Below are 72,089 nucleotides of genomic sequence, written 5' to 3'. Positions count from 1 at the left end.
ATATGATAATATCTATGATAATGTATGATAACATAGTGTTTGATTATCATGTCGTTATCATAACACTGGATTATGATAACTAGATGATAATTAATTATGATAAGGTTATGATAACGTACGTGAAAATATAATTACAAAAAGACCAGTTGTCACGACCCATTTTCATGAATCGCGACCGGCGCTAGGGTATGGGTAATGTAGTACCAAAACCCGTAGCTAGCCTTTCATTTAACATATAAACACATAAACCTGCAGAAAACCAATGCTCGGGGGCAACCGAGACTTCAGCCTAAATCTAGCAGTTATAATATTCGACAGTTAATATAACATGCTATCCAATTCCGAGTCTAAAATAGATTTATCATAAATCAGTGTAAATAATATAACATGCCAAAGCAATATAGCCCGTCGAACCAATCCGACAAAATATATAATAGTAATAAAGACGTCTAGTTACTACTGCGGTCTAATAATAAAATGGTTTGACAGTTCTACTAAAATAAATGGAACCTCCGAGGAAAAGTAAATACGGAGATCACCAGACTCTCTCAGATCATAACCCTGGGAAAAATTGGGAAAACAACGGGGTCAGATATACTGAGATGAGTTTATACCACTATCTACATTTATTAAGTGGAAAACCTTTAAAACCGTTTAAAACATTTAATAACGATATTACAAATAATAGTTGGAACCCTAATCCACAATTCTAAATAAACAATATAATCCAATAGGTCTGGTCCCGAGAGCTGAGCTACACCAAGTTACCACTGACCACACTTATACCAGAGTCCCGAGAGCTGAACTACACCGGGTTACTCTACTTGGTCCCGAGAGCTATGCTCACACCGAGTTACCACATTACCATAATTACCTTTCCCAGATCATTACCGGTGCGCACGCAGTCCTAATGATGCCCATTAGGTAGCATGTTCCAACTAGAAGCCATAATATAAAAACGGTTCGAAATATACGTACAGTATATATATTTAATATTAAAATAACAATTTACTTAATAAAGCGGTAAATAGTAAGTACAAATTCACTGCTTGCTAATCCACGTGAAAACCGGCAAGCAACTAATCCTGGTTCGCCTCTGAAGCACGAACAGTAGACGGGTCTAGACAAATAAAATAATTATTAAAAACAGATCCTAACCCTAGAGAGTACTAGACACCACATAGGACTAGCACAAATAACACGTCGGAATAACACAAGCTAGAACACACAAAAATACCCATTAGGTAATAAAGCCCAATTAATACAAGTCTATTGAGTTCTCGCTTAAAATCCAATTTATAAATATTATTTAATAATCTTTAAATAATAAATAATTTTCCAAATTGTGGGTAGCCGAGTTATCATTAACTACCAAGCTAACCTCACTTGTCGGGTGACTCAAGTCTAACCCGACTCGAAACGTTTATCAAATATAACCCGAGTTTATATTTATAAAATAATTCCATAAAATAATAAACCATTTTAAAAGCGGAACTCAATAACTTCAATTTCAAGTAACCCAAGTTACACCCCAAAAATCTAACCATTTTAAGTTTATAAAGGTTTAGGGACTAAATTGTACTTTAGCCAATTAGGGACTAAACTGTACTTTTTGCCAATTAGGGACTAAATTGTACTTTAGCCAATTTGATATCGAAAATCAATTTAATTGCTTTTGTTTATAATTAAAACCAAATACAAAGTTATTAATCAAAAATCCACTTAATTAAGTTATAAACTAAGTTCAGGGGCTAAATTGTAATTTAACCAATTTTATGCAAATTTGATATTATTAATTAAATCAAATTACCCGAGTAATTATATTAGCTAAATTTATAATAGCTATAGTTTTCAACTTAATAATTATAAATCAAATCTAAATTCAAGTTATTAGTTAAAGTTTAACATTAAGAATTTATTTGATTTGAGTAAAACATTTTGGTGATCAAAGTGTATAATTTACCATCATCAACAATTCAAACAAAAGAAATGCAACAGACCCGCAAACTTGAATTCCCCTATTCACCATTTCTTAGTTCCTGATTATAACTCATTTCCAAATTGATAAAATTCAAAACCAAGAATTATACTAACTGATAACATGAATCAAGATTAACCTTAATCCTAATAATCTAATAAAAGTCATAAACCGAAGCAACCACATGAACATGGCAGTGAACACCATCAACTGAGAGGAACCGAACTAAGGAACAACATGGCTCAAACAATCCGGTTAATTGATTCAAACAATCAAGGATGATAATAAACATACAAGCAAACCATATCAATGGCCAAGACAACGAATATATCAACGGCAGCAACAATGAAATCAAGAACAGTTAAGGCCAAAACAGAAAACGGAAACCGTATGGCGAATGGAAACAAGGTCGATCACGTACCGTTCAATGAAAACGAGGTGGGGAATCGAAGGTATATGAGTCTAGAACGTCTAAGATCAAACAGTTTTGATTTCGATCTAGAAACGAGCAAGAACGAATCAAAAACCGAAAGACGTTTCAAAATGAAAACTGAAATTAAAGGAATCATGAAGCTTACCGGAACAGCAGAGTTTGAGAGAAGATTACGGCTTCGTTTCTCAGCGAAACAACAAAGAAATGGAGGCTAGGGTTTGTTTGCAGCGTGATCTAGGTTTTTCGTTTAAAAGTCGACTTTAAATATCGAGAGGAAATAGGTCGAAAATGAGTGCGAAGTGGGCTGGACGAAAGGGTCGAGGGGGCTGTTGTGTTCTCGAACGAGAACAGCCCATTTGGGCTTGGTTCTCGTTCGAGAACCCCTGGTCTCGAACGAGACCAGGCCTGCAAAGGTGATTCTCGAACGAGAATTCACTAATATCCCTTTTTTAATTTTTTTTATTAAAATAAATAAATGGTTGAACCAATAAAATCAACCCCATTCCGAACCAACTCGAATCAACCGCTATCATCCAAGTTACTTCAAAACAACCGGAAAATTGTCGGAAATTACAAAAAAAATAAATTAAATTTTACGGGACATTACATTCTCCCCAAGTAATTAAAAATTCGTCCTCGAATTTAACACGATAAGCAATTACCACCAGAACAACACGTAACACAAGTAGAAATCATAAAAGTCGCCGAAAATCAAGATATCGTACCTCACGGAAAAAGAAAAGGATAGCGATTCCGCATATCTGACTCGGTCTCCCAAGTACACTCCTCTACAGAATGATTGCGCCAGAGAACTTTGACCATCGGAATCTCCTTGTTCCGCAATTTACGCACTTGCGTATCAACAATCTCAACTGGCTGTTCCTCATAGGACAGCTCCTGGTCAATCTCAACACTCTGAGGCACAATCACGTGCCAAGGATCAAAAATGCACTTCCTCAACATAGAAACATGAAACACAGGATGTACTAACGACATGTCTGGCGGCAGAACCAGACGATAAGCCACGGCTCTAATCCTCTCTGAAATCTCATAAGGGCCAATATACCTCGGTGCCAACTTTCCCTTGACACCAAAACGAACCACGCCTTTCATAGGCGAAATCCGAAGAAACACGAAATCACCAACATGAAACTCAATGTCTTTCCTCTTCGGATCAGCATAACTCTTATGCCGACTAAAAGCAGTTTCTAACCTCCGTGTGATCAATGGTACCTTCTCTGAGGTAATCTGAATAATCTCAGCACCTGAGAGTTTACGCTCTCCAACCTCCTCCCAACAGATAGGAGATCTACACTTGCGCCCGTTCAAAGCCTCATACGGCGCCATTTCGATACTCGCGTGGTAACTGTTGTTATAAGAAAACTCAATCAACGGCAAATGAGTATCCCAGCTACCCTGAAAATCGAGAACACACATCCTGAGCATATCCTCCAACGTCTGAATAGTCCTCTCGGACTGACCGTCAGTCTGAGGATGAAAAGCTGTACTGAAATCCAACCGAGAACCCAAGGATTCCTGTAACGCTTTCCAGAACCTCGAAATAAACACAGATGCTCTGTCTGAAATAATGGAAACCGGTACAGCATGCAAACTGACAATCCTGTCGATGTACAACTGAGCCAACCTCGAAGCAGTATAAGAAACCTTAATCGGAAGGAAATGAGCTGACTTAGTCATACGGTCTACTATCACCCAGATGGAATCATACCCCTGTCGAGTACGTGGTAAACCAACCACAAAATCCATAGCAATCCGCTCCCACTTCCACTCTGGAATAGGTAGTGGCTGCAGATAGCCAAAAGGTCTCTGATGCTCCAGCTTCACCTGCTGGCACGTCAGACACTTAGAAACATACTCAGCGACATCCTTCTTCATCCCGCTCCGCCAGTAGGTACCCTTAAGATCATGATACCTCTTAGTAGAACCTGGATGAACACCAGAAGCATATTTGTGCGCTTCTTCCAGAATCTGGTCCCTCAAACCATCTGAATTCGGAACACACAATCTCGAACCATGTCTCAGAACACCATCCACAAAAGTGAACTCAGAATTTCCATCCTGCTGAACATCCTCAATAATCCGTTTTAACTGTGGATCCTCAGCTTGTAAAGCTTTGATCCGATCAATCAAAACAGGTTGCACTTGTAAATGTGCTAACAAACAACCAGCCTGAGAAATCTGAAAACCATGGGTCTACGCCCAATCTCAAAAATATGAGCCAAACTGCCCGAAGACTTGCGACTCAACGCATCGGCTACCACATTAGCATTACCAGAATGGTACTGAATAGTACAGTCGTAGTCTTTCAGCAATTCTAACCACCTCCTCTGTCTCAAGTTCAATTCTCTCTGATCAAAGATATACTTCAGACTCTTATGATCAGTGAAAATCTCACAAGTAACACCATACAAATAATGTCTCCAGATTTTCAGCGCAAAAACCACAGCTGCTAACTCTAAATCATGAGTAGGGTAATTCACCTCATGCTTCTTCAACTGTCTGGAAGCATAGGCAATTACCTGTTAATGTTGCATCAGAACGCAACCCAAACCAATCCGACACGCATCACAATACACTGTGAAGTCATCAATGCCAGAAGGCAATGCCAAAACCGGAGCTGTAGTCAAAATCTCCTTAAGCTTCTCAAAGCTCGCCTCACACTTGTCAGTCCACTCAAACTTAACACCTTTCTGTGTTAGTTTAGTCAACGGTGCAGATATTCTGGAGAAATCTTGCACGAACCGACGATAGTAGCCAGCTAAACCCAAAAAAACTTCTGATCTCGGTAACTGACCTCGGCCTCTGCCAATCCATAACGGTCTCAATCTTCTTCGGATCAACCTTGATCCCATCTTTCGACACCACGTGTCCTAGAAAGGTAACCTGATCCAACCAGAACTCACATTTTGACAACTTAGCATACAACTGATGCTCACGCCACGTCTGTAGTATAGTCGTCAAATGGTAAGCATGCTCCTCCTCACTCCGAGAATAGATCAAAATGTCATCAATGAAAACGATAACGAATTGATCTAAAAACGGCTTGAACACTCTGTTCATCATATCCATAAACGCTGCTGGTGCATTCGTCAGACCAAAGGACATAACTAGAAACTCAAAATGTCCATAACGAGTCCGAAAAGCAGTCTTAGGCACGTCTGCATCACGGATCTGAAGCTGATGATACCCAGACCTCAAATTAATCTTGGAAAAACACTTCGCACCCTGCAACTGGTCAAACAAATCATCAATGCGAGGAAGAGGATATATGTTTTTGACAGTAGCCTTGTTCAACTGTCTGTAGTCGATACACAGTCGAAAGGAACCGTCCTTCTTTTTCACAAACAGAACTGGAGCACCCCATGGAGAAGTACTCGGTCTGATGAACCCGCTATCCAACAATTCTTGTAACTGGTCCTTCAACTCCTTCAGCTCTGCAGGAGCCATCCGATACGGCGGTATCGAAATCGGAGCTGTACCAAAAACCACATCAATGCAAAGCTCAATATCACGATCAGGTGGTAATCCAGGCAATTCCTCTGGAAACAGATCAGTGAACACTATCGGAACACTATGCATATCACCACACACGCGTTCCACTCGGCAATAGACAGACTATAACATCAAGCAAATTCAATCATACACATATAATCAATAAGGCTCGACTCTATACGCTGCAGTAGTTCCTAGATACTTAGGGTCAAAGAGGCATTTCTAAAAGACTGGCAGTGGTAACTGGACCAACTGCTCTAATACAACCTTTGTCACGACCCAAAATCGAGGGCCGCGACCGGCGCTAGGGAATAGGAATTATAGTTCCGAAACCCGTAGCAAGCCTGAAATTCACTAAGACTTTTTCGCAATAAACAATCATACAATGACTTTACAAACGCAGCATTTAAATAAAGATACATTTATATACAGTGGTAAAACCATACAACGTGCTCGGACTTATCGTTTCCGTATCATGAACGTATTAACCCATCATAAACCACTATGTCAAAATTACATCACGGGAATTTACCTCCGTGATAACTATTGTAGCCAGACCTCATGTACACAACAGATATCATACTATAAACCATATAAAATTTCACTGATGTAATAGGCCACGACACTGGTCAGACATCATACTATTGCAGCATCTACGGAAGTTGGGGCTGTACATAGCCAAAGGAACTTCCGGTTAAAGACGAACTTCTAGCCACGTCTAGAATCTAGGTACCTGAAAAACACACTATTTGAGGGTCAGCTATTAAGCTGAGTGAGTTATACTTTACTTACCATATTATCAAAATAAGCATCGCATTTAAAACATTTTTTGAAATATATATATATACAATCACATTTTCAAACAATTCCAACATATACAATTACAGCGATTGCAAACAATTCACTTAAGACAAGTATTTGATCCGATCGAAACCTTAATCTTAAACTCCTTAACCTCTCCTAATCTATATCACATTCGAATCATATCGTCCGAGTGGCCGGGTCCCGAGATAGTTCAACCGAGTTACCCGCTACCACGTGGCATAGTCCCGAGATAGTTCAACCGAGTTACATCATGCCACTACTTAATCCCAAGTTGTGGGTCCCGAGATAGTTCGACCGAGTTACCCACCAGATACGGGTCCCGAGATAGTTCGACCGAGTTACCTCGTATCTGCCACAATTATAATCCTCCTTTCCGATACCCAAACATATTCCATTTCATAATTATAAATATGATCAACATTTAATGAGCTCATATCAAACGTATCTATGTACGAATATCTAGACTTTCATAAACACCGGTGATCACACGGCCTATTGACGCCCAATAGGTAGCTCGTTTCTTCGGATCATATACAAATTCACATTGGCAAATAATCGACAAGTCATAAGCAAAGTAATACAATTCATATATCAAACAAGTCAATCCAATATAATGTAGTTCAATCCATAAACAAACAAGTTGAATATAATTCAATCCAATAAGAACAACCCAATAAAATCAAGCTATATAATTTATGCGATGCATTTAATAATAATAATAATAATATATAGTATATATAAAATAGTTTTTAATACAATAATAAGAGTGAGTAAAATATACTCACCGCTTGCTATCCATATCCTTCGATAACAGCTAAGCGATGTCGCGTTTTGTAAGTTCCGGGTTCCATTGGTAGTCGCCTCGTCAAGTCTACACAAATTCGATAATAATTCGAATTAATTACGATCTAACTATAATTAATTAATCCAAAACTAGGTTTCTAGCCAATTTCAGCCATTGAAACCGTTTATTTAAAACAGTCCGACCTCTAAAAATAATTGACATTCTTAAAGTTTAGAACGTCGCCTACAACTTTCATTTAGGTCTCGGACTGAGATTAGCACTCGAAGGTGTCGGAATTTGGCTCTAAAGTTAATAACTTGGGGCTGTCCAAATTTCAGAGCTGCTATACGCAACATAATGTTCTAAATTATTTGAGCCATTTCGAGGCCAAAATAGCAGAAACTTAAACTTAGACATTTATAGACGACATCCTTAAGTTTCCGTACCAACAAACGGAACTTAATTCGGAGCTATATAGCTCGAGATATTGCCCTCGCAACATGGCTGTTTCGCAGCGCAATTCTTGCAAAACGTCCAATTATCGTTTATACATTCGGATTGAAACTATTACGTGACGGAACTAAACCTATCGATTGCATATTTATAAATCCATTAAATTCAGCCCTTAAACATGCTATATAAATTCATTTTATTCAATGAAAATCCTTAGCTCATTATTTACTTTCAAACTATCTTTACGTGCAAGTCGAACTAGCTCATAACGTTTAGTGTTTTCGTCAAGTATGAGCGTAATTGGAGCTCGAGGAAGGGGTGGCTTCAGCCCCTTGCTTCCTTGCTGATCTCCCCTGTTCTTAAACAGGGGAGGGGCTGCTTCGGTGCAGCTCGGGTGCGTCGCACCAGAGCCGCCGAAGCTCAGCTCCACCGTGCTTCGGCATGGTGGTGCCGCAAGTCCGGCATCAAAACGCCTCCGGCCAGCCCTCATCTACATTAAACACACCAAACCCTAAGACAACACACCACACTTCAGCCAACTCTTAATCCTCACTATATCAAACATTAATCTCAACTTTAATCAATTAATCATAAGCCATAAACACCTATTTCATCATCAAAATCATCATCACTCTCAATTCATAAAAATCCCGAAATACAGCAGCTCATATCCTAACAATTTAATTCAAATTTTACCTTAATTGATAGAGCTATATCAGTAGAGCTCCTCCTCCTCGTTCCGTGGCCGCAAAAATCGCCTTAATCGGAGATAAAACGAGAAAGTTATGGCAAAATTAAGAAATTTTGCATTTGGAGAAGATGAACTCTTTTCTCTCCATTTTTCTTGGTTATGGGAATAAATGAATGAGCTGTGAAAATTTCTTATGTTTAAAGTATTACTTAATTGCAAAATTCACCACTTGATCCTTGAGTTTGCCACCTCCTTACTTGCAAATTCTTAACTTTTCTTACGTCCAATTTAGTCCATCAATCGCTTAATTATCCGAACTCGATAATTTCCGTGTTATTTATTGTCAAATAAATAATATTATTCTCATATCTCTTAAAGCCATTTCCCGTCGATTTATTTTGGCAATTTCGGTCAGAAACGCTCAATTTTCAATTTGAGCTAAATTGCACTTTTTCCAACTTTTTCGTCCAAATTAAATTTAAATAAGTATCGATAACCATTTTATCGATATTATTTTTATACATACTAATTCCTCTCAATTATTTATTTAATTTCTATTTTCCGGGAACTAAACGCTTATTTTCCAATTTTGAGCTAAAGTGGACTTTTAGCCACTTTTCTCACATTTATCCCTTTAACCCAGTTCCATTTTCCTTGTGGAATATTATTATTAAAATTTTCTTATTAAAATTCCAATGTCGACCTACTCGGGTCTTTTTTTAATTAATTATTTCTCAATAATTCCCTTTTTGGACGCTTTAACTGTTTAAATTTGGACACGTTGCCTGCCTTAGCAACGTCAAACATACGGGGTATTACATTCTTCCCCCCTTATAAAAATTCGTCCTCGAATTTTCCTATAACTTAATTATCTTATTCTGGTAAAGATCTTATCATTTTCTTATACTGTTGTACTTCATCATCACGATGGCGTATAAACGTGTCACTTCGATCATCCCACATCCTTCGCGTCCTTTTATTGTTGTTTTCTATACATTTTCACTATAATCGGATCCTATTTAATGTATTTTGAATATATGTTCTGTCGTTGGCCAATTCCTCGCATCTTCTCATTTCTTAGCGTTGATATTCTTCAACGTTTATTTGTCGTTTCTCCGCAATTCCTTGCGAGTCGTATTTGTAGCGTATCATATTTGATACTATCTTAAAGCGTCCTTTAAATACCTTTAGCTATTAATCAAAATCTTAATTTGATTAATGTAGAACAATTTATTTGAATAACTTAATATTTTAAGTTATTTTGAACTTTATCTAAAATTGCTCTTTTGGTCAACTTTGACCCTTAAAATCACTTATATCGGTAGCTCGTTTGTCAAACAAAATTAATAAACTTATAGTACGCAACTCTATCTCCAACTTTCGTTTGAACATCGAGTCAAAAATAATGCTCGATGATGTCGAAAAGTTGCGCTGAAATCGCCTCCTTGAGGTAGTTTTAAGACTGCACTTGCAGGTTTTATAACCGCTGTTCAAGTTGATAAACCAAGCGTCTAAAAATGTCTTAGCCTGAATTAAATTCAGTAATCTTATGTTTTGATACCTCCTCTACAACTTTCATTCAGATCAAATTTCATTTCGACATTTCCTTAATGTCCGAAATTGTCCTCAAAGTTGGTTACTGGCCATACTTTTACCCTTCGATTAACTTATGCTTTTTGCTCACTTTTGTGCTTGAAAAACAATCAATCCAATGAAATGATTCCATGATTAAACTATCCAAATTTAATATATGCAATATCCTTTACTTATATCCATTGATTCCGATTAAATATCATTGGATTTCGGGGTCCGAACTTCGCCTGAAACATAGCCTCGTGGGCTAATTTGGAACTCTGTTCTATCGTCGCCAATTCCAATTTACCTTGCCTTGGAAATTCCTTTTAACATCTATAGTTAACGTGCATTTATACTTTTCATATTAAGTATATGGTTGATCCTTTATTTTATCTCGTATCTTAGTCCTTGATTTTCGGGTTAGCATGTTTTTCTGAACCAAACAATGCATAACTTATTATCTTATACTCAATTAACGTCGTTCTTTTGGTTCTCCTCCTTATTCTCAATCTATCTCTCGATATGTCATTATTAACATGTATTTCTTATTCCCAAACTATGTCTTTCCTTGTCCTTTAGTCGTTTACGTTCTTCGCTATTTGCGATGAATTATTATTCCATAATAATTCTATCGGTCTCCTTTCGATTATTTCTCAAATCTTAATCTTAACCCTAACATTTTCTTGTTAGGCTATACTATCCTTGATAGTTTCTATCCTTGTTCCGCATCGTATAAACTTTTAAAGTTTATCGGAATCTGACGTCATTTTTCTTGACGTTTCTCATCTTTCTCGTATCGGATCATGTCTATACTTATCTTTTCCTTTCTTACCAATTGCATACCTCTTGGCTTCCTGTGTTAAATTTCATAGAGTTGAATGCTCTATATACATTCCTTAACATGTGTTGCGTCCATCTTCCATGGCGCAACTCTCATCTCTCGACCCTTTAACTTCGATCATCCATATCGGATTGGTAATACATTTACCATTGTTCGATGTAATCCTTTCCTTTCCTTATTATGTTTCTTGATTATTTCATCGTTCCTATTCCAATGCTTCTCGATCACTTTATCCATGTCATTCTAATGTACATGTTGTACATGATACTTCTTGGTTCTTACGAACATGCAACTATTAATTCCTTTACCATCGTCCGTTGAAGTTATTATCTTCATTTTATCGTATTTTCCTATCATCTTGTACTTCTTGTTTCGATATCTCCAATATCGTTTATCGATAGGAGGTAACCCTACTCCCTTCTCGCATCTGTTGCCGTATTGCATCCTTGATCGTGCGTATATCTTTATATCGGACTCTTACTGACATCTAATCTATCAGTAAGGTCGACCTTAGGCTTATGTTGAACTCTTACATTTGACTCTTTTTGTATGCAGTTATTCCGAATTCATATCCTCTTATCTTACTTCTTTACTCTTCATATTAGGTGTCTTTCTGTCAGACTACCTTACTACGATCTGCTCCTTCCTCATTTGTGTTCTTATCGAGTACTAGGCGTTATACACGTACTATTCGATTGTTCTCATCCTTACATGGTCTTTTCCATGGCCCGTATTCGCTTCGGGTCTTTTATGTTTTCTTTTCTTTTCGCTGTACACTTTTTATGTCTACCCCATCACATTCCTGGGTAAGTACCAATCATAGATACCTTATCGATATATTTCATACTTTGCATTGATTATCTCAATATCGTCTTATATTAGGGCTCAATGCTTATATTGGGGTGTATTTTATCACATATGTTCATTCTTGTTTATCAAGAATCTTTTATTATTGTTGTCACAGGGCTTTACATCTGAGTTTCTTACAAAACAATTACATTTCAAACATTGCTGGTGCACCAGTCTTTCAAACTCTTCTTTCGACTCAAATTCTTTTACTTTAAATCGTTTGAAAACATTGGTACAATTGTAACTCAGAGTGATGACACCTCTCATCACCAAGGAGTTGCTGGATAAAATCACGTTTTAATTTTTGTTTTTGACACGAGTATGATGCATGATCTACATTATAAAAAAAATGTATTTTATATAGAAAATATATATATGTGTACTTGTATGCATTACTAACGTGATTATGACATGCCATATATGATGACTGAGTACAATTGTACCATTAAATCACAAAATTTTCTTTCCTTGAAAACAGTCGTAAGTCCCTTCAGATTACACACCTTGCGACATTAATGGCTTTTCATTATAATTTTATTGGGGTTTATTATGGTTTCAATATTGGAATTTTTGTTATCGTTTAACACTTATCTAAGTGTCTTATAGCCAATGCTATCATCTACTAGCATTGCTAAGAGAATATCCCGTTACTCGTCTTTTACTACTCATCCATCTCTATAGTTCACCATCTCGATCATATTCTTATTTCACGTAGCCCTTAGGGTTACGTGTCAATCTTTCATAGCATACCTTCTTTGATATCGTTTACCATCCTTGTGGTAATGGAAACGTAATATAGGAGATTACGTTCCACGGCATATATATTATGTATGTTATGTATTTTATGCATTCTTAATTTCAAGTATCGTATAAGTAACTATGTTTAGGATAAAGCCTATATGCGCGGGTTTCTCAATCTATCTCTATAGGCATTATCCTAACAATACACAATTATATCAATGTATGTCATATCAATATATCACAAAATAAATAAAACAATACAATACAAACATTTCAATCACATAAACATGTTTGGCACATAAGCACAGAAAGCATTTCGTACTTGAGGGCGTCTCACTGGACTCACCCTTCTCGGGTCGCAATGCCACATCCGCGTCCTCTAGCGTGTCTAGCACTGCCTCTACCTCTATGCATAATTGCAGGGTAATGCCAAATACTTGGAGCAGTACTCCTACGAAAAGGGAATGTCAGTCTCTCACGTCGAAAGAAGAGAGGTGGAATGGAATCGTCATTCCACTCATGATCGCTGGCTATTTAACGAGCTTTAGCGAATAACAGTCCAAAATGCTTAGGTGCATTATTGTATTACTCAACAAAGTCGGGTCCTAAACCCCTAATGTACTGATGGTTCACCTCTTCTGATGCTTCCTCTTCGGATAGGTCTTCCTGACTTTCCGCACTAATTTCCATCTCCGGGACAATGGTCCCACCTCTAGTTTGAATATCTGATATGCACTCATTCTGACGTATGTCCGATAGTCTGTCAGTATCCACATGAAATCCATTTGATAAATACGAGGCGCTTCCTCCTCTTCTGAAACAATATGTAGCTGAGCTCCATTTTTGCTCAGATATGGTGAACAAGAACAATACTTAATCATGTGATACTGTCCAAACCACTTTTCCACAATATCCAATAATTTAATATATGATATGCACTATATAACTTAAAGCTTGACTAACTATCTAAGCATATCACATTCACTTAAACACTTAAGCAATCTCACACACACGCGTTCCACTCGGCAATAGACAGACTATAACATCAAGCAAATTCAATCAGACACATATAATCAATAAGGCTCGACTCTATACGCTGCAGTAGTTCCTAGGTACTTAGGGTCAAAGAGGCATTTCTAAAAGACTGGCAGTGGTAACTGGACCAACTGCTCTGATACCACCTTTGTCACGACCCAAAATCGAGGGCCGCGACCGGCGCTAGGGAATAGGAATTATAGTTCCGAAACCCGTAGCAAGCCTGAAATTCACTAAGACTTTTTCGCAATAAACAATCATACAATGACTTTACAAACGCAGCATTTAAACAAAGATACATTTATATACAGTGGTAAAACCATACAACGTGCTCGGACTTATCGTTTCTGTATCATGAACGTATTAACCCATCATAAACCACTATGTCAAAATTACATCACGGGAATTTACCTCCGTGATAACTATTGTAGCCAGACCTCATGTACACAACATATATCATACTATAAACCATATAAAATTTCACTGATGTAATAGGCCACGACACTGGTCAGACATCATACTACTGCAGCATCTACGGAAGTTGGGGCTGTACATAGCCAAAGGAACTTCCGGTTAAAGACGAACTTCTAGCCACGTCTAGAATCTAGGTACCTGAAAAACACACTATTTGGGGGTCAGCTATTAAGTTGAGTGAGTTATACTTTACTTACCATATTATCAAAATAAGCATCGCATTTAAAACATTTTTTGAAATATATATATATACAATCACATTTTCAAACAATTCCAACATATACAATTACAGCGATTGCAAACAATTCACTTAAGACAAGTATTTGATCCGATCGAAACCTTAATCTTAAACTCCTTAACCTCTCCTAATCTATATCACATTCGAATCATATCGTCCGAGTGGCCGGGTCCCGAGATAGTTCAACCGAGTTACCCGCTACCACGTGGCATAGTCCCGAGATAGTTCAACCGAGTTACATCATGCCACTACTTAATCCCAAGTTGTGGGTCCCGAGATAGTTCGACCGAGTTACCCACCAGATACGGGTCCCGAGATAGTTCGACAGAGTTACCTCGTATCTGCCACAATTATAATCCTCCTTTCCGATACCCAAACATATACCATTTCATAATTATAAATATGATCAACATTTAATGAGCTCATATCGTATCTATGTACGAATATCTAGACTTTCATAAACACCGGTGATCACACGGTCTATTGACGCCCAATAGGTAGCTCGTTTCCGGGAACTAAACGCTTATTTTCCAATTTTGAGCTAAAGTGGAATTTTAGCCACTTTTCTCACATTTATCCCTTTAACCCAGTTCCATTTTCCTTGTGGAATATTATTATTAAAATTTCCTTATTAAAATTCCAATGTCGACCTACTCGGGTCTTCTTTTATTTAATTATTTCTCAATAATTCCCTTTTTGGCCACTTTAACTGTTTAAATTTGGACACGTTGCCTGCCTTAGCAACGTCAAACATACGGGGTATTACATAAACACTCTGGCCTGACCCTGCGGACTCTGCCCAGTACCATAACTGTTGGAACCTCTACCGCCGTTACCACGGCCACCAAAACCTCTACCACCAGAACTACGGCCCCGCTGGCCACCAAAAGATGTTGCAGGTTGAGAGTACACTACAGACTGTGTAAACGCAGGTCTCTGCTGCTGATAAGATGACTGCGCCACACTGGAGTTAGAAATATGTTGCCCAGATGTCGGACACTCTCTGGAAAAATGACCCGGCTGGCCACAAGAGAAACAACCTCCAGGAGCTAACTGACACTGACCATAGTGCATGCGTCTGCAATTCTGGCAGAACGGAATGTTCGATCCACCACTGTACCCGCGTCCTGAACCACAGTTACTCCTACTGCTACTAGAGCTGTACGGAGCACTCCTAGCACTATGCCTCCCTTTGTTGTGAGTACGGCGACTCCCCTTATTGGCCTGAGAAGAGCCACTGTAGTAGTTCCCACTACCATTCTGCACTGGGGCCTGTTGCCCCCCACTAGGAACATCACTCTTTCCCTTCTGATTCTGGAAAGGGTCAGAGATCGTCCCAAACTGAATCAACGAATTTTCCATCCGTCGAGCACTGTCCACTACCCGAGCAAACTCCATGTCTTCCCCTGTCAACAAAGGAAGAAATTCCGAGCCTAAACCCCTGATATAGCGGTCGTTCACTCGCCCTCTATCACCCTGTAGATCTGTAGCAAACCTTCCCAAACGGACAAACTCTGTAGTGTAGTCTGTCACTGATCTATCCCCTTTCTTCAAACTTAACAGCTTTTCTCTGAAATTCTCAGTAACAGAGAAGGGTAGATAGTAACCTCTGAACCTCGTCACAAAATCAGTCCAAGACAACGTAGCCATATCTGGCCTGATGTTATCGCGAAACCAGTCCTTAGCTGGACCCTTCAGCGACATCTCCACAAGCATCACTGACTGACGATCAGTAGCTTGTATTCTCTGACTATTGTACTCAAACTCTTCCAAGAAGTCAAGAGCATCTCCAGTACCATCAAAAGAAGTCGGATCAACTTCGTGTAGGTTATCACCAATTCTCTTTCTGTCAGAATGTGACCGACACCAGCAAGTCCACCCATACCAGCTACAGCACCAGCCTGAGGTTGCTGTTGCGGCGCTAACTGACCCAATACAGTACACTGATTCTGCAAAAGAGCCTGGTTGTTCTGCATCTCGACGATCCCAGCCAAGAAAGTAGTGAAGTCGAACGCCTGCATATTCGGTGCCTGCTGCACATTCGGTGCCTGCTGCACATTCGGTGCCTGCTGCACATTCGGTGCCTGCTGTACATACGGTGCCTGAACATCTGCTGCACCACGTCCTTTAGCTCCACCTCTACCAGCACCAGCTCCTCTGCCTCTACCTCTACCTCTGCCAGCACCTCTACCTCTACCACGTCCAGCATTGGCCGGAACTGGTGGTACGTTCTGATCGACTTCCATGGAAATCGCATCATCAGCCACAGCTTCTTGCTCGGCCGCAGCACGAGCACGAGTACAAACAACGTTGTCCATACCCAAGTATGAACAAAACAAGCAACATATAGGATTTCCCAAGAAATCAACAGCAATAAAATATTCACCCAAGTGAAATAAAATTAACATTTAACAGCATCAAATCAACATATAATGACTGACTCGACGCAATATTATTGGTGTAGGCAGAATGTTTTAAAATCAAAAGATGACGTTTTTAAAGACATGACAGAATCCTATATCCGCAGTAGTTCCTAAGACACAACCATACTTAACAGAGTAAACACATAGCAAGCAAATGGCCTTGGTTTGAAACCAAAGCTCTGATACCAAGTTTGTCACGTCCCATTTTCATGAATCGCGACCGGCGCTAGGGTAATGGGTAATGTAGTACCAAAACCCGTAGTTAGCCTTTCATAATTAACATATAAAGGCTAATCACCTCAAAAACTACCGACCTTTCATTTTTTTTCAATAACACCCTGACCTTTTAATTTCTTCAATTGCACCCTATTTCGTATTTTTACGTTTCAATAGCACCCTAAAGTATTAAATTGAACTATTTTCATTTGGATAAAGTTCAAAATGAATCCTTCATATTTTTTAAAAACTCTAAATATCATATGATGTTTAACATTATATGTACAAACCCTCTTCTCTATAATAAAAAATAATTAAACTAATAACAAAAAATAAATAAATCCGTTCGAACGCCGCCGCTCTCCGTCACCACCTCCGTTCAAACGCCGCTCTCCGTCACCGGTCTTCCATGGAAGACGAGCTGCGCGTCTTCCATGGAAGACCTTCCTTTGGGGAAGACGAGCTGGTCTTCCCCAAAGGAAGACCAGCAGCTGGTCTTCCCGGCCATGGAAGACCAGCAACCAGCAGCTGGTCTTCCCGGCCATGGAAGACCAGCAGCAGCTGGTCTTCCATGGCCTGTTGAAGACCAGCAGCTATGCTGGTCTTCAACGGCGAGAAGACCAGCAGATCTGCTGCTCTTCCATGGCCGGAAGGAGGCCAACTGCTGGTCCCTGAAGCGGCGTTGGGTGGTCGCGGATTCAGAAGCGGCAGCGGGTCGAGCAGAAAAGATGTCGGGGAAGATAATTTCTTTTTTAATTTTGAATTGATGGAGAAGATGGTTTATTTGAACATATTTTAAGTTAAGGGACTTCACTACTTTCCGACAAAATGATCCTTAGATTTGGTTATTTTATAAAATTTAATCCTTATAATCATGAAATCATCTATTTTTTTTAATTTAGGGCGCTATTGAAATGTAAAAATACGAAATAGGATGCAATTGACGAAATTGCAAGGTCAGGGTGTTATTGAAAAAAAATGGAAGGTCGGTAGTTTTTGAGGTGATTAGCCACATATAAACACATAAACCTGAAGAAAACCAATGCTCGGGGGCAACCGAGACTTCAGCCTAAATCTAGCAGTTATAATATTCGACAGTTAATATAACATGCTATCTAATTCCGAGTCTAAAATAGATTTATCATAAATCAGTGTAAATAATATAACATGCCAAAGCAATATAACCAGTCGAACCAATCCGACAAAATATATAATAATAATAATAAAGACGTCTAGTTACTACTGCGGTCTAAGAATAAAATGGTTTGACAGTTCTACTAAAATAAATGGAACCTCCGAGGAAAAGTAAATGCGGAGATCACCAGACTCTCTCAGATCATAACCCTGGGAAAAATTGGGAAAACAACGGGGTCAGATATACTGAGATGAGTTTATACCACTATCTACATTTATTAAGTGGAAAACCTTTAAAACCGTTTAAAATATTTAATAACGATATTACGAATAATAGTTGGAACCCTAATCAACAATGCTAAATAAACAATATAATCCAATAGGTCTGGTCCCGAGAGCTAAGCTGCACCGAGTTACCACTGACCACACTTATACCACAGTCCCGAGAGCTGAGCTACACCGGGTTACTCTACTTGGTCCCGAGAGCTATGCTCACACCGAGTTACCACATTACTATAATTACCTTTCCCAGATCATTACCGGTGCGCACGCAGTCGTAATGATGCCCATTAGGTAGCATGTTCCAACTAGAAGTCATAATATAAAAACGGTTCGAAATATATGTACAGTATATATATTTAATATTAAAATAACAATTTACTTAATAAAGCGGTAAATAGTAAGTACAAACTCACTGCTTGCTAATCCACGTGAAAACCGGCAAGCAACTAATCCTGGTTCGCCTCTGAAGCACGAACAGTAGACGGGTCTAGACAAATAAAATAATTATTAAAAACAGACCCTAACTCTAGAGAGTACCAGACACCACATAGGACTAGCACAAATAACACGTCGGAATAACACAAGCCAGAACACACAAAAATACCCATTAGGTAATAAAGCCCAATTAATACAAGTCTATTGAGTTCTCGCTTAAAATCCAATTTATAAATATTATTTAATAATCTTTAAATAATAAATAATTTTCCAAATAATGGGTTAGCCGAGTTATCATTAACTACCAAGCTAACCTCACTTGTCGGGTGACCCAAGTCTAACCCGACTCAAAACGTTTATCAAATATTACCCGAGTTTATATTTATAAAATAATTCCATAAAATAATAAACCATTTTAAAAGCGGAACTCAATAACTTCAATTTCAAGTAACCCAAGTTACACCCCAAAAGTTTAACCATTTTAAGTTTATAAAAGTTTAGGGACTAAATTGTACTTTAGCCAATTAGGGACTAAACTGTACTTTTTGCCAATTAGGGACTAAATTGTACTTTAGCCAATTTGATATCCAAAATCAATTTAATTACTTTTCTTTATAATTAAAACCAAATACAAAGTTATTAATCAAAAATCCACTTAATTAAGTTATAAACTAAGTTCAAGGGCTAAATTGTAATTTAACCAATTTTATGCAAATTTGATATTATAATTAAATCAAATTACCCGAGTAATTATATTAGCTAAATTTATAATAGCTATAGTTTTCAACTTAATAATTATAAATCAAATCTAGATTCAAGTTATTAGTTAAAGTTTAACATTAAGGATTTATTTGATTTGAGTAAAACATTTTGGTGATCAAAGTGTATAATTTACCATCATCAACATTTCAAACAAAAGAAATGCAACAGACCCGCCAACTTGAATTCCCCAATTCACCATTTCTTAGTTCCTGATTATAACTCATTTCCAAATTGATAAAATTCAAAACCAATAATTATACTAACTGATAACATGAATCAAGATTAACCTTAATCCTAATAATCTAATAAAAGTCATAAATCGAAGCAACCACATGAACATGGCAGTGAACACCATCAACGGAGAGGAACCGAACTTCGGAACAACATGGCTCAAACAATCCGGTTAATTGATTCAAACAATCAAGGATGATAATAAACATACAAGCAAACCAAATCAATGGCCAAGACAACGAAAATATCAACGGCGGCAACATTGAAATCAAGAACAGTTAAGGCCAAAACAGAAAACGGAAACCGTATGGCGAATGGAAACAAGGTCGATCACGTACCGTTCAATGAAAACGAGGTGGGGAATCGAAGGTATATGAGTCTAGAACGTCTGAGATCAAACGGTTTTGATTTCGATCTAGAAACGAGCAAGAACGAATCAAAAAACCAAAAGACGTTTCAAAATGAAAACTGAAATTAAAGGAATCATGAAGCTTACCGGAACAGCAGAGTTTGAGAGAAGATTACGGCTTCGTTTCTCAGCGAAACAACAAAGAAATGGAGGCTAGGGTTTGTTTGCAGCGTGATCTAGGTTTTTCGTTTAGAAGTCGACTTTAAATATCGAGAGGAAATAGGTCGAAAATGAGTTCGAAGTGGGCTGGACGAAAGGGTCGAGGGGGCTGTTGTGTTCTCGAACGAGAACAGCCCATTTGGGCTTGGTTCTCGTTCGAGAACCCCTGGTCTCGAACGAGACCAGGCCTGCAAAGGTGATTCTCGTTCGAGAATCTTAATTCTCGAACGAGAATTCACTAATATCCCTTTTTTTATTTTTTTTATTAAAAAAATAAATGGTTGAACCAATAAAATCAACCCCATTCCGAACCAACTCGAATCAAACCGCTATCATCGAAGTTACTTCAAAACAACCGAAAAATTGTCCGAAATTACAAAAAAAAATTAAAATTTTACGGGATATTACACCAGTATGATAACCAGATGATAATAAAATAATAAAGTTATGATAATAATATGATAATATGATACATATATGTAAAAAAATTACAGAAAATTTATGATAATGAGATGATAATGTAAAGATAATAGTATGATAATATGATACTTGTATGAAAAAATAGTCACAAAAAAATTACGATAACGAGATGATATTGTGAAGATAATAGTATGATAATATGATACATGTATGAAAATACAATTAATAAAAAAATTATGATAACAAGATGATAAGGTGAAGATAATAGTATGATAATATGACCTTATTATACTTCATTATCATACTATTTTTTTCACATTATCATCTCGTTATCATAATTTTTATGTATTTTTTTTCATATAGGTATCATATTATCATATTGTTATCATAACTTTATCATCATGTCGTTGTCATAACATTATCATTTAGGTACAATAATATATTATCATCTTGGTATCATATGATTATATTATGATAACGAGATGATAATACAGTGATAACGACATGATAATCAATTTTTTTTGTAGAAAATCTCTCTTTATGCAGTGTTATGATAACAACGTGATAATACATTGATACTCATATGATAATCAGAGACTGTTTTTTTTATAAATATCATTTTTTTCTGCAGTGTTATGATAATCAGATGCTGTTTGTTTTGCAGAAAATCGTTTTTTATGCAGAAAATCGTTTTTTCATCATAATATCGTTTTTTCATGCAGATTTTTAGATCTAAAATTGAAAAACAAATGCAAGAGTAATTTATTTATATTCGGATGTTAAAAAATCACAATAATTACCATGAATTAACAAAAATGAAAGAACAATCTAGCGACGGTGGAATAATGAAGAAACGGCGGCGAAGCGATGAAAGAACGACGAAAAAAGAAAAATAGAGTAGAAAAAAGAAATAAAGAAGAAGAAAATTGACGCAGGGAGAAGAAGAAGAAGAAGAAGAAGAAGAAGAGGAAGAAGAAGAAGAAGGAAAAAAAAGAGGAAAATATAAAAATATGACAGTTGTCATATGATAAGAGTAAAAGTATATACTTAAAGCAAAAAATTAATAAGAATAGATATAATTATAATATAAGCATACTTTAAAATAAAAAATAAAAGCATTAGAATGATGAGGTATTTTCTCTATCTTTTTTTTATTGAGGTTAGAAAATTAAATTATTTTAAAAAATGGAATATTATCCTAATCTTCCCATTATCTATTGTGTACTAATATGGCCCATCTTATTGTTCTCTTTCAATAAGTAAAGAAAATTATCCTTTACTATAAACAAAAGAAAGAAAAGGAAGACAAAATAAATTTTAACCAAATTTTATTTTATGCCGTTTTATGCATAGCATACATGGAAAAAAGGAGGAATTTATTATTTCCTTAAATGAAGACGTGACCGTTCAAATTCTTAATATATGAAATTATTTAAAAACTAATGGTTTTGATAATTTAATAAAATTTCGAGACATGATCGCTAAAAAAAAGCGCGAACAAATTTCAAAGAGGCATTTGTTGACCTATAAATTTTGAGCCCATAAAATAAATTGGGCTTGATATTATTGGACTTTTAAAGATATTTAATAATTTAAAATTAATTATTAAATAAAGTCTAAATAATATTAAATTATTTTGGTAAAATCAAAGAATATACAATTTTTATATATTAGTTAAATGAATATTTTCATTTACCTAATTAAAATAAAATTAATTATTCTTTCCAAATATAGAGATATGTATATAAATACATATTCTCTACACTCCTATAAATAGGAGTGTCTTCACAACAAAAAAGACAGACAGACACATAATTCTCTAGTCGTCGGAATTCTGCAAACAAAACAACATAGAAGCTCTGCATAATTTCTTCAAGCGACTATACCAAATCAAGCCTCCATATTCGAATCTCCATACGTTGTGTTTATTACACGTCGAGGATGCAACCGAGTGACTACATATCAAATCAAGTTTTCATATTCAAATCTTCATACGGTGTGTCCATCACTCATTAACGATTCAACAATTTCCTTCATCAAATCGAAGGAGATTCTACAACAGATTGAAGAACAAGTTTCAAAAGCTCTTAATCCACAAATTTTGAAGGAAAGCATCAAAGAATTCAATTTCTACACGTATAGAAATTACTCAATAGAAATTGTACTTGCTTTTTGATTAAATTCAATAAAATTGACATTTATACATATTTTCTTGTTTTCTAATTTCAGGACAAGAAATTCGTGTTAACATTGTTATCTACGGAAATGTCTACTTGGTAAATGAGTCAAGCCTAAAAATAATGAAAGACATCTAAATAAGAGTGGTAAAATAATTTCTCAAAAAAACAAAAGTGGTAAAACAATAATACTTTTACATTACTGTTTTATACTTTAACATATAATTGCTAATTATCAAATAATACTATCTATAAATAATTCATAAAGAATTTTATTTCAGATAGATACTACAAATTTATACTATATATAAAAGTACAGATAGGAGAGACAGACACATTTATATTAATGTCCTTTTACTTTATAAAATTTAGTTATTAATTATAAAATTATTGAGATAATGATTAGAGTTACAGTACAAATTAAAATAAATATATACTATGTCAAGATAATTGTTTAGTATATTTTCTATTTATATTATATAAATAAGATAAAATATTTCTATTTATGTTAATGTCCTTTTTATTTTATAAAATTTAATTATTAATTAAAAAACTATTGAGATAATTATTAGAGTTAGAATACTAATTAAAGATAATTGTGTAGAATACTAATTAAAATAGGCTACTTTAATTATTGTTCAATTATTTAGAATTTTAATTAAGATAAATTACTTCTAATAAGTTACTAATTTAATTATTATTTCATATATTCTATTTATATTCTATAAATAAGATAAAATATTTCCAAATAACTATTCTTTCAATAATTATTTAATATTTTATACTTATATACAATTAATAATTATAGAAATAATTATTAATTAAACATAAATATAATTTTTTAAATCTAAATAAATATAGTTAATATTATTTAACGAGTTACACTACAAGTCACGTGTGAAACACGTAAGGTGAAACTAGTATATTAAAACAAATAAAAACTATTTGCAAAAAAAAAGGACTATCTAGTTAATATATTAAAATCAAAGGTGTCGAAAAATCAAAAGATACGTCTTGATGGATAACGAATCCTATCTTAAATATTATGGAGCCGAGTCGCAGCAGATCCACTCTCAGACGATATCGGACTCCCGTCCAAAGAGCCAAGCCAGACGAAGCCAGCGGCCGAATCCATTGGATCCGCCTCGACTGGAATATGATACCATCCACAAGAATAAGACAGAATCCTCGAGTATATTCTGAGTATCTTTCCTATTTGGATACAATCTTCAACTTAGGAAGATAACCTCTAACTTAGGAAGACGTTCCTAAAAAGGACTCATGTCTGAATAAGGAATAATATCCTAATTAGGATCAAACCCTACAAAATAGGATTCACCTTCCTATTCCAACTCTACAAGTTATACAATCATCTATTATAAAAGGAGCTTGCAGTATGCCTAAATACACAATTATATTCATATACTAAAAACTCTGCTCAAAACTCTAAACTGACTTTCGCATCGGAGAGTTAATCAGACCACCACCGTCCGGTTAGCTTCTACCTTGTTTTGCAGGTTTAATCCACCGGATCAGAAGGCAGACTCCATCAATTGGCGCCGTCTGTGAAAAAAGCTTAATCAACTTCAAATCGAAGGAGCTTTTCTGAACTCAAACAAATTCATTGAAGAAGATGACTTCTGCTGGATCAACCCTCAAAATCAAGATGAGTAACAGAACATGTTACCCGCTGGAGAAGAAGCAAAAAACACCACTCAAAATACCGCCACCGGTAACATTTAACGATGAAGATTTTGGGAGAATCTCAGAAGCCCATAACGAGGCTCTAGTTGTGGCCATGATTGTTAAACACTAGAATGCTGAGAGGATATTAATCGACAAAGGGAGTGTAATTATAATCTAATGACAAGGAGAACCTACGAAAGCTTGGGAAGAGTCCATGTAGAGTTGAAAAGGAACACAAATCCAATCACTGGATTTGGAGGATCCCCCATCAATCCAATAGGAACAATCATCTTGTATGTCAAATTAGGAAGAGAAAGGAGAGACAAAGAGCTACCAACACAATTTAGCATCATTGGCATTGATCTACCATCCAACGCCATCCTGGGGAGACCTTTCCTTCATGATTCAGCAGCAATAACAAGCATAAAAGCTCTAACGACGAAGATACCTACGAGAAAAGGAATTATTACGGTGCATGAAAACCGCATCACTGCAAGAGAATGCTATGATAAAGTGATAAAGGAATCCTTCGAAACTATACCGATCGAGGAAATCCTGAACCACGACATTGAAGAAAAAGAAATCGCCCTTGAGGGCGAAACGAAGAAACTGGAACTCGATGAAGAGAAGAGAGTAAACCTGGGAGCTAGCATAAAACCCAAAATTGAAGAAGAAATCACGGCCATGCTGAAAAGGAATATTGGGACATTCGCCTCCAAAGCTTCAGAAATCATTGGAATAGACCCACAATTCATAACCCATGAGTTGAATGTGGCCGAAGGGGCGAATCCCGTAAGACAGAAGAAGAAAAAATTCTCCGAAGAAAAACAAAAGATAATAGCTGACGAAGTAGAAAACATAGAGAAAGCAAGATTCATCAAGGAGTTACATTACCTCGAATGGGTAGCCAACGTGGTGATCGTGAAGAAAACTAATGGAAAAACAGGATGTGCGTAGACTACACCGACTTGAACAAGGCATGCCCCTAAGATAGCTACCCGCTACCCGACATTGACCAACTAGTGGACTCGACCGCCAAACATGCAATGTACAGCCTAGTGGATGCCGCCCAAGGCTATTATCAAATACAGATGAAAGAGCAAGATCAAGAAAAAACATCATTTATCACAGAAGGAGGAACCTACTGCTACATGGAGATGCCTTTTGGACTGAAAAACACCGGAGCAACGTAGCAAAGGCTTATGAACTTCATGTTCAAAGACGAAATCGGAAAAGCGATTCCAAGTATATGTAGACGACCTAATCATCCAAAGCAAAAATGAGGAAAACCACCCAAGAGACCTGGAGGAAACATTCAAAATCCTAAATAAATTTGGGATGAAGCTGAATCCGGACAAATGAATATTCGGCGTACAAGGAGGAAAATTCTTGGGACTCATGATATCCCAAAGAGGTATAGAGGCAAACCCAGAAAAGATCAAAGAGATTGTGGAAATGAAACCACCCAAGAACGTAAATGAAGTCCAAAAACTCTACGGGCAAATCACGACAATTGGAAGATTTGTGTCCTGCTCAACGAAGAGATGTTTACCGTTCTTCAAAGCCCTAAAGGGCACACAAAAATTCAAATGGAACGAAGATTGCAAAGAAGCATTTGAGGAACTGAAGAAATTCCTAACCTGACCAACATTGTTAAGTCGACCATTGAAGGGGGAAACCCTTTATCTATACATCTACGCGAGAAAGGAGACTATTGGAAAGTAAGAGAAGAAGATGGGGAATTAAAACCAATTTATTACATCACCAGAGTGCTGAAAGGAGTAGAAACCAAATATCCAGAAATAGAGAAAATGGCGCTCGTCGTGGTGGCTACAACAAAAAAGTTGAAATACTACTTCCAAAGCCAGAATGTGGTGGTAAGAACGAACCAGCCCTTGCGAAAGGCGATTCAAAGACCCGAGACTTCTGTGCGACTCGTCCATTGGTCTATCCAACTAAGAGAGCACGACATCAGTTACGAGCCTCGCCCAACACTCAAAGCACAAGATTTGGCAGATTTCATTGCCGAGATCACACCTGGCGAACAAGAAGAAGTCATACCCGATTTCCTATGGGAATTGCATGTAGATGAAGCATCGAACAAAAAAGGAGCAGGAGTCGGAGTCATCCTCAAAGGACCCGGTAAAGTAAGAATCGATTATGGAGTAAAGATTGGATTCGACATAAGCAACAATGATGCCGAATACAAAGATCTAATCGCCGGACTCGGTGTAGCATTATAAGTACAGATGGAAAAAAGCGTGGTGGGACTTCATCATGAAATGGAGTAGCGATCTCGCACAAATGTCTGGGCGAAATAAGGATCGAACCAACACACTCTTGATCGTCGTTGGTTTTAATTATTACCTAAAAGTCTGTAGTTGGAGCAGCAGCGCGGATCTCGTTGATCTTGTCGGTGACTTGAGTGGTGATGGTACCGTTTGGGGCAACCATGGTAACTGCAAACAAGAGTGCACCTCGTTTAGGCGAATATCTAAAAGGGCGATTTAGAAATAAGAAAGGCGAGTGCGGGTGCTTACCAGTAGATTTGCAGAAAGTTTGAAATTGCTAAGAGGAGAGAGAAAATCTTGAAATTTGCAGAGAGAGTAGGTAATGAGAAAGTAACTGGGTATTTTTCTTAAAAGTGCAAAGTTAGTGGAAGTCGAAGGGGTCATGTCATTACTACGTGTCATCGTGGAAACAGCTGGAGATGACGTGGCATTGAGGGGGTACCGAACAATCAATAGATGCGCACCCTTTTGATCTGGATATGAAGCGATTGGGCCGTATTGTTGGGCCAAGAAGCATCAGAGATGGGCCTAAAAGGGGAACACTCCCAAAATAAGTGTTTCAGGCTTGTTGGGGGCATTGTTTACACCGTCCAAAATTATCATGAGTCAGAGCATAATATGGGCTTATTAAGGGAGCTGAGCCCAACAAAAGCCTTTTCAGATTAGTTTAAGAGTTTGAAACTCATTAGGATTGTTTTTCTTAAAGAGTTTTAGTTCTAATTAGATTAGGAACCTTGATTATGTAGAGCTATAAATAGCTTAGAGCTTTATTATTTTATTATCAACAAATCAATCAAAAAACCAAGCCCAGTGCTTTTTATCCCGCAATCTCCGGATTGTTTTAATTTAGAAATAGTTTTCAGTATTAATCTTGCCTGAGTTAGTAGCTCTCAGATTATTACTATTTAGATCAACTGGTTAAGTGTTTTTAACCAAAGAAGCCCTGTGAATATCTACATAGGTTCGTTAAAGTCAAACCTCAAACCGATCCCTATTATAAATTTAAAGTTCGAGTCCGGATTATTTCCAGACGAACATATACTAATATCTAATAATACGTATTTAATGTTAGTGGAATTGTTCCTAGCAAACAATCCAAACCCAAATACAATTTCATCAAACAAACAATTGTAATTCAATTCTTACTATTAACATATTTTTTATTAACTTTTAATTCTAACTTCGTAATATTTTTTATTATTAGAGGATAATATTGAGTCCGCGTAATGGCGCAGGTATACGACTAGTATTCATAATTGAAAGAACCAACACTGTGCTTTTATTGTCTCTCACTAAATAAATTTTTTTTATTAATTCTCACTGAATAAAAAAAATAGTTCTGACTTTTTTAAACTACCGATTTAAGTGGTCTCTTCATAAGTAACAACATCCTATCTCTCATCCATATAACTAAAATATTTGTCAATTTCCTTTTCGTCAAAAGACATCTTATATTATTATTATTCCATCAACGAACAAAAATTCCACCTAATTCTTGTCTTTTTAATGAGAATGGTGGCTGTTGCATACTATTGCCAATTATATGGCAAGAAGTGTGCCCATTATTTTTAAAAAGTACATCAAAATAGTTTTTCCAACATAAATGTGGCTTGGTTATTTTTTTTTAATATTTATATATTCAGTATTCTCTTATTGAATTTATATTTTTAATAAAGTTAATTATATGAAAATATAATTTAAAATGAATTTTTTGAACACTAATAATTATAATACAAAATAAATTCCTCCGACAAGCATTTCCCCTTTCCTAATTATAAAACAAATACAAAATAAATGGTTCAATAATTAAAATTTCATTAAAGTTAAATAAATTATTTATGAAAAATAAAAAAAGATATGAATTTATTTTTTATTCTAAAATAATTGCTTTAGAATTCTACTAAGTTATTAATTGTTCTATATACTTTATTCAACCAATGACGTTATTTCCAATAGTCTCTTTATATTAAAGAGCATATTTCTTAAAATAAAAAGCATCTTTTATATAAAGAGTAAAATATTTAGTTTTACTCCAATAGACTCTCTAATATTACCTTTTTATTTTACTTTTATTTTTATAAAAATATTAAAAAAATAAAATATATTAATAATAATAATTTATTTATTCAGTTTTTAAATTTAAAAATTGAAAATAATACATTTCAAATAAAAAATAAACAACTTATTTTAAAATTTGAAATTAGAGAGTGAAAATGCTCTCCACATGTAGAGAGTCATTTCACTCTCTACTCTAAATTTGAATTTTAGAGAGTCCATTGAATTTTAATTTATTGGCAAAACTCTTTAAACTGGAGAGTTTGTTAATTTTAGAGAGGACATTGGAGATGCTCTTAAAGAGGTAAAGAAATTTAAGTTTAATAAGTACAAAAAAAACTAAATCGACATTTTAAGAGAGACAACATTATAAATAGAATAACAAAAATATTACTCTTGAAATTCTTTTTAAAAATAACTACAAAAATTATAAAATCAAACATGATTGATTTATATTTTCTTCATTGATGTAAATTTAATAACTTATTTATAATTATAAAAAATGTATAACCTAATTTGTCAATTCAAAATTCAAAATCTCTAAAGAGTCAGACTATCGAATTTCTTCATAAATGCATACAAAAGTAAATATAATATGACATTAAGATATAAATGAGCCAACAATAAACACGGTCTGTTTTTTATGAATGATATGTATACTAAAGCCACAAACAGTGATAAAAAATTCAACTTCGAGCTTTCGCACAAAAAGTGGCACATTCTAGACGGCAAAGAGGCTATGGCTCAAAAAGAAGGCAACAATCATGATTTAGATAATAAGATACAAAAAAAAAATTCTATGCGGTAATCATAATAAAAAAATATATATTGTATTATCAATTGTGAAAGAACATGTAACACAAATAAATTAATTTGATGCATATCTTAAAGATACCGAGAACAATGATATCTGATTTATATATCATTAAGAAAAAAAAAAGCTATGTGAAATCTTTTAATACTTTATAATAAAAGAAAACAAAAAGAAATCATGACAAATAAAAAAGTCATTGAAAATATAGTATGATAAGACTCCAAGACAAAAGCTTCACACAATATAAAAATATATGATAGATATTTAATATTTTAAAATAGTTGATTATAATTGATATAATAAAATTTAGTTTATTTACCTTTTATTAGTTTATAAATTTTAAATTTATATTTTATATTTTTCATATTAATGTCTTTTCAATAAAGATATTATTAATATAGATTCCGCGCAAATGCGTTTTACATTAATACGAATTATGACATTTAAAAAAATCATATTTTGAAAAATTGACAATTCTAATTTTATCAACTTAAAAGAATAGTAAATTTAAAACCTACAAATATTTTACCCAAAAAAGGCCTAATTATTTAAAAAAAACCCCACCTTGTAATAATTTTTCGTTTATACCATGACCTAGGAAAAAGTTCATTTGTATCCTATTTTTGATTTTTCGTTTTCAACTGTACCCCGAAGTACTAAATTGATCTCTTTTCATATACAAAAAAGGCTAAAATAATCCTTGAAATTTAACTATTATTCTAATAAGACATTAATCATATTAATTGTTCAAAAATACCTTCTTTTCCAAAAAAAAATTAAATTGATAATAAATATTTAATTTACATAAATTTCTTTTTTTTTAAAGAATTTCGGGCTCCTCCTCGAAGGAGGAGCACGAGCTGCTCCTCCATGGAAGGAGGAGCAGCTCGGCTCCTCCTCCCATCTGCTCATTCCTCCATGGGGGAGAGGAGCAGCGTGCTCCTTCCTCCCATGGGGAAAGGAACAGATCCTCCTTCCTCTATGGGAGGAAGGAGGGCTCCTCCGGCATCAAAACGATAAAAAAAAAATTAAAAAAAAATTAGCGGGTTCAATATATCGGGGAAGTACGATGGTACGCCGAAAATATTTTTTTAAACAATTTAATTTGTTATTAAAATATTTAAAAATAATAAATTAGAAGATTTATTTGAACATTTTTAAAGTTGGAGGACTTATTTGTATTTTTTAAGATAAAGAAAAATATGGTGGAACCCTTCTATTTAGTTGTTATTAACATTTTTATCCTTAAAAATTTTATATAGTCAATTGTACCCTTTTTGGGGTAGAGATGAAAATGAAAAATCAAAAAAAGGGTACAAATGAACTTTTTCCTAGGTCATGGTATAAACGAAAAAATATTACAAGGTGGGGGTTTTTAAAGTAATTAGGCCCCCAAAAAATAGGAGTTAACCAGTATAGTTACTTATTAAAAATAAAAGATTCATATACAAGAAACAATCTAAATAAAAAAAAAATATGAATAAAGGTTCATCGATTAATATTTTAAAAAATGTAAAAGTGATGATAAATAAAAATCATGCACACACGGACCAGAGCTAGTTTCAGTAGTACTCGCACAGCCAGCTGGTTGTTAAAAGTATGTTTACAAAGAGATTCTCAAAAGTTTAAGTTAAATTGCTTTCCAGGGATATCGAATTGCAACCCTATACTGAACTATTTAACAAAAATAATTCCCAAACTCAATTAAATTGCTGGGGTATGACATCCTACAGAACAAAGCGAGAGAGGTTATAGTACCAAAACAAACTAATAACTATTAAAAAAAACACAATTTACTGTCGGGTGACAGTATTAGTTTAACAACAGTAACACACATGCAATGGAACACAGGGATGCATGCTTACATTTGGCAGGCCGACCCCCAAAATTAGCAGGTAGTCCATCATTCATCGCCAAAGCGGCCAACTAATGGAAGGATTAAAACATAAATCATTGATGAGAAATAAATAAAACGGTGGGAACTCCAAGAGCTAAACAAACATGGTTCTGATATACATAACCTATCACTGGCTTAATAGAAAAAAGATGGTTCTGATGTACACCGGCTTAAAGAGATGCATACCTATACAATCTATCTGCTGTGGCCTCATCCACCTTCATTTTAAGAAGCAAAGGATCATCATTACCTGTTCTAATGACCACCAGCTCCACATGCTCCCCAACCTTGCTCCACATACTTTCAAATAACTGATACCAATTTTTATAACCAGATATCAAACCAGCAGTTATTCTTTGTTGCATATCCTAAATACTAAAATTCAAGGTCAAAAAGGAAAGGATGAATATTTTATTTACTTTATGCTGATAGTGGTATATATTCAAAATGGAAGGATAACTAAATACTCAACTAGCTATATCAGTGAAACAAAAGAAATGCACAGTAGTTGAGAAAATGTGTCAAGAAAATCATTTTCTAGCTTCAACAGAAAATGTCTAACAGGGAACATAAAAATCAGTGCTTAAGAAACAAGCACATGCTTGCTAGATGTCGAGATATAAAAGCAAATGTTCCAAGGACAAGAAAGAGGAACATAATAGTAAGAGAATAAGTAAATCAGCTGTCAGAAAAATAGGATCGAGAAAAAGATGATGACATGTGCATAAAAGAACATCCAAACTGTGAATCAGTGCAACACTTGTGCCAAGATTATAAATTCAACAATAATTTTCTTCAAAGAATCACATGTACGACTGTTCAAAACCTTCAGCGAAATGGAATAGAGATAGAGAACCTTTAGCCTTTTTTTCTTTCTACGGAATAATAAAATAGCAACATTACTAATTGCAGCAGCAAGAACGATACTATACCTCCAAGAAACTTTGAACGGTTTTCCCATCAAATTGAACGATAACATCATCTTGTCTTATTCCAACAGAATCAGCAGAAGAGCCTTGTAATACCTATTTGACAGTTCAGATCACTAATCCAATTACTACAAACATTTCAGTTGCAAAGGACAGCAAAGGTAAATGCCAATTGACCTGATATCATGGTCAACATGCCTATGCAAATAGGGCAAGGTGCTCGTGTACATCAATCATAGTTGTTAAAGCGCAAAGCGCACTTGAAGCGCAAAGGGTCCCATATCGCTTTAAGCGCAAGGCGCAAAAAAAGCGCACGCCCGAGTGAAGCTCGGCGCATATATGTAAAAAAATATTAAAATACCAATAACACACAATAATTGTCCCCAAAATTAAATATATGCTTTTGATAAAATCATAAGTCCAATAAAGCTACTAGCCTACCGCTAGTTGCAACCTAAAATCATCTATTAGTATGTTTTATATTAAAGGCTTGCTTGGATGATCAGAGAAGGGAAGAGTTGATCCTTTGTGGAAGTTTGAAAGGTAGAAAACAGAGAATTGGAGAAGAGGAGCAGTCGTTTAAATTTTCTATGCATTCTTTTAATATTTTTAAAAGCCCAATACCCAACTAACTCTTTTGTTAATGTTTTGTTTTTAAAGGTCCAAAACCCAAGCCCAAAATTATGAGGGTTTCTCAGATGCGCTAAGCGCGCCTCAGAGGCTCGCCTGAGCGCTTTAGCGCGCCTGAGGCGCGCCTTGATGAAGGTGGTCGCCTCAGGTGTTTCTGAGGCGCACCACCTGCGCTATGCGCTATTCTAGCGCTTTAGCGCGCCTCAGGCGCGCTTTTAACAACTATGACATCAATGAGCTTCAAATTATGAAGCTCGTGAATTAAACACTTGAAGTTACACATACTCATTTTCTCCAAGAACACAAAACTGTAAAACTGCAGCTTTCTTAGATAAGTGCATGAGACATTAACTTCCTAATAATGGTCAATTATAGGGAAGCTCTCAATAAGGTGAAACAACCTAATAAGCTATTTGAATTAAACTATGATGCGCAAGGTATGATGTAGTTTAGCACTTTGCAGGTTTGAAAACAATCTCAGAATAGTTGAGTACGGTACGTTTTCAAGTTATTGTAGCTTATTTTAAGTATCCAAATTAGTGATGAGCTATCTTTCACATTTAGAGGAAACAGAGCTAGAAGCAACTAGATAGGGATACAAGTCATGATATATAGCAGAATAAGGTTGATCCTGATTCTGATTCACTGCATTAACATCAAAAAGGCATGGAAAAGTGTCAGCAGTTTTGTTGCCAGTGAATTATTAAGTTATATGATACTTCCATTAACATGTCTTCTCCCGTGTTCTACCTTTAAAGAAGCTTTTTTCATGTAAAATTCTAAAAACATGAGGTTCCAATAAGATACCGTTTCTCATGCAATAAATCTATCTTCCAAATTTTAGAGATTTGAGATAAATAAAGGCCAACTAATACCACCGGAAAAACTACTATGCTTAATGGAAAAAGGAAAGTAGATAGAGAGCATACCTCCTTAACAATAACACCTTTGAAAATGTTGGGGAACTTTTTAATGAAATTTTCCAAAAAACTTAGGTTAGCTGCATAAAGATTAGTCACTCCCATGCCAAGCCAAGGTCGACGTGGTTCCCTATAACATAAGATGAATCATTATAACCTGAAAACTCTGCAATACTTACCATTCATCATTTCTTAGCTGAATTAGCAACAGAGTACTTAGTCTTCATTTACAATCTACCTAATTACAAATTAAAAGTAAAATAGATTAGTATTTTAGATATTTATTAAAGGTCCGCCTAAGGAGCAAGGCGCGCTGCCAGTGCCAGCACCTCTCTAACCAAATAATAGAAATGATTTGGTGAGTAATTTTTGTAAGAAAGTCACTAAAAAGAAAGAGCTTGAATTGGAACTACTAGGTATATGAATATGAACAAGAATCCAAGGCATACAGGGCTTAAATTACAGGACCAACTCCAACTAACAAACCATGTTATGTTTGCTTGTCATACACAAAATGCCCATTGCTTGGCTTGCACCTGTTCCATCTATTCGAAACCCATGATAATATCATTGCACATTAATTATGACTTAATAGATCAGTTTGCACCTTATTCCAAGACTAGCTTAAGACAATCTAGCAAAAGATTGAGAACTTTATTTGCAACAACTCATTGGTATCAGAAAAAATACTTCTAAGTCTCCCGAACTTACAATTATAAACTGACTTGTCTCGATAACAATTTAAACAAAGCAAATATTTTACACAAAAAAGGTGGTAAAAATGGGTTACAATTGTATGCACTTGGTTAAGTGAAATTCAGATCAAAAAGGGGAAGGATGCCACTAGACATTTTCAAGACAAATGAACAGCCATACCATGATTTAAAGACATGATTAACTTCCCATAAATTTTGTTAATTTCAAGTGCATTTTCATTAAGAATCCAATATTAATTTTCTAAAGTCTAAAACCCTATGAATATAATACAACTCATAGTAAGGTGCTTAGTTACGAGTTAATATTTATAAATATTGACTGCCATTTAAAGAAGGTTAGCTAGGAATGCAATTTTGACAATGCACTTAGAGTGAGCCAAAAAGAAAATGGTAAAATAATGCTATGTGAAAATGGATGCCAATAACGAAAAAAAAAGTGGAAAATACATTAAATGCTATGTCAGTAGGATCTAAAGAATGATGCGGGTAGGATCTAAAGTATGATGTGAGACAATACATCAAATACACACACAAAATACTTACATTAGCAAGATTTAGAACATACCTATATTTTTTGAAATGGTCCCACCATAAGGAAGCTATTTTAACTGGCAAAAATGGAGTGTACATCTGGTCATAAAAACAAATTCCAATGACATCTCCATTGATGTTGATAATCGGGCCACCAATATTACACTATAGCCAAAAGAAAAAAAATGCTCAATTTATCATTCATTTATTTTCTATCGTGTAGTTCTCAAGAAACATCAATGTCACATCATATTAGAGCATACATGATCAGCATTCATCAATAAAAAACTGATGTTTTTAATAGAATGAAATCTGCAAGCGAAAGAATCCATAAAGAAAAAGTTACCAACTCAATAACACCAAAAATGAAGAATAAGCAAAAGGTTAGAGAGAGAATTACTTCGGAAATTTTGCAGGTTGCCTTTAAAAGCTCTTTACAGTCATATCCGCAGACATTGAGACTTAAAAACAGCAGCAGTTAGAATAAAAAGAAAAGAAGTGAGATATTAATAGTTGGGAGGATATATGTATAATTATTAGCCCGTATACATTATAGAAACTAATAGCAAACTGATGCTTCTTGAAAGTGTAAATGATCAAATCTCAATTAAGTAAAAGTAAAATGAAGAATTTAGCTAACCAGAATTGACCAGGTGCGACCATGAGCTTAAAAGGCTTAGCAGAAGTGCGGGCAAGAGCAATCACAGCATTTCCAGGAATAAGATTATACGACTTCAAGTGTGGACGAAGCTGAAATGGAGTGCGAAGGCAGCTTGGATCAATTGTTGAAGAATCATCCAACAACGCCAAAGATGCAACTTTTAATGGAGTATCACACAGTATTTTTAGAGCAGCTAAGTTGTAATGAAAATCGCATGCTATTATGTTAGCATCAATTGACGTATGCTCTGATAGGTGCACAACAACCTACAAAACAATTGTTCAAAACTTTCAATTTAATAAAACAAACATCAGCTTGAAATAAGTTAAGCTGTACAATTAAGTTACTGACCGTAATCTCATCTGCTATAGAATCTTGACTGTTGTGACATTTGACGATATTGGCAGATGTCAGTATAATACCACAATTATCATTATATTCAATGATAATTCCAGAGCTATGAGATAACTCATTCTCACCTGAGAAATGAGGTGGAATAATTAAAAAAAGGAAAAGCAATTTGAATAATAAGTAAATACTCAGTGAAGCAAAGTAAGCAAAGAACAAATATAAGAAATTAGACAAGATTGAATAACTACCTAAATATGATGTAATACTGACAACAGATGCAGAAGCTTCTAAAGCAGCCATCTTTGTATCAATATCCAAGGCTGGGCATTTTATCAATAAAACAACATGAAAATAAAATTTAGAAAGTAAATTTAAACAATTATTAGTAACTAAGATGCACGGAAATGGACACGGCGGAACAATATTTTTCAAAATATATGAAACAGAATCGTGGGTAAAAGGTGTAAACAGTAAAAATATAGGGGTATATTTATAAATACTAGAAGTTATGATATATATACACACATTAAGTTTTATTTATAAATTATAAAAATATATTTTCATATAAAGAAACTAGAATAACAACTTATTTAAATATATAACAAATATACAAATCAATAAATTTTCTATAATTTGAATCTATAACAAATATAACATATCAATAAATTACATAATAACTATAAAGTCGGATAATTGATTGGGTCCTTTAAGTTATAGATAACCTTTTTTAGTTTTTTTAGCTATTACAGATTCCTTTTTTTATATAGAAAACGGGTTTACCGACCTGAAAGGTTTCCGAATCAGGGAAACTCATCCTACATAAGGTTTCCGTGCATCCTAGTACAAAACTCAAAAGAAAACTCACGGTAAAACATGACATCTATCTCTAAATCCCTCTCCCATTGGGGACAATCTGTAGCCTTCCTCTTTCGTCCCAAAAACATAATTTACCTACAAGATACATAACATCAAGTTAGAGTGATTTAAAGGTTTTTAATTTGATAAGTTGTAAAATTTAAAACACAAAATTACAGCCGAGAGAAGAACACAACACCAAGCAGCAGCTGCGACGGAAGAATAAAACAAAGGAGGCGGGACCAGGCGGTTTGGCACAGTACTAGCAGCTGCAAGGAACGGCAAAGCGGGCGTTAGTCTATTTTTTTTTTTATATTTTGACTTTTTATTGGGATAGAAGGTAGAAGAGATAGCGCCACTGAGGTTTTTATTGAGGGTTTTCGACGCTTTAAAATTGATTATTGTTTCTTTTATAAAAAAATTAATTTTAAAAGAGGAAATCTTATGGGAAAAAAAAAATATCAGAGCATCTTCACTCTAGTGCTAAAAATACCTCACAATGCTATAATTTAGCATTTAGTATAAAAAAAACATCTCCATTACACTTCTATTTCATGTGCTAAATTTAGCATATGCTAAATTTTGTGCCAAATATTTTAGAAAGTTTAGCATATGTCAAATTTTATTATATTTAAAATATTTACAGATTTGCCATCAATAATGATAATCGCTTATAAAATTATAAATTTAGCATTTAGTTTAGCATTTTACAATACTTCTATTTCATGTGCTAAATTTAGCATATGCTAAACTTTGTGCTAATTTTTTTAGAAAGTTTAGCATATGTCAAATTTTATTATATTTAAAATATTTACAGATTTGCAATCAATAATGATAATCGCTTATAAAATTATAAATTTAGCATTTAGTTTAGCATTTTACAATAGAGTGAATTTCAATAATATGTGCTATATATAGCATTTTATCTTATTTTGTGCTAAAAATAGCATAAAAATTACAACATGCAATGGAGATGTTCTCACCATCCTATTATTTTTATACCTCAAGATTTTCCTTTGGCAAAAATCTCTCAAACGATTTCAGATATTTGCAAAAATCACTCAAAATAAAATATAGAGCAAATGTAAACTACAAATTGACAGGGGCGCAACCAAGAGTCCAAGTCAGGAGGGTCGAAAATTTCGAGTTCGGTCATTTAGAGAAATAAAACAAGGGCAAAAACAGTGTAAGATTAATGACTATTACTTGCAGGGGCGGTTTAAACCCCCCCTACATGATTAAAAGACCGCCCCTACATGATAAAAAAAAACCGCCCCTATCACTTATAGGGGCGGTTTTTACCGCCCCTAGATGAAAAAATTGTTTTTTTTTATTTTTTCCGGCGAGGAGGGTCGGACGACCCTCTTCGACCACCCTGGATCCGCCCCTGCAAATTGACCATTATATCCTTGTTGCATGGTAACGTGTTTAACTGAATAGGAAACTCATATCAAATCAAAAAACGAAGATTATCAAGCTGAAAATCATGATCATCAAACTGAAAAATTGAAGATTCATATAACGACAACATTTCTAATTAAAATCATCTTGTGAGCGGAGCGGAGTTCGGAGGCCGCTCGCCCAAGGCTTATGGCTTACTTTTCAATCTGGAAATGGTTTGAAAAAATGGAGGCGCCACCTAGTTCAACTAGGAAATGCTTTATAATTGACTAGATAGCCTTACTCGCCTCCGGTAAGACTATCGTGCATCGGAACAAAGACTAGGGTTCGTGGACCTCCTCCCGAGACTCTTGTGCTTGACTTATCGGTTGCCGGCTTTATTTTACTGGACATATTCGCATTATATCTCATCTCAACAGTATATGTTGTTCACAGGATATGAAAGCTGTAAATAAACATGTATGAAAGCGGTAAACACGTTTGACGCGCATATGACTCGATTTGGACTGCCATTTGAGGCAAGTAACAGGTACTCCTAAACATACATCTAACCTAGAGGTTTCTAGCAAATAGCATAAGTCTGACTGGTCTGGATTGATTACATGCACAAAGCCTAAAACCGGATGTATAAGTGTGATTGATTGATTTTATTAGGTGATCTTGAAAAACCTATACAACCATTACTACTTTTTCGTATTAGTTCTACGATGTCTAAGTGATGGGCTGGAATTGTATTAACGGGCCAATTTTAGGTGATTAGTCATTTAACCGGTTATTATTGGATTTAGATTGCTTTTGGAAAGCAGTAAATATTGCTAGCATACTTAGGGACAGTTTGATATACATACAAGGTTAGAGATACTTTTAAACCTCGTTGACTTTGAGTGTCTGGCACTCGCGCGGGTTTTGACGATCGGTCTGGTCAGAATAGACTTTCGGTCAGATCACGGGAGTTGTGCGTCTCGTCGATCCGTTTCTACTGGTTTGATCCGGACTCGATTCCAAGTTTGGGTTTGTCACGACCCGAAATCTCGGGCCGAGACCGGCGCTAGGGAATAGGAGTGGTAGCTCCGAAACCCGTAGCAAGCCTAAATTTCACTATAAATTTTTCGCGTTTTAAAAACATTATATGAGTTATAAAACTGTTTTCAGAAGAAAAAAAAACTGGCAATATAACATCTGAAAACAGAGCAACCTATAACAAGTATCACAAATCACTCTGTAACAAAGATGACGACATCATGATACACAAACACGGTATCAGTGATATCCGATAAACCATTTAGTTAAACAACTACTACACAGTAACCGTAAATAATATACAAACAGTAGTAGTTTCAAAATCAGAGTTTGTACAGCAAAACAAGACCTCTAAACTACTAGACTACTGCGGCTCTAGAAGTAAACATCGATTTTCATTTACATTATAAAATATTGACTTCCGGAAGAAGGAATAGAAGTCTGATCACGTCAAAATATTATCTACCTGAAATGGGTGAAAAACAACGGGTCAGTAAAAACTGAGTGAGTTTACATAATTACTAATGAACATTAAATAAAATAAAATCGCATGTAAAATTATTTTTATAATGCAGCTAAATACTTGATCCGAATGAAACCCTAAACCTCGAATCATATATCAGAACATGCTATAATCCACAATATACTATCCAAGAAGTTTGGACCGTGCACAGGGGACCATCGTCACAGACATTCACTTATTTTACAGTATCTGGGCCGTGCACTTGGGACCGTCGCCTCAGATCTGTATCGGGGTCTGGGCCGTGCACAGGGGACCATCGCCTCGGATTTTCCCCCGCTATGTCTAGGCCGTGCACATGGGACCATCGCCATAGACATTTAATTAATCAATACTTAATTCTAATAAGATTACTACTGGTGATCACACAGTCCTATTGCCGCTCAATAGGAAAGCACGTTCCACCGGATCTATATTAGTTTTAAATAATATATGCAGTGCGATTTAAAATAAATATTCAGAAATTTAAACAAAGTTGCATTAATATTCAAAAGTAAAATGCAAACTCACAGTGGATCGCTAAATCCAAAACAATACTCCTTTAAAACTGCTGCAGTTCTGACCCCAATATTCGCGAACTCGTCGGATCTAAATATGGATTATTCGTCAAAATTAAAACAATCCAACAATATCTTAATTCTAGAGTTGACTCTATACACAATTACAAGTTATAATAGCATCCATATAAGTCAATTTATGAAAAACATTGTTTAATAAACTATTATCGACCCGAGGAATCGTTAAATAAATATATATTTTGTAAATCTGTAGATTCCAGGTCTGACGTAAAACTTTCACTTTTAAAAACACATTAGTAACCACTTGAAATCGATACTTTTAAGTTAAGATTAGACCTTTTTAAAATGAAATGTTATTATTATAAATCTTGAGTTAGACATTTTAATAATTCAATTTAAACTCGTTTTATACGCTTTAGCTTTTAAATTAACATTTTAAATTAATATAAAACTTGTTTCTTTTTGAAACTTTTAAAAATCTAATTTTGAAAACATAACTTTTTTCTTTACGTTTCAATTTTAAAAATATTCACATTTCAAGTTTAATTATTAATTAAACTATATTATTATTAAAGCAAACTAATCTCGGTCCATAACACATTTCGAAACATCCTAGTACAAATCACATTGTCACATTAGACTATGGTTTACTAAGCAAATACGCTTGCCTTCTCGAGGGTGTGCAATCGCGCACGCTATCGATATCGGTGTACGACTGCACTCCAATACCTCCGAAGCTAACTTTGGTAAAGGGCCTAAACTCACTAATTTTTACATCAAGTAGCCCCATGTACAGCCCTAAACAAAAATTAGTTTCTCAATTCAACAACTTTCATAAACCATCCTTAGCAATTATAATAAATGGCAAGATTAACATTTAACCAACACCTTATATTCTAACTTCACTTTAACAATTATAATAAATTCACCATTACCAGTATGTTCCATATTCAAGAACACCTCCCAAAAACAATTTTCAATTTTAATCTAATTCATTAGCAATTCAACAATTTGGCAGCCAACACATTAAATTACTCTAGCAATTTCAATACATAAATTTGGCAATCAAGTACGACAACCAATAAAAAAAAATTAAAACTTTAGTCCCTAACTTAACTTGATCCTAAAACACCATTTTATGCCCTAATTAACAACGAAAATCGTCAAATAGTAATAAAATATTAAATGCCTAAACATCTGAATTCTGGGGATTCAAAACGGAATTCTCCTTGATTCCTTCTCTGACCATGGCTCTTGATTACCGATTAAAGCTTGATGATTTTTCTTTGTTGGCTTAAAATTTTGGAGGAGAAATTAGATTAAGAAGTAAACTTTTAGGGTTAAAAATGAAGTATGGCCGAATGAGAAGAAAGAAAATGAAATTCTCTGCTGTTTCATTCGTTTGAGAATGAAAATGGGGTTTAAGGGTTTTCTTTATTTCACATACACAGGACTAACATCCTTTATTCTTTTTTTTTTTTTAATTTAATGGTTAAAAGCTAAACTAGATTCTTTAATTTAGCTATTTAATCAATTGTTTAATTTTATTCATTCATTTAATTAATTAATCACCCTAATATCAAATTATTTTATACTTTAATTAAAATAAATTTTTATTCCAAAAAATTAACCTCCTAAATTATTATTTGGAACTTTTAATTCAATATATTCCAAATTCTTAATGTATTTCTTACTAATAATACACTTTAGTCCCACATAATTATTTTATCAAATATAAATTTAAAATTTAACTTTATAACTCCAATAAATTTAATAAATTGTGCGAATAATTTTTCTCTTAACCCAAATAGATATTTAAATTTTATGTTTCCGCTTACGAATATTACGACATGTGGCAAAACCGACAATTAAAAATATGGGGTATTACAGGGTTAGCCTGAAATCGGCTTTGGAAGTTTCTGGTTTGTTGGGTCTCGGGCTCGTGGGCCGGCACTATGTTATATATTTGGACTTATGAGTTTTTACATCGGGTATGGCCCGTTACATTACAGAATATGATTATATACTAAATTATCTACGTCTGGGTTCAAACTGGGCCTGATTTGGAGTCCGGATGAGCTCGGAAACACATTTTAAAGTTTGGATCGCGTGTGTAGGATCTGGGAGCGAATTTGGATAGCTGCTAAGGAGGGGCACGACGGAAGTTTAAAATGCCGGCGCCGGCAGGTTAAGGTGGCGACGTCGCCACCTTGTTATGGCGGTGCCGCCGGTCTGATTGGCGGTGGCGGAGGTTCTTCTGGAAGCAGCAGCATCAATTTGACAGCATTCGTTTTTTAGCGTTTTTAGCTCGTTTCAACTCATTTTTGAGTCCGTTTTTCGTGAAAAAAAAACAAGGCATAAAAAAAATCAAACATTCTAAATGTGACAGGTGTGGAGTGTTTAGAGGTGATTTACACATTACAGCCGTCAAATTGCAGTAGGGCAGCAGTTCGTTTTCCGGTTGTTCCTCGACGGTTTTTCATGCAAACATGCTCAAACAAACATCAAACGCATAGGAAACACTAAATACATTCTGGAAATCGATTAAGATGATTAAACAGGCAATAAACATCCTAGATTATGCTTTTTAAAGCAGTTTTAATGGCAAAAAGATGACAGGCACACCAAGAACACTATAAGAGGCAAATTACTTTAATATGCTTCCTAAGTGCAGGAAATTGAATCTAATTGAACAAAAAATTAGGGCAGAACTAAAACATACTTTTCTATTCTGGTTTCATGGCAAAGACATAAAATTTACTTAAATTTAACTAATATGGCAATTTCATGGCAATTTAACAATAGTTATGACAAATAACAACTTTGAATCTAACATGCATCCTAATTGATCATGGCATATACATGAACAGAAAATCAAAGGAATTATGAAAGGGTCCTCAGAATTACCGTTCTGAATCCTTGGCTCGTTTGCCAATAAAGTGGATGCTGAATACGGCTTCGAATCTGGTGCATGCTTGCATTCTTGGAGAATCAAAGCTTCTTTAGGTGTTTTTCTGGACTGAAATCGATGTGATTTGTGTGTGTTTTGTGTCTTAAGAATTCGGCCTATACTATGGTATTTATAGGTGGTCGATTTTTCTCTTCTATATTTCTAGGGTTTGTATGCCACCTTATGATAAGAATCGAATGATCTAGGGTTTGTGTGCCCGAAAGTGTTAGAAAAGGTTCCTTGGGTCCTATTGTTTGGTCATGGTCAATTTCAGTCCGTCAAACTTGTAAATTGGCCCACAAACTTCTAAAATATGGCAATCAGTCCAATTCTTTGGATTTTTATGAGTTATTTACGCCTAATTACGTTTTAATCCTCCAAGTTTGCAACTGTGCACAGATTACGTCTGTTTAGATTCCAGCAAGCAAATCGAAAGCTCGTGACCCGGATGTGTTTCTCTAGAAATCATCATTGGACGCTTCAGTTCCTTATCACTTTTTACCTATCCGAAAAATAGGTGTCTACAGTTTGCCCCCCTCTTTTACGAGAATTGATGAAGTGGGTCAATTTTTATTAAAGAAGAGACTTGCTGTTGGACGAGCAACAAGGATAATGTCCACCATCGAAGGTGCTCGCTCGCCCGGTAGTGTTGTAATGCCCTAGCCTGAGCATTACCTGCTGTGGTGCATGACTCTGGACTCATGCACCTCTGGTTATGGCCTACTCCACATCTGGCTGGGAGTAGTTTTCTTAACTACCGTTGAGCCCGGGCTGCCTGAGTGTGTGCCCCGTGGAATGGAGCTATAAACTCTCGGCCGTTCTGAGAGTGGTCAGATGGCTCAAACCCTGGTAATTGTCATGATGGTTCCGGTGATGCTGGATCCGGTCTTGATGTAGCCGATCTGAGTTTGATCTTCAATCTACACAGAAAAGATAGGTTATAAGGATTCGAGCCGATGTTGGCTCGAACACCCTCCGATGCCTAAGTCAGATAGACTGAATTGATAAGAGTTTGGAGTGAATATGAGTAATAAAAGGTGTCCTTTACCTGACCTAGGTCCATTAATATATAATAGATAGTCATTGCATTGTAGTATGAGTCTTGTTACTGATTTGAGTTTATCTTCTTGTTAAGATTAGGTAAAATACGTCCTTATCCCTGATTTCATGGGATAAGGGAGTTATCTGGTCTTCTGGTAACACTGCATACTGAGTCAGTGACTTCGGACTTGTCTTTGAGTCAGTGACTTCGGGCTTGTCTCTAAGTCAGTGACCAATGCCACCTGTGTGGGTCTTGTGTACTATTCTGGTGGTGTATCCATCATTAGTCCCTCCCAACAAGAATATTTATATCAAGCATTTATGTTTGTTTCATTGTTTATGTGGAGTGTGTCTATGACCTTTTGTCTTGTATTTTGAAACGTTGCTTTCTTCGTGTTGTGTCTTCTTATCGAGCTTTATTTTGGCTCGGCCCACTTCATTTCTTTGTTTTGTTCTACATGTTGGATTTTGTTTACTTTTTTCTCCTTTATTGCAAAGATAGGTGATAATTTTCTTGATGACTCGACTCCCTCTCTCTTTTGATGATAATGATGATGTTGTGATTGTCGGGTTTAAACCCGTGTTACCCAATGTGTATGTGAGCGTCTGTTTGAATGACGTCTGTTCCACTATGATAAAGATCATTCTTGAGGACTACCCCGATTATGATATCAACAAGTTTATGTCGATTGATTTTCGAGCTTTGGGTCAGCGAGCTGCGGCAAAGGTTGCAGCTTAAGAAAGATGGGTTGCATGTTTCTCCAGTTCTCCCTTCGTACACTGCTAGAGATGGCATGAAGGACGCCATGGAATCCGAGGAGGAAAACGAGCTTGCTGATACTACTGCCAAAGATGGCAAGGAGCTTTTGCCTCCTTCGGGACTATTGACAGCGTCCAAGACAATTTCAACTGTTATTTGGAGGTTGAAACTTCGGAGGTCCTCAAGCATGATTCTCTTGTCCCTGACTTAGTCGAGAACTTTCTAAAGAGAAAGATTCGGGTGGTCCAAAGGAGGGAGTGACTGTCACAACCCATTTTCATGAATCGTGACCGGCGCTAGGGTATGGGTATGGTTGTACCAAAACCCGTAGCAAGCCTTGCGGATAACCATATAAGTACATAAACCTGCAAGAAACCAATGCTCGGGGGCAACCGAGACTTCAGCCTAATTCTAGCAGTTTATAATAATCACATTTATATATTAAGTGCTCGAACAACTGCGAGTCTCCAACATGGCATAAATACATATTAACCCAAGTTAATATAAGAATGCTAAATAATATATAAATCAATTGAATAATTGTATAACAAGTATTAGACAAATAAGACTTCTAATTACTACTGCGGTCTAAGAATAAAATCAATTTAATAACTTTAATAAAAATAAGACCTCCGAGGAAATAAAGAATCGGAGACCAGCTGACTCGCTCAAAATCATAACCCTGGAAAAATTGGGAAAACAACGGGGTCAGATATACTGAGATGAGTTCATATAACTATTTACATTTATTAAGTGAAAACCTTTAAAACACTTTTAAAACATTTGTAAAGCAATTTATCATTATGGATAAGCATTGAAACCCTAAACCACAATATACTAAATCCATTGTCGTGTCGGTGAGACGTATCTCAATAACCGATCCCCGACTGTCACTCGAATAAAACATGTGAGTCCCAGGAGACGTATCTTCCACCGGCGCCCTCACTAGGTGAGACGTATCTCTAACCTACCTCAAATACCATATATGATCATACCGGTGCGCACACAGTCTCGATGATGCCCATCGAGTAGCCCGTTCCAATTCAGATCCATAATGCCGAAAACAGTTCGAAATCTGTTTATACAATATATACATATATACAAAATACAATTTACTTAATAAAGCGGTAAATAGCGATATAAACTCACCGCTTGCTTATCCACGTAAATCTTGGCAAACAGCTAACCCTGCGTAGACTCCGAAGCACGAGCAGTCGACGGGTCTAAAACAATGTATATGTTAAAATCTGAACAACCCCTAACTCTATGATTACTAGACACCATATAGGACTAGCATCTTAACACAACCAAAGATCAACATTCGAAACACAGTAATCCCAAAGCCAAAGTACATATATATCCAACCAATACAATAACTAGCTAAGTTTAGGTGAGTTCTCGTTTTCAAAAAAACAATCCAGAGTAATATAATTCAACAACACCTTTTCCAAATCCAACATATCCCAGAGTAGTGTGTTAGCCATATATCAACTATATGCTTAACACAACATGTCGGGCGACACATGTCTAACCCGACCCAACCAGAGTAAAATCCAAAGTTAAATCCTTTAAAATGAAACCAATGTATTTGAAAACAAGGAACTCATTATAAGCTTAACCAAAATTCAAACCAATACCACAAATAGCAAAAATAACCAATAGACTGTCAACACTTGACAATTCCACCCGGAGTTCATATTTCTCAATTAAAACACATTAAGTGTAAATAAACATGACTCCAAAACACATTGAAATGATAAACTCAGATCTGAACTGTACACTAGATAGCCTTTAAAACCATTGTAAAATAATTCTACCTTAAATGCCATAACAACAATTTGTTATCCAAATAACCCAAGGTAAACAAACATCCTTTATATACTCAAACGATTTCCAGTCATATGTAAATATTCTTAAAACAACGTTTTATTCCAATTAAAACCACCTTTAACATATAATCTAGCCTTAGTCAATTATATCCAATCACCCAAAGTAGGAATTTCCCATTAACAATCTTTTAACCTTCAAAATAACATTTTCAGCTTTTAGTTTAAAGTTCAAAACAGAATTCAATTCCACAACTTAACCCAAGTGATACATTATTTCATCTAAACGATTCCTCCAATCACCCAATGTATTGTTAAACATCTAACAACCTATGATTCATTTACTTTGAAATTTCCAGATTTTTAATAAAGGCTTAAAACAGAATTATAAATCAAGAACGACAGCAACTCCATATAAACCTTCAATCAAACAAGTATTCCAATCATCCAATGTATAGCCAACATCAATAAGTCACAACCAATACACATAGATTATTTCCAGAATTTCAAATCAAAGCAAAACAGAAAATATAAAGCCAAAACACTCAAGTATAGATTCATACAACAATTTAGCAATCTCTACACCATATAAGAAGGGATTAGAACCACATACCTCTTGATTAGACTAAGAACAATAAAACCCAGAAATCAATCAACCCAAATCAGCCTACAACCACACACATATAGGGATATAGGATTTAGAATTGCTAGAATTGAAGAACTAGAGATAAAACCACAAAGGAAAGATTACAAACACTTACCAAGGATTAAAATTGAGAGGAATGTTGATAGGAGTGAGTTAAAATATGACTCCAGCCGTTTTAGGGTTTTAAAAGTCGAAGGAAAAGAGTTTAGGTCGAATAAGGGGTCTTTAAATAGAAAAACAACGAACTGAACAGTGCAAGTTCGCGCCCGCTAAGTATAGTTCGCACCCGCTAACTTCAACAGCATTAGTTAGCGACCGCTAACTATAGTTTGCGCCCGCGAACTCAATAAAAACACGATCCGACCGACCAGATTTTAGTAAATCCTCTCAGGAACAACATATCCGAACGGCGGCCCGATCCGACGGTGCAATTGGGAGATATGGACATTTTACTAAAGCATGTCATATCAGGAAAACACATAAACACTTATTCGATAAGGCTCAGAACCTAATCAAAACAACACACCGAAGGTTATGAAAACCAAATCATGGTTTCAAGGAACCAAACCACCAAGGACCAACCCGAAACACATCGAAAAAATCATCGGAACAAGCCGGAAAAACACGGGGTATTACATTCTCCCCAACTTATATAAAATTCGTCCTCGAATTTAAAACATAAAAACAACCCACGTAAAACATAACATAATATTACATAAAAGCCGAACAATAAAAAAAAACGCACATCACCAACGTGAAAATGCATAAACAAGATACCCCAAGTAACCAATGAAGGTAAAATATAACAATTCAACAAAACGAGTTATGTCTCCCAAGTAGATTTCTCAAATGAGTGATCAACCCAACTGGACCATAGCAATACCTTTACTCATCTCCTCTCCTTTCAGTCGAGACTTTCAGTTCCTCTCCCTCTGGCCGAGCTCCATTCCATCGACCCGAGTGGCTACGCTCCTACTCTCAACTGAGCAGGTTGGTATATTCGACCGGATCTAGTTACGTCGTTGATAGAAATAGAGGTAGAATACAGAAAAAGTAAAAGGAAATAGATTCAGATGAAGCCTAGCCCAGCTTTCCTGCCATTGGGAATCCAATCCCTTCGAGAGGACTGCGTCTGGTCCAGGCGGGAACTCCACTAGCCTTCCCACTCCCAGGATTCTGGACTCTGATAGCCCTGCATATGATTCTATGGCGGTCCAACCAAGGGGAGCGACTTATGCACTTGCATAAACACAACTTAACAAGTTGTACCTCAAAAGATAACTCAAAACACCACTTACAAGTAGAATTATACAATCGATACTGAGTAATATACTCAAATCACCTTCCTCTAACAAATGTAGATTCTTAAACAGGATCTACTACTGATCCGAAGAGTCGCTCCTCAAATTTCTAGATATCAAAATTAATCACCCCGATTTCATGAGTTTAAAAGCTAGATCCGACTAAACCAGTTATTACATCTACTAGTTGCAAGGTCAAAACAAAGGTTCAAATCGCACATCGACACCAACGCCAAAGTTAAGGCAAAGAAAAACTAGCAAAAAGTAGCTTCACGTACACAATGAGGCCAACGAGGACAATAACTGATATGGCATAATTTAATCAAACATGATAGACATAATTATTAACACAATAAAATAGGTCATGAATTTCTCACACAACCGAAAAGCACTTAAGCATCTTGCAGTAAAACAATTACTCATTAGGGTGGGCAACAATGTAATTCCAAAAGAACTGAGCATGCAACATATTATAGCATCAACAAATTCTTACCGACATGGTAACAACTCAAACAGTCCAACAATGATTAAATTATCGAATCAATTAATAACATGCTCAAAACATCAAAAGATCAACATAAATAAAAATATTGATCAAAAGTACGCATCAAAACCATATCGAAATATAAAATTAACAAAATAGATTTCAAGTTCATGTCGAGCCCCACAAATCATTTTCCGGAAAACCTCATTACAAAACAATGGCTAAAATATGTTTCCAAACGCCTCAATTTAAAATCAACGAGTTACCCGAGTAATTACAACTTCCAAGTTCAACTCCAATTTGGGTGACCCAAGTCAAGCCCGCAATAACCATTTGTAAAACGTATACAACGCATTTTTAAATTCAGAAAAACGCAATTTAAAACAAAACCTCGATCTTTTCAACCAGGGAACTCGACAACACCAAAGTAACAACATCAAGTCATCACCCAAGTGAGACATCTGAAAAATTTAATTAACCTATTCAAAACACATACTTCGAAAAAAAAATAGCAACCAAGCAATTAAGACCAACACCAAAGTGTCGACAACCACCAAACGGTAACATTTCAAAAGTATTTTAAATCTTTAAAATGGTATCACCTCAAAAAATAATTTTATTTTAAAAAAAATAACTCTTTTGGAATCACCAGTCAAAGTAAATTTGAAATACGAGAAAAAATTATTTTAGTGGGAACGTAATGAAAATCACCTTTTACGTTATCATGCTCAGACTAATCATCAGACTCTTATGTCCAAAACACCAATTAGACCTAAATAATTTTTTTTTTATTAAAGAATTTCTAAACCAACATGAGGTCAGCAACGTAAAATCGCAAAACGTGAGAAACGATTTTACTATCAAAATCATTTATACCATAAACAAGCCAAAGCCTAACGAATTTTTTTTTATGTTATTGGCCAAAGCCAAAACTATTCACCAAATAACCCAGTGTTATAAAACCATTAAAGGCATAAAATCAAAGTTTATTACCCAATGAAATGCCACATCAACATGATAAGACAAACAACGTCATAGCCAAGTATGAATTTAGGAAAATTACCAATCATAAGATTTCCCGAGAAATTATAAGCAATTCAAAGGATCACTTAAGTGAAATACCAGTTATCAAATAAAATCTTAGCATAAGATCAAATATGACACGCTTGACTCGACATTATCCTATAGGTGTAGGCAGAAAGTTTGAAAATAAAAGATGACGTTTCAAAAGACAAGACACGAATCCTAATTCCGCAGTAGTTACTAGGACAAGTTAACCACTTATCATGCCAAACAATTAAACACTTAAAAATTAAAAAAAAAGGCCTTGGTTTGAAACCAAAGCTCTGATACCAAGTTTGTCACGACCCATTTTCATGAATCGTGACCGGCGCTAGGGTATGGGTATGGTTGTACCAAAACTCGTAGCAAGCCTTGCGGATAACCATATAAGTACATAAACCTGCAAGAAACCAATGCTCGGGGGCAACCGAGACTTCAGCCTAATTCTAGCAGTTTATAATAATCACATTTATATATTAAGTGCTCGAACAACTGCGAGTCTCCAACATGGCATAAATACATATTAACCCAAGTTAATATAAGAATGCTAAATAATATATAAATCAATTGAATAATTGTATAACAAGTATTAGACAAATAAGACTTCTAATTACTACTGCGGTCTAAGAATAAAATCAATTTAATAACTTTAATAAAAATAAGACCTCCGAGGAAATAAAGAATCGGAGACCAGCTGACTCGCTCAAAATCATAACCCTGGAAAAATTGGGAAAACAACGGGGTCAGATATACTGAGATGAGTTCATATAACTATTTACATTTATTAAGTGAAAACCTTTAAAACACTTTTAAAACATTTGTAAAGCAATTTATCATTATGGATAAGCATTGAAACCCTAAACCACAATATACTAAATCCATTGTCGTGTCGGTGAGACGTATCTCAATAACCGATCCCCGACTGTCACTCGAATAAAACATGTGAGTCCCAGGAGACGTATCTTCCACCGGCGCCCTCACTAGGTGAGACGTATCTCTAACCTACCTCAAATACCATATATGATCATACCGGTGCGCACACAGTCTCGATGATGCCCATCGAGTAGCCCGTTCCAATTCAGATCCATAATGCCGAAAACAGTTCGAAATCTGTTTATACAATATATACATATATACAAAATACAATTTACTTAATAAAGCGGTAAATAGCGATATAAACTCACCGCTTGCTTATCCACGTAAATCTTGGCAAACAGCTAACCCTGCGTAGACTCCGAAGCACGAGCAGTCGACGGGTCTAAAACAATGTATATGTTAAAATCTGAACAACCCCTAACTCTATGATTACTAGACACCATATAGGACTAGCATCTTAACACAACCAAAGATCAACATTCGAAACACAGTAATCCCAAAGCCAAAGTACATATATATCCAACCAATACAATAACTAGCTAAGTTTAGGTGAGTTCTCGTTTTCAAAAAAACAATCCAGAGTAATATAATTCAATAACACCTTTTCCAAATCCAACATATCCCAGAGTAGTGTGTTAGCCATATATCAACTATATGCTTAACACAACATGTCGGGCGACACATGTCTAACCCGACCCAACCAGAGTAAAATCCAAAGTTAAATCCTTTAAAATGAAACCAATGTATTTGAAAACAAGGAACTCATTATAAGCTTAACCAAAATTCAAACCAATACCACAAATAGCAAAAATAACCAATAGACTGTCAACACTTGACAATTCCACCCGGAGTTCATATTTCTCAATTAAAACACATTAAGTGTAAATAAACATGACTCCAAAACACATTGAAATGATAAACTCAGATCTGAACTGTACACTAGATAGCCTTTAAAACCATTGTAAAATAATTCTACCTTAAATGCCATAACAACAATTTGTTATCCAAATAACCCAAGGTAAACAAACATCCTTTATATACTCAAACGATTTCCAGTCATATGTAAATATTCTTAAAACAACGTTTTATTCCAATTAAAACCACCTTTAACATATAATCTAGCCTTAGTCAATTATATCCAATCACCCAAAGTAGGAATTTCCCATTAACAATCTTTTAACCTTCAAAATAACATTTTCAGCTTTTAGTTTAAAGTTCAAAACAGAATTCAATTCCACAACTTAACCCAAGTGATACATTATTTCATCTAAACGATTCCTCCAATCACCCAATGTATTGTTAAACATCTAACAACCTATGATTCATTTACTTTGAAATTTCCAGATTTTTAATAAAGGCTTAAAACAGAATTATAAATCAAGAACGACAGCAACTCCATATAAACCTTCAATCAAACAAGTATTCCAATCATCCAATGTATAGCCAACATCAATAAGTCACAACCAATACACATAGATTATTTCCAGAATTTCAAATCAAAGCAAAACAGAAAATATAAAGCCAAAACACTCAAGTATAGATTCATACAAAAATTTAGCAATCTCTACACCATATAAGAAGGGATTAGAACCACATACCTCTTGATTAGACTAAGAACAATAAAACCCAGAAATCAATCAACCCAAATCAGCCTACAACCACACACATATAGGGATATAGGATTTAGAATTGCTAGAATTGAAGAACTAGAGATAAAACCACAAAGGAAAGATTACAAACACTTACCAAGGATTAAAATTGAGAGGAATGTTGATAGGAGTGAGTTAGAATATGACTCCAGCCGTTTTAGGGTTTTAAAAGTCGAAGGAAAAGAGTTTAGGTCGAATAAGGGGTCTTTAAATAGAAAAACAACGAACTGAACAGTGCAAGTTCGCGCCCGCTAAGTATAGTTCGCACCCGCTAACTTCAACAGCATTAGTTAGCGACCGCTAACTATAGTTTGCGCCCGCGAACTCAATAAAAACACGATCCGACCGACCAGATTTTAGTAAATCCTCTCAGGAACAACATATCCGAACGGCGGCCCGATCCGACGGTGCAATTGGGAGATATGGACATTTTACTAAAGCATGTCATATCAGGAAAACACATAAACACTTATTCGATAAGGCTCAGAACCTAATCAAAACAACACACCGAAGGTTATGAAAACCAAATCATGGTTTCAAGGAACCAAACCACCAAGGAATAACCCGAAACACATCGAAAAAATCATCGGAACAAGCCGGAAAAACACGGGGTATTACAGTGACCCTTCTAGAGAAAAAGTTGTAGGCCGTATGTTGGACCTGTAGCTAGCTTTCTTTTACTTTGTTTTGGTGCTACCTTGTGAGGTAGTACTTCTTTTGTTTGTACTTTTCTTTAGGGGGGTCTTTGTGGTTGACTCTCCCTTTCAGAGAATAATGGCGTGCTTTTTATGAATGTGTGTTGCTTTTTCTTTATCTGTAAAGAATCATACTGTTGACTATGTCATGCGTCTGTGTCATAGGTCTGCGACTAGCTTCTACTGGAGGCATCGTACCAAAATATGACAAACTTTCAAGATTCTCCTGATGAAGAGGAACTCAATGCGTTTGATGTTGTAAGTCCAAAGGAGGGAGCGACCTTTCCAGAGGAGAACATCGTGTTTGTTTTGTTCTTGACCCTTGGGACAATCATTTGTTTTGTATTCCACAATTTCTTGTGGTGAATGTTCTGGTGATGTTTTACAATCCACATTAATCCTACGTGGAGATCTGCATTCACCATATAGTACATTGGGTCTGGTACACTACACTGAGTCTGATACAGTACACTGAGTCTGGTACGCCATACTGAGTCTGATACAATACACTGGGTCTGGTACGTTACGTCTATCCCTGTTTGAGTAGGACTCTGTTTGGTCTTAGATATTTCTGGTATGGTTGAACCATATCCATCACTACTTCCTCCCTTTCAAACAAGTATACTTCAAGCATTTATGTTTGCTCAGTCTTCTGCCAAGGTGAAGAGTCCAAGGGAAAAATTGACGATCCTTCGAGGAAGGAAGAACTTCGTGAGGAGAATACTGATGGTCCAGAGGAGGGAGCGACCCTACCAAAGGAAAATGTTCTTTTTAGCTAGCTTTCGAATACTTTTTGTGTTGCCTCGTGGGACAACACTTCTCTTGTTCTTTCATTTTGGGGCTCTTATGTTAATTAGAACCGGCCCCTTTATTTCAGAACAATTTTCATGTTTTACGGATCAGTTGGTCTACATCCTTCCTCTGGTTTTGTTGGCGCTGTCATGGAGCCTTCTCGTGGAGATGGCGCAGAGAAGAGTCTCAGTCGAAAGAATACAATACTCAATGTAACGAGGTACTTTTACCTCCTTTGGGACTATTGACTGCGTTCGCCGTACTTCGAGTAAAATTGTTCTTCTAGTGGTGCTGTCATTCTAGTAGAATAGTCCTTCAGGTGGGACGGTTCTTTTGATGGAGCAGTCCTTCAAGTGAAAATGTTCTTCTAGAAATATAATGCTTTGGGTGGGACGGTTCTTTCGATGGAGCAATCCTTCGGGTGGGATGGTCTTTCTGGTGGAGTTGTCCTTCTATAAATAGTCCTTCAAGTAGGACGGTTCTTTCGATGGAGCAATCCTTCAATGAATCGGGTATTGTGGTCCTTTAGTCGTCTTCCTTTGATGTGCTTTGGTTTTGATCTTTGTATGGTGCCTTTAATGGTCCTGCTTGGTTATCTGCCTCCGGTACACTTTGACTCCGAGGAATGTCTTGCTTGAAACTGTCCCAAAACTTGGTTGGGCGAGTTGTGAATTTTGGATTTCTACTTCTATTGCTGCATGTTCGTTAGTATTCTTCTACATAAAGTTCCATTCTTAATTGAAAGGATTGTCTATATACCTTTAACGTCTTTTACGGTAATGATGTTGTTCTTTCATTTGCGGGTGGAGATGAAGCCTTTTCTTCCTGTTCAGCTGTTTTGATTTTGTTTGGCCTACTTCTCAGGCGATTCCACTCTACATTTGAGTCTAGAGTACTCCTCAATCAGTTGTTTCCCTAACACCTCTATGTCTGCGTCTAGGATTACTCATCCATCTATGCCTGCACCTGGGACTGCTCATCCATCTGCATTTGGGACTATTTTTCCATCGATTGTTCATTGTTGTGTATTTTTCTCTAGGATCGTTATTTATCTTGTTGTAAGTCTTTTTCTTGAATTGTTTGTCCTCCACTTTTTGTCCCATCAACTCTGCGACTGGGTTGTTCGTCCTCCGGTTGTTGTCCTTCTGCGTCTGGGTTTTGCATCTACGCCTGGGACTTCGTCAATCTACATATGTTCATGGGATTACTTGTCCGTCGGTTTTTCATAACATCTCTATGTCTGCGTTGGGATCTGCGTCTACGCCTGGGACTTCGTCAATCTACATTTGTGCCTGGGATTACTCGTCCATTGGTTCTTTTCATAACATCTATGCGTCTGCTCCTAAGATCTACGTCTACGCCTGGGACTTCGTCAATCTACATCTGTGACTGTGATTACTCGTCTATCGGTTCTTTTCGTAACATCTTTGCGTCTGCGCCTGGGATCTGCGTCAATGCTTGGGACTTCGTCAATCTACATTTGTTCCTGGGATTACTCGTCCGTCGGTTCTTTTCGTAACATCTTTGCGTCTGCACCTGGGATCTGCGTCTGCACCTAGGATCTGCGTCTATGCTTGGGACTTCGTCAATCTACATTTGTTCCTGGGATTACTTTTCCGTCGGTTCTTTTCGTAACATCTTTGCGTCTGCACCTAGGATCTGCGTCTGCGCCTAGGACTATTCGTCAATCTACATCTTCATTTGGGATCATTTGTCCTCCTATTTTTTTATTGGTGCATTTCTTCCTTCTATGACTGGTACAATTGTTTCTTTTTCGAGTGTCACAGTAGTTTCTCTTCTGACTGTCACAGTGGTTTCTCATTCGACTGTCACAATAGTTTATCTTTCACAATGGTTTCTCTTCTGAAATTCCATTAAGCAGCATTTCAATCATTGCAAACTTCAGTAAAAATGATTCAAAGTAAATTAGCGCCAATATAATAAAGTAATGTTTTTTTTATTCTGTTACTTCAATATTTATAATTTAGTAGATCTATAATATCGATACAATTAAACGTTATATTACAAGCATCATAAGATTGTCACTTTGAATACTAGTGATATAAAAGGAAAAACTTATCTGTTTGTTTTTGTATGTTGCATTGGTATCTGCGTCTGGTACACGGTAACTGTTCTTGCTATGACATAGAGAGATGAAGAAGTTTGGATGAACTAAACTTTCTTGATTCGACAGCTTCATATATTACTTTTGATAGCCACTTATGCTCTAATTTGTTGATTTTCACTCGTGACTTCCAATCTTTTTTTATGGTTGTCTATCACCGAGAACCAAAATTAAATTTATTCAAGAACGAATTATCGTTCCCACAGACGGCGCCAAATGATGGTTTCGGTGATGCTGGATCCGGTCTTGATGTAGCCGGTCTGAGTGTGATCTTCAATCTACACAGAAAAAGATAGGTTAGAAGGATTCGAGCCGGTGTTGGCTCGAACACCCTCCGATGCCTAAGTCAGATAGACTGAATTGATAAGAGTTTGGAGTGAATATGAGTACTAAAAGGAGTCCTTTACCTGACCTAGGTCCATTAATATATAATATATAGTCATTCCGTTGTAGTATGAGTCTTGTTACTGATTTGAGTTCATCTTCTTGTTAAGATTAGGTAAAATACGTCCTTATCCCTGATTTCATGGGATAAGGGCGTTATCTGGTCTTCTGGTAACACTTCATAATGAGTCAGTGACTTCGGACTTGTCTCTGAGTCAGTGACTTCAGGCTTGTCTCTAAGTCAGTGACCAACGCCACCTGTGTGGGTCTTGTGTACTATTCTGGTGGTGTATCCATCATGTCATGTCCAAGAATTTTTTATAGACAGAAAGGATCCTTTGGCCGTCCTAAAGGCCACCTAGTTGCATAGGTGTATGGATTCTGCTAATTATTCCATGCTTAACGGATGCTGGTGTTTTTCTACCAGACTTCGGTGTCTTTCTACCGCATGCTGATGTTCTCCATCAGGCTTTGGCGTCTTTCTGCCACTTATGGTGTCTCTATACCACGTTTCGGTGTCTCTCTACCGTACTTTGGTGTCTTTATGCCGTATCTTGTTGTCTCTCTACCGTTCTTTTGTTGGGTTTTATTGGTTCATAACGCAGCGGAATTTCAAAAATTTATCTAAAAACCCAAACCAAGATCCATGTAATTCGAATTAAACAGAACAATTACTTACTTGTATGTCGAATTCAACAGAAATGTAGGAAGGAAGGAGGTGGTTCACTTTGGTGATACCTGTCCTCGGATCAGAAACGCCTCCAAAAGAACGCGTCCTCTACGAGTATCCACACGAACATACCTTAGCCAAAAACTAGTGCTTGTGTGCTAGCACTATTGCTTCACAAGCAATTTCGAATTTTAGTGATTTAGTGAATAATGAATTTCGTGATTCTCAAACCAACTGCTTAATGAGTATTTATAGTGATAAATAACACTAGGGTTTGAGACAAATTCGAATTTCAATCTCATTGCAATTCTACAAGTTTATGTTTATCAAAAACTCCTTTTTGATAATTATCCATATATATTAATTACTATATTTATTATCTTCCAAAAATAATAAATTAAGGAAAACACTTATCCTTAAATTTCGAATTAATATATATATATTACGAATTATATATATATATATATATATATATATATTTATATATATATATATATATATAATTAATCACTTAATCACATTGGGCTTGTACAACCTATAACTGTTTTGGGCCTGTTCTTAGTGTGCGACCCTGTAGGTTCATATAACGTTGGCAGTAGGCTCGAAATCCCTATTTCAGCCCACAAGTCATAAGTGGCCTCTAGCAAGACATTATGACTACCCAAGTTATATGAATATCGATAATCCGATTTAACCATTTACAATAATATTTTAATCCCTTTGTCTCTCGATATCCAGATTGAATATAAGGCATAGTTATGTCATCCTTATAACATTCAATCATTAGTTTCTTGACTCTAAGTAGACTGAAAATGATAACTTCTTATCAATTAGCATGACCATGCATTTTCTTCAGTCTATCTTCTTCAAGGGGCCCATAGATATCTTACTCAAATAAATGAGGGACAAATTCCTTCTCAGTCACTCACATTTCTCACATAGTTACTTTCATATCCAATGACAATCTATTCCATTATCCTGTTAAAAATAATGTAAGACTGTATCAAAATATGAAATAGCTATGTAGAAATCCATGATGATTTCAAGGTCAAAGGATTATACTAATAGAACTGTAATGAGAATTACTTATGACAGTGATCTATGTAGTATTCTCACACTGGGTCATCCAGTGCCTTATTTCTCAAATAGCACCTATGATTTGACTTAATATCTCATGTACATGATTAGTAAAACATAATCATCAGTCAACATCATACTAGTCTCAATGTTCTATTAAGACTAGGGATAGATGGTATATAATTCTTTTATTAAACCTAAGGGTTCTACTATCAAGTCACATACTCGATGACCTTAGAAAGAGTTAATCATTCAAGTATTTTAATCATTAATATAAAATGATAAAAACTGCCAATCAATAAATAATAAAATGATAAAGTCAAAACATGGTCAAACATGATTGACCTAGTGCATATCACTAACATCTTTGGCGTCTTTATGCCGTATCATTTTGGCGTTTCTATGCCGTATCTTGGTGTCTCTCTACTGTCCTTTTGGCGTTTCTATGCCATTTGAGGAGTCTGACTCTTTTGGATCCCGTCTTCCAGGCCACTCCCTGATTCTCTAGGTCTATTGGGAAGGCTCTGGGACTTTCTAGTGTTATTCTGAAGGCTCTAGGACTTGTCTGAAGGCTCTGGGTCTTGTCTAAAGGCTCTAGGTCTTGTCTGAAGGCTCAAGGACTTGTCTGAAGGCTCTGGGTCTTGTCTGAAGGCTATAGGACTCATCTGAAGACTCTGGGACTTGTCTAAAGGCTCTAGGACCCGTCTAAAGGCTTTGGAACTTGGTTGAAGGCTTAAGGTCTTATCTGCAGGCTCTGGAACTAATCTGAAGGATCTGGGTCTTGTCTGAAAGCTTTGGGACTTGTCTGAAGGCTCCGGGTCTTGTCTGAAGGCTCTGGGTCTTGTTTATACAACTTCTAGTGTGTCTTTATTTTTGGCTGTCCATCCTTTAGGGATGTCTGTATTTTTGTTGGTTCTGGGCTCTGGTCTGTCTGGATTCTCTTTTGTCCATTCTCTAGGTGTTTTGATCCTTTGGTCGTGACTCTTGTCATTGGTTGGTTCCGTGACTGCCACTATTTTCTTTGGGAAAGGTCCTTTGGGGATTTGTACTTTGTCTGACCGGATCTAGTGGGGAGTTTTCTAATTCCGAATTTACTATGGAACGTTTTGGTCCTGTTGGAAGAAAAATGGCTTTAAGTAGCATGTCCATCGAAGGCTTGCGCTTATAAATGCCTCGGGGGAAAGTGGATACATCCTTATTCACTTTTATTTGTATTTTCTCAGATTTGAGTGATTCGGTCTGGCACCAGGATTTCGGCCTTTTACCTGAGATAGGTTTTCTACTGCTGAGATTCTGGGATATGTTTTGCATTCTATCTTGGAGTCTGGGAGTTTCTTATAAAGAGTAGTTGAATGAGCTGGCATGTATTGGGGTACACAACATACAACAAACTGGTTAGTGTTTAAACTGTATTTGACTTGTATACTTACTTGGAGTATTTCGTGGATCCCTTCTTTGCGGAACATCCCTTCGGGGGAAATTTGACCTCGCTGGCTGTAGGGCGCTACTGAGAGATTTGTCATGCGATATCTTATGCATGGCCCGAATTGTTGGTCCTGGCTTCTAGATGAGCGTGTCTTTCACTGGTGGATCCGGCCTAGTTCTCCAATGATTCCTGTGGGACGACCGTTGTCTATGCTACACGGGAGGGATGTCGCGACCCTTGCTCTTCGTCTGGACCACAGAGGTTATCCAGTGGTTGAGTTTTTATCTGCTCACTGGCAAAGCAACTTTGACGATCCGTTATTACCCCGTCTTCTAGGTAATTTGCCTCCGGTTGGCGTGCCAGGACTTCAGGTTCCGTACGGTGCTGATATGCTCCCTTCTTGTACTTGTTTAACATTCTGGATGTTTTACTACCTTGATAGTGCTCTCTTTTAGTCTATTTCTTTCTGGTAGGAAACCTCTGTTTCTTGACTTCTGGCTGGTGGAGACCTGATACCCCCAGTTCTCTATTTGGTGGAGACCTGATGCACCCAAATCTCTGGCAAGTGGAGACCTAATGCTTCCATTTCTTCTACTGTTGGAGACTTGATGCCCTCTATTATCTGGCTGGTGGAGACACGATGTCCCCGGTTCTCTAGTTGGTGGAGACATGATGCCCCCGGATCCCTGGAAGGTGGAGACCCAATGCCCCCAGTTCTTCTACTGTTGGAGACTTCATGCCCCCAGTTCTTCTACTGTTGGAGACTTGATGCCCCCCTATTCTCTGGCTGGTGGAGACATGATGCCTCCGGTTCTCTGGTTGGTGGAGACCTAATGCCCCCTAGTCTTCTGCTTGTTCTGGTATTGGAGTAGGGTTGGCTCCTTGTCCTTATTCCGGGGTGAGATGGAGGTTCGGAGCCTTTTGTTCCTGGAGAGAGTAGTTCCTTGCACGATGGTCCGCTGTCTGGCCTGTAGGTTGTCTGCTCTGCGCGTTTCCGGGTGGTGTAGGCTTGGCACATGCTGATTCTGGTGGTGGCTTTTGAAAATAGAGGGTTGGCGCCTGCTGGTTCTGGAATGGGATTGAGGTTGTGACTCATTGTTCCTAGAGAGGTCAGCTATGTACCGTATCTGCACATATGAGGGTAAAAATGCCAGAATGTAATATGATCTATTCTATATGTTCTCATATATGCAATTTTTTGCTCTGACCGCTCTCTTGTTTCTTACAGTACTGCGTAGATGATTTGGGCCGTAGGTTGCAGTGGGCGAAGTTGGCTCCTGCTGACAGTGGAGCTGATATTTCCCTTGGGTTTCCTGACGGCAGCGGATGTGATTTCCGTGTCGGCGATCGTGGACTTGGAGCCCGTGGTGGTCTTAGAGACCCTGCTTCTTCTTCCAACGGTGTGCAGGCTGGTCGTGGTGACAATGCTGACGATGAGTTCTCCTGTGGCGATGATGGAGATTTTGAGACCCTGGTGGACTAGGATTCTGACAAGTAGAATTTTGTCCTTTGTAGTGCCTTCTTGTATGTTAGTACATCATTTCTTACGCGTGGATACTTTGCTAGCTGAACTTCATCATCACTTCGCGTTTTGGATATCTTGTTTAAATTTCTGATTTCCAAACAGTGATCTGTTTCTTCGTCTTCTGTCGTGTTTAGGAGCCCGTAGTCTGATAAGTGTTCGAGTCGTGGGAGGCCTTAGTCCCCTGACCGATGCCCCTTGCTGTGTAGTAGTAGATGTTTAATAACTTTCATAGGGAGGGGTCTGATGCCCCCTGCCATCTGGATTTCTGTCTCATGATAGTAGAGGCATCGCGCCTGTGCTTAGATACTCCCGTCTTGATTCTATGGAAGAGGCCCAACGCCTGTCTCAGGTAAGTTTTGGAGGTAGGAGGTTGGCAACTCGTCTTGTCTATTGGAGGAAGGCCCGACGTCTTTTCTGCATATGGGGTAAGGGGCTGAATGCCCGTCTTGATTTCTCTTAGGGTAGGAGGCCCGACGCCTTTCTTGAGGTCATTGATGTCCCGTGCTATCTGGATGTTCTCTGTAGGACGGTAGAGCCATAATGATTTTAGATGAGTAGAAGGCCTGACACCTTTGACGAGGGTTTCGAAGCCCTTAGCTATCCGGATTTCCACCTCGGGATAGTAATGGCATAGTGCATATTCCGAGTTGTAAATGCTTGTAAGCCGTGGTTCTTGAGAATCTTCTTGGAGTAATGGGGTTAATCCTCCTACTATCTGGGATGAGGGATTTGATGCCCCTATCATCTGGAATTTCGTCTTAGGATAGCAATGGCATGGCTATTCTGACTCTGCAAGAGGCCTGATTTGGAGTCCGGATGAGCTCGAAAACACGTTTTGAAGTTTGGATCGCGTCTGGAAGGATCTGGGAGCGAAAATAAATAGCCGACAAAGGAGGAGCACGGCGCCAGTTTAAAAAGCCGGCTCCGGAAGCTTAAGGTGGCGGCGCCACCACCTTGTTATGGCGGCACCGCTGGTCTGATTGGCGGCGGCGGAGGTTCTTCTGGCAGCAGCAGCAATTTGACAGCATTAGTTTTTTAGCGTTTTTAGCTCGTTTTGAGTCCGTTTTGCATGCCAAAAAAAGCTCAAAAGGGTTAAAAAGGAATCAAACATCCTAAATATGACAGGTATGGAGTGTTTAGAGGTGATTTACACATTATAGCCGTTGAATTGCAGTAGGGCAGCAGTTCGTTTTTCGGTAGTTCCTCGACGATTTTTCATGCAAACACGCTCAAACAAACATCAAACGCATAGGAACAAAATAAACACATTCTGGAAATAGATTAAGATGATTAAACAGGCAATAAACATCCTAGATTATGCTTCCTAAAGCAGTTTTAATGGCAAAAAGGTGGCGGGCACACCAAGAACACAACAAAAGGCAATTAACTCTAATATGCTTCCTTAGTGCAAGAAATTGAATCTAATTGAACATAAAAATTAGGGCAGAACGAAAACATGCTTTTCCATTTCGGTTTCATGGCAAAGACATAAAATTTAATTAAATTTAACTAATATGGCAATTTCATGGCAATTTAACAATAGTTATGGCAAAACAACAACTTTGAATCTAACATGCATCCTAATTGATCATGGCATATACATGGACAAAAAAATCAAAGGAATTATGAGAGGGTCCTCAGAATTACCGGTCTGAGTCCTTGGCTCGTTTGCCAACAAAGTGGATGATGAATCTGGTTTCGAATTTGGTGTAGGCTTGCGTTCTTGGAGAATGAAAGCGTCTTTAGGTGTTTTTCTGGACTGGAATCGATGTGATTTGTGTGTGTTTTGTGTCTTAAGAATTTGGCCTATACTACGGTTTTAGGGGTGGCCGATTTTTCTCTTCTATATTTCTAGGGTTTGTATGCCACCCTGTGATAAGAATCGAATGATCTAGGGTTTGTTTGCCCGAAAGTGTTAAACAAAAGGCTCCTTGGGTCCTATAGTTTGGTCATGGTCAATTTCAGTCCGTCAAACTTCTAAGATATGGCAACCAGTCCAATTTCTAGGCTTAGATTACAATTTCTAAGATATGGCAACCAGTTCAATTTCTAGGCTTAGATTACAATTTCTTTGGATTTTTATGGGCTATTTACGCCTAATTATGTTTTAATCCTCCAAGTTTGCAACTGTGCATAGATTACGCCTGCTTAAATTCCAGCAAGCAAATCGAAAGCTCGTCACCCGGAAGTGTTTCACTGGAAATCATCATTGGATGCTTCAGTTCCTTATCACTTTTTACCTGTCCGAAAAATATGTGTCTACACATCTAAATAGATATTATAATAAAAAGAAATAAGAAGATTCAACATCACAAATTAGTTGCTAAATATTGAGCTGAAATCGCAATTGAAGTGAAGATCAGCTACGTTGAAATAAATTTCAATCATTAAAATAGAAGAGAAATCAAGAACACAATCAGGTAATTAATTCGAATTGTAACAGTTATTATTGATCAGTAACTGCTCTATTGCTTTTCAATTAAATTCAATCATAAACAATTCTAAAATAACTCAAAATGGTAATGAAAATGAAGTTAGCTTTAGATCTGTGTTTTTCTGTGTTTGATTCAGATTCAAACAAGTTATTAGACTATAAGAATGAAACAAATTAATGTTAGCAACAATAAAATAGGAAATGATAAAAAATGATTTGAATGACATTGAATTCTTATTATAGCTGTTATACATAAATTATTGCTAAAATCACATTTATTTAATTTCTATCTTATATAAATGCAGATATGGAGAATGTTATGATTTTTGTTCATTATAATGGACAATGGAACCAAAACATGGAGTACAATAACTTTGAAGATATGGGAATGTTGGTAAGAAAGGAGAGTGATTATACGGAATTTCTACAAATATTGTCACAACAACTGAATATGAACCATATGTCAACCTATTTGGAGATCAAATATCAAGTGAAATCAAATTACCCACAAATGAAGATTACTGACAATGTGAGCTTATCATTCTACTTGGAACTAAAAAAAACACAGCGGATTGCATGATGTACCCCTTAAGCATTTCATTCGAGTCGTCCCGAAAGGAATTAGCATTCTTTGAAACAACTTTCAATGTGTCGAATGCGGATATCCACTCAGCACAACAGTCAGCAAGTGCAGCAAAATCAGCAGATGAGATTGAATCAACAGCTGAAAAACAGAGGGAAGATATATCTGATGTGATACAATATGCAAAGTTCATGTCAAGCAATTTCAATGATGATAAAAATGAAACCGAGAGTAGCTTTAGACATGAACATGTCATAACTGACCCAAGACATAAAGAGATCAAAGAGGGGAATTCCTACATAAACAAAGAGGTTCTGAAGTCAGTTTTAAGCTTTTATGCAATCAACAACCTTTTTCAATTCAAAGTATGTAGATCATGTGAAAGGCAGTATTTCTTGAGCTTTTTGGAAACAGATTGCACATGGAAACTTAATGCTTCAAAACAAGGAAAAACAGAGATTTTTATCATTCGGAAACTCAATATCAACCACAGTTGCTCAATGGTTGTGAGAACATCAGACCAAAGACAAGCAACATCAGGTGTAATTGGAGAGTTTATTAAGTCCAAATACATAAACCTCAAGACTGTTTATAAACCCGCTGATATTCAAAGAGACATGAAGGATGATTATGGAATTAAATGTCGTACTTGAAAGCTTATAGATCAAAGGCAGTAGCTGATGAATCCTTTTCATTGATACCTAGCTACTTATACATGCTAGAGGTTAGCAATCCGGGTTCTTACACTAGATTAGAAGTAAAAGACGACAATAGTATGCTTTATGTTTTTATGGCATTAAATGTGTCAATAAAAAGATGGGAATTTTGCATTCCCGTATTTGCAATTGATGGCACATACCTTACTTCGGCATATGGAGGAACATTTTTAACGGCATGTGCACAAGACGGAAACTGTAAGATATTTCCTTTAGCATTTTGCGTCGTTGACTCTGAAAATGATGAATCATGGGAATGATTTATGAAGAGGATTAGAGATTCCCTTGGAGTGTGAAGCGACATGTGTATAATATCTGATAGACACGAAAGCATCAAGAATGCAGCCAATTCTGTTTTTCCAGAATTAGCTCATGCCTTATGTACATTTCATTTGTTCAACAATATCAAAAAGAGCTTCAAGAAGTCGACAGAAGAGCTTCGGGAAGCATTTTATAAAGCAGCAAAAGCTTATACAACTGAGCCATTTGACACCTACATGAAGCAAATTAACAGTATTGTGTAGAGGTTTAAAGCCATATCTAGAATATGTTGGATACAAGAAATGGGCAAGATCACATTGCGAGAATAACCATCACAAAATATTGACAACAAACATAGCAGAATCAATGAATTCCAGAATAAAAGCAGGTAAGGATCTCCCTATCACTATATTACTTGAGTACCTACAAACAATGGTGCGAAGCTTTAAAAACAGAAATTTGCCAAAACAAACATTCACAGCCTTATCAAAAAGAGCAAAAGACATTGCATGAAAATTACATTCTCTCTCTGAAATTAGTGGTAAGATTTGATTATAAAATATTCAATAAGTAAAGTTCATATACAGTTCATATATGATTTTTATGGGTGACTACAAATGGAGGTTTCAAACTCTGATGACTATGTCAAATCAGTCTTTCAGCAGTTTGTTGTAGATCTTAAAGAAAGAACATGCACATGCAAAAGGTTCCAGATTGATGAAGTTCCTTGCTCACATGCAATGGCGATACTCAAGGAATTATATCAAGATCCTTACAAATTTTGTCAACTTATTACACAAAAGAAACAATACTCAAGGCTTATGCTGAAACAGTTTATCCGGTGCCAGATAAGAGTCTTTGGAATATGCCAAAAGAAGTACACAAAAGATTGTCAATCCACCAGAAGGAAGAACAAAGTCGGGAAGACCTAAAAAGCAAAGAATCAAGTCTTGTTTGGAAACTACATGGCATAACAAGTGCATCAGATGTCATGTTTATGGACACAATGTGAAGACTTGTAGGAGTATGCCTAAGAAAAAATAGTTCAGTATGTGGTATTATTTGAGGTTCACATATGGTTTAAATCAAGTAATTTTTAAGTTTTAAAGACTGTTAATTTACATTGCAATTTAAAACAGTTATTAAATTCTTATAGTACACTAAATCTTAAATTTCTCTCTATATGGAATGTAAATCCTTATGTGAACTTGATGTGAACCTACATCAAATGAACTACTTTAATTCAAACAATTGTATCTATAAAATGTCACAGCAAGACAAATTTTATTAAAGATTAAATTAAAGTAGTTTAATGATATAGGTTCACATCAGGTTCAAATAAGGTTAATTTTGGTTTTATAGACATCATATACATTTCAATTAGAAGAGTTATTCATATCTATAATAAAAAAATAAGACAACCATAAAGGTCAATTGGAATAAAAGCTTAAAAATAGAATTAAAAACCATCGAATTTGTAAGACAATAGAAACAAGATAAACAATTTCATCGTATGAACGGAACATTCAACCAAATAAAATTCCCAAAATCCAAATAAAGGACTGAAATTTAAAAAACACTAATCATTCCTATTAATTTTTGGAGGAGATTTTTCTTCACTCATGGCAGAGAATTCGTCTTTCCACATTGCATATGTGTAAAACGAGCAAGCAAGCCGAGTCCGTTGTTCTTTACTTGTAATATCCCGTAAAATTTTGAATTTATTTTGTTATTTTCCGACGTGGTTCCGGATGTGTTTTGAGGAGTATTTGAAGTTTCGTAAATTAATTGTGGTTCGATTCATCTTTGGTTCGGTTTTAAAAAAAAATATAAAATTTCTTCTTTGGGTTGTGGTTCAACCGAAATGGTTGAACCACTTTCGTTTGACTCAGGTCTCATTTGAGACCTGAGAAAAACGTTGATTCTCGTTCGAGAATCCAAGGATTCTCGAACGAGAATCCATTTGCAGGCCTGGTCTCGTTCGAGACCAGGCCCTTTCTCGAACAGGATCAGGCCAAATATGGCCATTCCCGTTCGAGAACAGCATGTCCTTTTGGACCCCTTCGCCCAGCCCACTTCCAACCTGTTTTCGACCTACTTCCTCTCGTTATATCAGCTCGACTTCTAAACAGAAAATCTTCACCACTCATCACTGAAACCCTAGCCGTTTTCCTCTTGTCATTTCGCTGAATATCGAAGCTGTTATCATCTTCCAAAGATCGCTGTTCGGTAAGTTTTCTGGTTCTTGTGATTTTCAGATTTTACTTATGAACGACATTACGTAATTTGGTTCGTTCTCTTTCGTTTCTAGATCGAAATTAATTCCGCTTGATCTCAGACGTTCTAGACTCAATTCCGTACGTCTCCCTATCTCAGTTTCGCTGAACGGTACGCCGTCGATCTCGTTCTAATCAATACCGTTTCATCGTTTCTGTTTGCTATGTGTTTCTGTTTTGCTTAACTGGTTTCTGCCGAACCATTCCTTCCCTTTGGCTTGGATTTTGGTTTCCTTTATGTCATAAATATCTTAGGGGATTGGTCCTTAATGGTTTAATCTTTGGTCGTGGTTTTAAATCCGACAATTCGGATCTTTTGTAATGTATGTTTCTCGGTTTCATTCTTTTTATTATAGAGTTACTGTTAACGTGTTTTCAATGTTTGGTTCTTGCCTAAGATGAGTTCTGTGTTGGTGTTATGTCCTTGATCATACTCTAGTTGGATTATGATCTTAAGCTTGATTATGATTTAGAAATGGGTTTAGTAGCTTTAAATGGAAAGTGTTGGTTTGATTTTGTGCGTAGCCTCTCTGTTCATGGGCATTTGATTTGGTTGTTCATTAGGTGAAGGTGATGGCTAAATAGCCATAGAGGTTACCAATTTATTTTGACTAAAACAAATGAATTCCTTTAGTTATTGTAAATTGAATCTATTTAATAATAACTTTGAATTTAGATATGTTATAAATGATATATTTAAACGATGGGTGTTTATATATTAAGCTAATATAATTACTCGGGTAATTATAATTAGTTTCAAATTTAATTTGGTTTAATTGGTTAAATTACAATTTAGCCCCTGAACTTATTCTACAACCTTATTAAATGGATTTTTGACTAGTAACTTTATATTTGGTTTTTGTTATAGAGAAAAGCAATTAATTTGATTTCGGATATCAAATTGGCTAAAGTACAATTTAGTCCCTAATTGGCAAAAGTACAATTTAGTCCTTATTTGGCAAAAGTACGATTTAGTCCCTAAACTTTTACTAACTTAAAGTGATTAAGTTTTTGATTTGTAACTTGGGTGACTTAGAATTGAAGTTATTGAGTTCCGCTTTTAAATGGATTATTATTTTGTTAAATTGTTTTATAAATATAAACTTGGGTTTATATTTATTAATTGTTTTGAGTCGGGTTAGACTTGGGTCACTCGACAAGTGAGGTTAGCTTGGTAGTTTATGATAACTCGGCTAACCCACTATTTGGAAATTATTTATTATTTAAAGTTATTAAATAATGTTTATAAATTGAATTTTAAGCGTGAACTCAATAGACTTATATTAATTGGGTTTGATTACCTAATGGGTATTAATTGTGTGTGCCTTGGATTATTTATTTCGACGTGTTATTTGTGCTAGTCCTATGTGGTGTCTAGTACTCTTTAGAGTTAGGGTCTGATTTTAATAATTATTTTATTTGTCTAGACTCGTCTACTGTTCGTGCTTCAGAGGCGAACCAGAGTTAGTTGCTTGCCGGTATTTCACGCGGATTAGCAAGCAGTGAGTTTATATTTACTATTTACCGCTTTATTAAGTAAATTGTTATTTTAATATTAAATATATATACTGTACGTATATTTCGAACTGTTTTTATATTATGGCTCTTAGTTGGAACATGCTACCTAATGGGCATCATTAGGACTGCGTGCGCACCGGTATTGATCTGGGTAAGGTATATATGGAAATGTGGTAACTCGGTGTGAGCATAGCTCTCGGGACCAGGTAGAGTAACTCGGTGTAGCTCAGCTCTCGGGACTCTGGTATAAGTGGGGTCAGTGGTAACTCGGTGTAGCTCAGCTCTCGGGACCAGACCTATTGGATTATGATTATTATTTAGAATTGTGGATTAGGGTTCCAACTATTATCTATAATATCGTTATTAAATGTTTTAAACGTTTTAAAGGTTTTTCCCTTAATAAATGTAAATAGTGGTATGAACTCATCTCAGTATATCTGACCCCGTTGTTTTCCCAATTTTTCCCAGGGTTATGATCTGAGAGAGTCTGGTGATCTCCGCATTTACTTTTCTCGGAGGTTCCTTTTATTTTTAATAAACTGTAAAACTGTTTTATTCTTAGACCGCAGTAGTAACTAGACGTCTTTATTATTACTAGACAATTTGTCGGATTGATTCGACTGGTTATATTGCTTTGGCATGTTTTATTATTTACATTGGTTTATGATAAATCTATTTTAGATTCAGAATTGGATAAGCATGTTATATTAAGTGTTGAATATTATAACTGCTAGATTTAGGCTGAAGTCTCGGTTGCTCCCGAGCATTGGTTTTCTGCAGGTTTATGTGTTTATATTGTTAATTGAAAGGCTAGCTACGGGTTTGGTACTGCATTACCCATACCATAGCGCCGGTCGCGATTCATGAAAATGGGTCGTGACAAACTTGGTATCAGAGCTTTGGTTTCAAACCAAGGCCATTGCTTGCTATGTGTTTACTCTGTTAAGTATTGTTGTGTCTTAGGAACTACTGCGGATATAGGTTTCTGTCATGTCTTTTAAAACGTCATCTTTTGATTTTTTTTTTTAAATATTCTGCCTACACCAATAGGATTGCGTCGAGTCAGTCATTATATGTTGATTTGATGCTGCTAAACGTTAATTTCATTTCACTTGGGTGAATATAGTATTGCTGTTGATTTCTTGGGAGATCCTATTTGTTGCTTGTTTTGTTCATACTTGGGTATGAAATATCTGTGTATTTAAATTGTTGTTGTTCAATCTTAGGATATGGACAACGTTATTCGTACTCGTGCTCGTGCTGCGGCAGAGCAAAAAGCTGTGGCTGATGATGCGATTTCCATGGAAATCGATCAGAACGTACCACCAGTTCAGGCTAATGCTGGACGTGGTCGAGGTGGAGGTGCTGGCAGAGGTAGAGGTGCTGGTAGAGGCAGAGGAGCTGGTGCTGATAGAGGTGGAGCTAGAGGACGTGGTGCAGCAGGTGTTCAGGCACCGAATGTGCAGCAGGCACCAGAGGTGCAACAAGCACCAAATATGCAAGCGTTCGACTTCACTACTTTCTTGGCTGGCGTTGTCGAGATGCAGAACAATCAGGCTCTACTGCAGAATCAGTGTAATATACTGGGTCAGTTAGCGCAGCAACAGCAACCTCAGGTTGGTGCTGTAGCTGGTATTGGTGGACTTGCTGGTGTCGGTCATATTCCAACAGACAGAGAGTTGGTGATGACCTACCTGAAGTTGAATCCGACTTCTTTTGATAGTACTGGGGATGCTCTTGACTTTTTGGAGGAATTTGAGTACAACAGTCAGAGGATTCAAGCTTCTGATCGTCAATCAGTGATGCTTGTGGAGATGTCGCTGAAGGGTCCAGCTAAGGACTGGTATCGCGATAACATCAGGCCAGTTATGGATACTTTGTCTTGGGCTGATTTTGTGGTCAGGTTCAGAGGTTACTATCTACCCTTCTCTATTACTGAGAGTTTCAGAGAAAAGCTGCTAAACTTGAAGAAGGGGGATAAATCAGTGACAGACTACACTACTGAGTTTGTACGTTTGGGGCGGTTTGCTACAGATCTTCAGGGTGATCAAGAGCGAGTGAACGACCGTTATGTTAGGGGTTTAGGCTCGGAGTTTCTCCCTTTGCTGATAGGGACAAACATGGAGTTTGCCCGGTTAG

At 36.3% G+C, this 72,089-nt stretch overlaps 1 protein-coding gene and 3 long non-coding RNA genes across 6 annotated transcripts; all 4 read right to left on the bottom strand.

Annotated features, from left to right (window-relative positions):
* Positions 1 to 31,401: 31,401 nt before the first annotated feature.
* Positions 31,402 to 37,780, bottom strand: LOC126656258 (putative protease Do-like 14). 3 transcript variants are annotated; one of them, XM_050350776.2, is made up of 12 exons: positions 37,592 to 37,780; positions 37,425 to 37,510; positions 36,808 to 36,879; positions 36,560 to 36,687; positions 36,188 to 36,474; positions 35,948 to 36,008; positions 35,582 to 35,712; positions 34,310 to 34,430; positions 32,754 to 32,846; positions 32,008 to 32,132; positions 31,790 to 31,850; positions 31,402 to 31,651 (listed from the first exon to the last, which is right to left on the bottom strand). In XM_050350776.2, the coding sequence occupies exons 2-11, from the start codon at positions 37,501 to 37,503 to the stop codon at positions 31,832 to 31,834; spliced, it is 1,116 nt and encodes a 371-aa protein (XP_050206733.1). In that variant the 5' UTR covers positions 37,504 to 37,510; positions 37,592 to 37,780; the 3' UTR covers positions 31,402 to 31,651; positions 31,790 to 31,831. The 3 variants fall into 3 exon arrangements, with proteins under 3 accessions (XP_050206733.1, XP_050206731.1, XP_050206734.1); XM_050350774.2 differs by having other exon boundaries at positions 37,614 to 37,780; XM_050350777.2 differs by having other exon boundaries at positions 35,582 to 35,646; positions 37,614 to 37,780.
* A 2,401-nt stretch (positions 37,781 to 40,181) lies between these two features.
* On the bottom strand, positions 40,182 to 40,945 carry LOC126654882 (uncharacterized). Its single transcript, XR_007632781.2, has 2 exons — positions 40,866 to 40,945; positions 40,182 to 40,301 (listed from the first exon to the last, which is right to left on the bottom strand). It is a non-coding gene; the product is annotated as an uncharacterized LOC126654882 (long non-coding RNA).
* Positions 40,946 to 46,144: 5,199 nt separating this feature from the next.
* Positions 46,145 to 49,766, bottom strand: LOC130015749 (uncharacterized). Its single transcript, XR_008791130.1, has 4 exons — positions 48,212 to 49,766; positions 48,064 to 48,117; positions 46,774 to 46,847; positions 46,145 to 46,306 (listed from the first exon to the last, which is right to left on the bottom strand). It is a non-coding gene; the product is annotated as an uncharacterized LOC130015749 (long non-coding RNA).
* A 1,732-nt stretch (positions 49,767 to 51,498) lies between these two features.
* On the bottom strand, positions 51,499 to 54,019 carry LOC126654881 (uncharacterized). The gene is made up of 4 exons (XR_007632777.2): positions 53,566 to 54,019; positions 53,418 to 53,471; positions 52,128 to 52,201; positions 51,499 to 51,660 (listed from the first exon to the last, which is right to left on the bottom strand). It is a non-coding gene; the product is annotated as an uncharacterized LOC126654881 (long non-coding RNA).
* Positions 54,020 to 72,089: the final 18,070 nt, after the last annotated feature.

Source organism: Mercurialis annua, linkage group LG7, assembly GCF_937616625.2.
Source record: "Mercurialis annua linkage group LG7, ddMerAnnu1.2, whole genome shotgun sequence".
In the NCBI taxonomy this organism is placed as follows: Eukaryota; Viridiplantae; Streptophyta; class Magnoliopsida; order Malpighiales; family Euphorbiaceae; genus Mercurialis; species Mercurialis annua.
Note: the sequence above shows the minus strand (reverse complement) of the source record. Positions and strands in the feature narration are given on the sequence as shown.

Coding starts and splice junctions, on each gene's coding strand:
- LOC126656258 (XM_050350776.2), bottom strand. CDS start 37,503: ATGTTTTTGGGACGAAAGAGGAAGGCTACAGATTGTCCCCAATGGGAG. Junction 34,431..35,581: donor GACCATTTCAAAAAATATAG/GTATGTTCTAAA, acceptor CTTATGTTATAG/GGAACCACGTCGACCTTGGC. Junction 32,133..32,753: donor CCGTTCAAAGTTTCTTGGAG/GTATAGTATCGT, acceptor AATTGGTATCAG/TTATTTGAAAGTATGTGGAG.